The sequence below is a fragment of the Ornithodoros turicata genome, chromosome 9 (genome assembly GCF_037126465.1).
Source record: "Ornithodoros turicata isolate Travis chromosome 9, ASM3712646v1, whole genome shotgun sequence".
NCBI lineage: Eukaryota > Metazoa > Arthropoda > Arachnida > Ixodida > Argasidae > Ornithodoros > Ornithodoros turicata.
This window is the reverse complement of record NC_088209.1, coordinates 2,361,355-2,432,747: the sequence shown is the minus strand read 5'-3', so window position 1 is coordinate 2,432,747 and position 71,393 is coordinate 2,361,355. Positions and strand designations below refer to the sequence as shown.

The window sequence follows — 71,393 nt, the reverse complement described above, 5'->3', positions numbered from 1 at the left end:
CGACTGTCACCTAAGTTGACAGACAATCACATTCACCCCACAGCTTTCAAACGTATGGTCAAGCTTGCGACGCAAGTACTGAGCAATAGTGTTTCCACTGGGATCGCTGTCCTTATTAGCTTGGGATGTATGCCACCAGCAGCCACTGAGACTTCAGAATTCCTCCTCAAGATGGATCAACTGTTTGACTGTTTAAACAGTTCATCTGTCGAACAGAGTGATGACAAAAAGATGAGATATGCAATGAGCAATTCCACAAAACATAAGGAGTTACTAGAGTCTGCAGCCCAGTGGGCTGCACAGTGGAAATTTGACAGTGATAGGCAGCCTCCTACTGTAATGGGGTGGCAGATCACAATTCGCGCAGTACTTGCATTGTGGGAAGACCTTCACCAAAATTTTGGTTTTGATCATCTGCTGACACGGAGGCTCAACCAGGACCCCCTACAAAACATGTTTGGTCAATTCCGGCAAATGCATGGGTGTAATGAAACACCAAACGCGTTTCAGTTTGTTGCAGGCCTCAAGCATACCCTTGCAGGGAGGCTCATGAAGCTCCCAAGCAGGGGGAATTGCGAAGCTGATACAACTGAGCTGTTAAATGACTTGTTGCGCATGCCGGTTTCCTCACCTGGAGACATCCCCTGTGAGCCTGACACCTCACAAGGGATGCCTGCAGATGATGAAACAGAGACCGAACATGACATGCATGCTGTGCAGGAGCCTGAGAACATTATTGAGGCTAATGCACAGTATGCATATGCAGGGTCCTTGGTTCACTCTTTCTTAAAGACCTCTAAATGTACAAACTGTCCAAGCTTGTTGAGGGCTGCAGGTGAAGGCATTAGCAGAGCAGAGGGGTTGTATTTGTATTTGGAGAGTGAATCTCATGGCTCTGAAACTGCTTCTTGTGCCCCATCAGATTCAGTTTTTGAGTATTTTCGTAACTTAGAAAACGTATTTCAAATGGAGATTTCCAATTTGTTACATAGACAGCAAGTGAGAAGGCACTTTGCAAATCTGTTAAGACAAGAACGTCATGAGCCATTCTGCTCCACTGCATGTCAGGCCAGTTTCCTATGTCACTTCGTTACAAAGCGATTACAGTACCATATGAGGTTAAAAAACAGGGAGGCTAAGGAGTATAAGTAAGGTCTGTGACATTCAATGTGAAACTCCATCTACATTCATCCAAATGCGGAATCCAGTCCCCTCGTTACTAAACCTGAGCTTTGTGTACAGATAAAAAATGTGTAGATTCCAAAGGCCGATAATATGTCAATATCGCAGTGTTGTTACGTTGCCCATATCTACAGACATGTGAGAACGATTTGTTGCTTTACTCTTGCTTTATGTTGGAAGACAACTATGCAGTATCACATGCCACAGCACGAAAGTGATTCCATCAAAAATTTTGGCTCGATGAGTGTAACAGATGGCAAATATTTTTTTTGTATGTGCACATGTATGTATTCAAGTATAATCCATGCACTTTTAATAGTGTGCTGCACAGATCCATATACCTAGCAATGTCAGAAATACAGTCATGTGAAGTATATTTATATGCCGCAGAACATCAAAAGCATGTACTGTTATGTGATGTTTCTGTTTTGAGCTAAGAGCCAAGTATCCTGTATATATATTACTGTTTGGAGAATAAGCACCATGCAAATAATGTACAAGCCTGTATTTTGGTTAACTTTTTACCCGTCTTCATGCAAAACTTGTCCAAGTTGTGTCATTCTTTAAAGATGAGCTCGTGACCTGTTTAGTTTGCTATTCCTAATATTATATGCTTCGCAAATGTACATGCCAAATAGCGTTACACATCAGTACAGTATTCGTACAGTATATCAGTACGGTATGTCGAACAGTCTCAGCTACACACTATGTTTCAGTGAAAGCATGCAATTCCACTCATGTCACGAGTTCGTGTTTTCAGTTCGTAGCTCTAACAACCAACACTTTACACGTGTACGAACTACCTCAATTTTTGCTTATCTTTTGTATGAATTCCAGTACTGTCCTTTCATTGTATGCGTTGTAAGACAAGTGTTTCGCTCAAGTTGTAACATCTTTATCCTTCAACAATGTTGAGTGATGCGACGAAAGTTACACATATGCATAGCAGGAAAAAGCTCGCGAATGCATTTGCTTTGTGTACTTGCTTGTCGTCATTGCTTCACGGGTCCATGTTTTCACTTGTGTAACTACTTGCTTGTCGTCATTGCTTCACGGGTCCATGTTTTCACTTGTGTAACTACTTGCTGTCAGTGCTTCACAGGCCCTATATTCACTTGTGTAACTACTATCTGTCAGTGCTTCACGGGTCCTATCTTCACTTCTGTAACTACTTGGTGTCATTGCTTCACGGGGCAGCCTAGGATTTTCCCTCTCCCTCGCGCGCTCCGCCCACCCGGAGCGCGCCAATGGGAGGACGCGTGGGCGGAGTCGACTTTCATTGCCATCTGGGGGCAGAGGCTCGAACGTAGACGGAGACGTGCTTTTCGCGATGAGATGGCGCTGCTCGATCTGTGAACCTAAAACGCGCGTTCCTTGGGACCACGAAAATGGTCGGCGAAGTACTGCGTCTGAGCGATGCTCGCGTTTGTCTGTTTGTTTGTTTTTGCTTTTAATGAACGTTTTATGATGGCTTGTTTTTGCTTTTAATAAACGCTTCATGATCGGCGTTTCTGAGCGATGCCCGCGTTTGTTTGTTTGTTTTTGCTTTTAATCAACGTTTTATGATGGCTTGTTTTTGCTTTTAATAAACGCTTCATGATCGGCGTGTCTGAGCGATGCCCGCGTTTGTTTGTTTGTTTTTGTGCGTACGTTTAGGTAATGCCGACAGAAGACTCTGGTTCTTTTCCCCCTTTTACTGAACATGATGACACACGTTGTTACAGAAGGACTTTGACGAGACGCCCAGGCCGTTTCTGTGAGTATGTTGGGTAATGCTGGCTAATGACGACAGAAAACTACTGTTTTGGTGGTTTCTTTCATTAAACTTTGGTGGCACCGTACCGCTGTCAATCGACTGGGCGCGCATCATCTTTCTATGTGAAACCAGGAGACGCATGCAACTGACCACAGCGGGCTGCGAAATTAATGCACATGCCATTTATTGCAAGGAACTGCATGGACAGGCTTTTGTTGGCGATGACAACAGTACATGGGGTTGAGGGCTGTCCTCTGAAACCCTGTTGTCAGGGAAGGCACACGCCGAAGAACGCCCTACTATCAACCAAACACGGGCGCAACGATTCCGCGGACGTCTTATCAAGATCATTCTAACAACGCGTGTTCCATATGTTTAATAAAGCAAACAAACGCGGGCATCGCCCAAGGACGCCGATCATGAAGCGTTTATTAAAAGCAAAAACAAGCCATCATAAAACGTTCATTAAAAGCAAAAACAAACAAACAAACGCGGGCATCGCTCAGAGACGCCGATCATGAAGCGTTTATTAAAAGCAAAAACAAGCCATCATAAAACGTTCATTAAAAGCAAAAACAAACGAACAGACAAACGCGAGCATCGCTCAGACGCAGTACTTATCGCCGACCATTTTCGTGGTCCCAAGGAACGCGCGTCCCTAGATTCACAGATCGAGCAGCGCAATCTATGGAACACGGGCCAACTCAGGGCCATGGTGAATGGAACGACCCAGTGGACGTAGCATCGCGAAAAGCACGTCTCCGTCTACGTTCGAACCTCTGCCCCCAGATGGCAATGAAAGTCGACTCCGCCCACGCGTCCTCCCATTGGCGCGCTCCGGGTGGGCGGGGCGCGCGAGGGAGAGAGAAAATCCTAGGCCAGATCTCTAGAGAATAGTCCGGGCGCCTGTCTATACTATCTATGCCTGGCAAGTCACCCGCTCTTGAGCCGCCTCTTCCCTCTCCTATTCCTCCTCGCGTATGCACCTTTCCGCAACTGGCGGCGCTGTATCCCCCGGATTCACCCACGTAGTTTGTTGTGGTGCGTAGTCTTGTAGTCTCGTTGTTTATCTCTGCCTTCGCTGTTTCGACAATTTCTGCGCGAGTAGAAGCTCACTCACATTGCTGAGCACCCTGCAGATTCATCAAGACAGCTGTTTCTTGCATACGACCATCATATACTCAAGAACATAGGAAAATTAAAGTAACCTAAAGAAACCTTCTAAAGTACAGAGAAAACTTAAGGCACGCACTTTCGGCAGCAGTAGAAAGTGCTGTGCCGGTACTGTTAACATCGAGCTTCATCCCCTGCACGAACGATGCACAGGCGCGATTTGTTTAAGCTTGTGTGTACGAAGCTGTTCAAGGCCATTGCTGGACAACTTTGCTGTAAATAGTACAGAGCTGCAGAAAATAAGGCAGCTCTGCAAAAACAAAAAACAAAAAAAACAGCAAACAGAAAAATCTTGAAAGTATGTGGCATTGCTGTAAGCTGATAAGCAGCATCTATGATGGAAAACTGCAAATAAAATGTGTTCAGGTTATATACACCGTGTTATTTGAACTACTCATTCCAATTAGCGGGTTTGCAAAGAAAGTAGGTAATCATGAAAGGGGGAAGGCATGACTGCGCGCGGTAGCGCGATTGCAGCGGGCGTTCGCGAGCCGGCTCTCCCCACATCAGGATCCGGGGGATCTGGCGTTGCCTGGTGCAGCGCGCTTACACTAGCCGGTTGCGCCACGAACAATGGGGAGCCCGCCGATGTGACCACTGATCTCGATTGTAAAAGGCTGGATCGCGGATAGGGAGCGCGAGCGTGCGGCAACCGGCCGCCATCTTACTGTACCCAAAACAGTCGCCGCAGCGATCATGGCAACTTCTTGCAATTACGGTCGTACCAATCGTACCGGCAAGGATACAGGGCCGAAATTTCTACAAGTGAGTCATTCTTTGTCAAGGAATAAATAGGCGTCCATTCTGTACATTTATTTGACAATTATGAAGTGTTTTTTTGCCCAAAACCAGCACTGGGTGCAAGTTGTTTGATCGCTCTTCCGAATTTCAATCGAACACACTTGCATTTTCCCCGCCGGCAAATACAGTTTGAGTGCATAATATGCTGGAGAGAACATGTTACACTACACTGATAGTGGTGTCATCAATATGTGCGAGCACTCGAGCGCTTTTCTGCATGCATTGCTAGCATGGTACCATGTGTTCTCTACGGAAGCAAGTGCACAGTCATTTCTTTGAACCGCCTTCGCGTATAAGTTCAGTATTACGTCGTAATAAGACCAAGATAGTCACCCTTTTTCATGTATTGGTATTGTTTTGTGCCTTGGTTTGATTTGTGACAAAGAATCCTACGTAACGGTGGTGTGGTGTGACTTGGATACTGTCTTTGTGCCTGAGCTATGTTGTCAGCTTGTTGCGAAAATAATAATTTGTGGCTTGTCGTCTTATTTGTAGCGGTGTTATTTGTAGTGGTCTCTCAATACAGGTTTCCTCACGGGGGCTACCCAGAGGATCGTCTGTGTCATCGAGCATCATCTGTGTCATCGTCTGATGCTATCGAGCTTACAGGTAAGTGTCATGTTCCTCATTCACGGGTTCCTACTTTACGGGGAGGAACCACCCCAGTGCACGCACTGTGGTGAGCCTCTCTCAATTTTGCACATTCTCTTTACATGTTCACATCATGGAACACATCACTTCGGACGGTTTTATATACACCTCAGGCCCCTTCACCCAGCATTGTGTCTTGGTGGTGAAGCTATAATTCTTTTTAGAACAGCGTTTAAACGTTGAAATTTTTAAAAGATATCGGGATTGTAAACCTTGTTTTAAACTGATGTTTTAAACATTTATGCAATGCTTTTTCTAAACAACATATTTATTTTTAACTAGTTGCATCCTAACCAATGTTCTCTCCTTCACAGCTGCCTCGACATATGCAAGAAACGGGTGCAAAACCTGAGCAATGCCCACTAACTCCGATCACCGCAGCGCCTCCAAAAAGTAAAAGCATATGTGTCACATGATGGGTAGAAATCCAGCGAACCGGTAGAGATGTAGGAAGGGAGTTGCCTCAGGACAGAAGCCGCCGATATTTCGAACAGAGACTGTTCTTCTTCTGGGCACCGTCCTCATCATTGGCATGGTATTTAAAGGGTTAGGTGTGACGTGTTTAAAGGTTCATGCGAATTGTGGGTCAACAGCCCGGAGGGAAGAAAGGTCCGTACGGGTTTTTACGGCGGGAGTGAATGGCTGCTTTGTTAGAGTGTGGAGGGGATTATGTGAACGTAGTGATCTAGGCTACAGACCGGTTGCAGAAAAATGGAAGGTTCACGAACACGTGGACGAAACGGGACAACAGGCAAGAATTCGCAAGCATAGCGAAAGATAAGGAGGTTAGTGGTTACGTGGGGAAAATTCCAGAACGAGCAATTTTTTTTTTTTTTTTTTTAATATATATTTGTAATACAAAGTTGTGGCATGCAATAAAGATAGCAGAAAGCAGTGGCCATGCAGAACATAACAGATGATAATGGAGGTAGACGGGAAAAGCGTATTTTATTTGTGAAGTGTTTCTAGGGTGCCTTGTGATTTGTTGATACCGGACGGGTGAAGAGCGTTGAACTTGTATATGAGATAAGACTCCCTATCACGTCTGTCACGTGTGGATCTAAACCCGGTTTCTAGAATATATAGTTTAATGTTGTCAAAATTGTGACCAGGAACGTTAAAGTGTTCGGCGACTGCTTTGGGGAGTTTGTTGGACGTGTCGGTTCTGTGTCCGGTAAGGCGGTTGTTCATTTGTTGGCCGGTTTCACCAATGTATTGCATAGAGCAGTCGCCGCATTCAATGCAGTATATAACATTGGAGCTTGTGCATGTGAATGCGTGGTTAACGGGGTGGGTGTAATTGCTCGCAGTGCTTTTGATGGAGTTAGCGTGTTGAACGTGCTTGCATGTTTTGCAGCGCGGGAGGTTGCAGGGTCGTGTTCCCGTGTACGGGGCGCTCGTTTTGCTGATTTTGGCATTGACCAAGGAGTCTGCCAGGTTTCTTGCGCGTCGGTATGTCACCTGTATGGGATTTGTGAATATGTTGTTAAGTCGGTCACTGCTTTGGAGGAGGGGCTCGTGCTTCTGTAGAATGGCTTTGATGTTTGGAAGTGCGTTGGAATATCTTGTGATGAAGCTTATTTGGCACGCGTCGGGATTTTTTCGGTTTTCCAGAACCTCGTTTCGATCGAGTGTGAGTGCCTTGCGACGGAATTCGGTTAGGAGGGAGTCTGGATAGTCCCTTTGGGCAAGTGTACTGCAGAGTTCGTCAAGCTTCTCAGCGTAATCTGTGTCATTTGAACAAATTCTGCGTAGTCTTACACTCTGCCCATTAGAAATTCCAACCTTACAGTGACGCGGGTGGTGACTCTTGAAGTGAAGGTATTGTTGTTTGTCAGTTGGCTTTTTGTATAGGGTTGTGACGAGGTTGCCGTTGTCTAGTGATATCGTGGTGTCGAGGAAGTTAATTAAGTGAGTTGACTGTTGTGATGTGAACTTTATGTTGCTATGCGCGGTGTTCAGTAGATCTACGAACTTTTGAAATTCATGTTCCCCGTGTTCCCATATTATCAGTATATCATCGATGTATCGAAGGTACACCATGGGTTTTAATGAGAGGGCGCTGAGAACTTTGTTTTCTAGGAACCCCATGAAGATATTTGCGTATGTGGGTGCAACAGGTGTGCCCATACTTGTACCGTGTACTTGTAGGTAGTATTCACCATTGAACTCGAAGTAGTTCAGTTTAAGAACCAAGTCCATTAGAGCGAGTATGGTTTCCGTGTCTTTTCTGGTGTTTGTAGTAGAAAGGGTATTGCAGAGGGCTGTGAAAACCCGTACGGACCTTTCTTCCCTCCGGGCTGTTGACCCACAATTCGCATGAACCTTTAAACACGTCACACCTAACCCTTTAAATACCATGCCAATGATGAGGACGGTGCCCAGAAGAAGAACAGTCTCTGTTCGAAATATCGGCGGCTTCTGTCCTGAGGCAACTCCCTTCCTATGTGTCACATGAGATTTTTAAAGGTATTCATAGTATATAATACCTTGTATTAACTGTTCTAGATCTAACCCACCTCTACAGTATACACCCTCAGGAATTAAAACTTGTTGTGGAACTGTGATCATTGTTTCAGTTACTAGGCATGCACATAAATGCTATAAGAAAATTATTTCTTGAGAATGGCACTTCTGTTGATCACACCCATGCAGCTGTAAGCTTCGGCCTCTTGGAACTCTCTGTAGTTGCCTTAGCTGCAGGAGGAGTGCCCTCCAGCATGTCAACTACTAGCAAAAATATTGACGTATTTAAGATTATGACACAGTTTGAAGGATTTCAATTCAGGAAATTTGCAGTGGCAGGGCCTGCCAGAGTGAAACCTACTGAATATGTTATGGTGTCGAAGTGGCGGTTCCTGCAGGATAGGAATATCTTAAATGGGAGCAAAAAGCTTGAAATTAACAAAGTGTTAAGCAGTTTGTAATACACTGAACACATAGGCAGCAAAACAAAAATTTAAAATTCAGCATGTATGAAAATTGGGTGCAACAAATTTCCATAGTGTACCTGTACATTGTCATTCCTGAGATATATATTGTCATTGCAGGGAGGTCACAAAACAATAAATGTATTGTTTTGTCACTTCCCTGCACATTCATTGTATCTTGAAATGCATATATGCAAGAATAAATGTTGAACTTGAAAAATGTATATTCTCTTTATTCATAGAGCATAACATCACTGATCTTCTCTACAAAAGCATATCGTGTTACATCTTTGTCATGCAGAATGCACAACCAAGAAAGCCATCTTCCACTAAACATCACGTTTGACATGATTCAGTTGGTATCATTTCATAGACAGGGTACACCAGGGCTCCAGTTTCAAGCTCCAAATCGTCATGTTGCAGTTTGGAAACCGTACATGTGTAGCGCAATAGTGCCCTCGCACATTAAAATGTAAGATGGGAGTCACTGTTAATGCAAAGTGACTCCTATGAGAGAGACTGACGCTGAAGAAAAGTGTGCAAACTGCGGAAAGTGTCATAGAAGATCTTCAGAAATCGTGCCTGGTTTCACGGCAGTGCTACCACACTCCCTTTTAGATGACGATGATAATGATTGGAGTTTCAGGTGTACAGCTGCATTTTCTGCAACGTGCTCCACATAACAAGCATGACAAAGTCAGCAGTGGATGGCAGGCCCCGTCCCTACGCAGCTTTGTTCACGCTGCAGTTCTATTCAGCAAAAGCATGTGAGTATGCGAGAAGGACATTCAATTTCACCTGCAAATAATCAGAGCAAATGAAGGAAGAAAAAAACAAAAAAGAAGTGCTGTACTTCATAAGGAGATAAGTCTTGTGTCTCAAGGAGGTGTTACCACTTACTAAGTACCTTGATTAAGCTTACATCAATACCTAGATTAACTGGCCTAAGCGTTATCTAATTGCGTGAAGTAATTGTTTGGGATGCTTCGGTGTGTTCATATTTGCGAGGCATTACGTCGAAGACACCACTGTCGTTCACTAAAAGACCCTTTCTTGCTTGACACTAAACGCACTAAATCACACTAAACGCATACGCCTGTCTAAAACAACGGCTGTGATTCTACGGGGCGATTTCTTTCTACCATGCGTGGGACTGTTCTTTGTGGAACAATTTTTGTCCAGAACGCAGCACGGGAGATTATATACATGGTTGTTGTTAATCTCACATCGTTTCTTATTGAAATATTGGCTGGGAAACGTGCTGTAGTACAATCCCCAGCGCTGCACTGCAGTGACGGTCTAGGAATGCAAAACATAACGTAATTAAGAATCGAACGGCAGGACACGTGTGAAACACTGTTAGGATACATCAGTATACTGGCACCTTACAAAATTGTGTGACGACAAACAACGATCAACGCCTGCAGCGCAATAAATACTCACGATCTCTGTTGCCTCCCATTGTTTTCTATGGGCGCACACAGCGCTTTAGGGCCTCCCAACATGGCGGCCCGAATGCGTACCTCTCCCCCACGAGCCCCTCTCCCATGCGCGATCCAGCCTTTATACATAGAGATCAGTGGATGTGACAGGCATAGACAGTAAAGAGGAGGCGTTGGCTAGATCACTGAGCCTGGCGCGAAGTGCGCTGTTGCCAGACTGCCGGTTGAAAATCGAAACATGCTCGGGACTTGAATGTATAAAATGGGGCTCGAAATGTAAACGACGATTTAATTATGGGTGGCAACGACCGCTAGACTTGTGTTTGTTTCAAACGAATACTGTTTTTCTCGTTAACTGTTAGTGTCTATTTCCTGATTAAACTTAAAAATTTTACCTGGCAGCGGCATTGCCACCCGGCTCGCGTCTGCTTACGTTCGTTCGTCTTGTGTTCAGTGCGCCGTGTATATCCTATGATCATGTGTTCTTTCATTTATTTGAACCACATTTTCCTCTACTTTTGAGATGCGTGAATAAACAGACCGGATGTGAGTATGAAGGAGCGTGATCCACTCATAAATGAGGTGTTTTGTGCCGTCACATGCTTCAATCGTTCTATGCTGTACGCGCGCGAAGTTGCCTTTTTTTCATTCTTTCTCTCTCTGTCTGTTTTTTTTTGTGTGTGTGAGTGTGTGTTTTGGGGATTAAGACCCCTGACAGGTTTCGAATGCGTCCGGGGCGGTAGTAACGATTAAGTATGGCGAGTGGTATGTTTTCCTTCTTCCAGCGCGACGCATTCAGTGATCGTGCCTTATTGTTTTTTATTGAAGACACGTTTGTCGTAAAAAATATCGAAACAGCAAGCTTCTTCTGTTTTTGCATGCTATATACACGGTGTGGCAGACGTTTTGTGGTCAACTATTTGTGCCTGACAGACAAACAATTAACTACAGTTTGATCATTAACGTTTACATTAGGAACCTTCGGAAAAACCGAAATATTTGAATTGTAGCCTCTCATCAGAACTATTTATACAGTCTGAGAAAGAAAATTGCAAAAAAATCCCGCGAACTTTCAAAATTCATGACCGAGAACCAGCGCGCAAATTGTGTTGAACTACACAAAAAAGAAAAAAGACGCGCGAACAAACCAGACGGCACTCAGAGGCGTCGTCTATCTTCACATCGGACTGGCGTTTACTCCAGTCGCTCTATCAGACTGGAATCTCTGACGTATCACGTGGTATCTAGCACACCCTCTCTTGGATCCTTTCTTCCTTTCAACCTTATTTGCATGTGATTTTGGACGTTTTTGATGATGGGCTACAATTCTCCTCTCTTGTTTTTTTTAGAAGCTGTTAATTGAAAACTTAACCGGTTTACAGCACATACACGTCGTTGGTCATAAAAATTCCTCCGCCCTGTGTATACCATATGAAAACCAAAGACTGCTTGCCAGTTTGATTTTAAATGAAAAATGCGTTTACAATAAAAAAAAAGACACCTTGTGTTTGTATACTGTTGTACACAGCATGTCAAAAGTCCCCAGTTTTCATAGTCTCTCCGCAATACAGCAGTGCACGAAGCTTTGAAAGTGCACACCGTAAACTCAGGCTGTTCATTTCCACTCATTAGATGCCCGGGATACGCTGCCCAAGGTGCGACAGGAGGACGCTGACACTGCGGTGTCTGTTTCGACATCTCCGTGCTCAACATGGGCATGAAAGTCCCATCCCCTTGTCCCATCCTACAGTTGGCAATACAAAAAAGCAACTGGGTCTGTGGACTGGGAAACTGTATGAGGACCTTCCCACGATATGCTACCTACCGGAAACACGTAACCCGGGCACATGGAAGCTTGCTAGAAGAGGACGGCAGAAGGCTATCCCAGGAGCTACCAGCACGTACGGCTGAAGAAGCTACCAGTCCAGACGCAAGCAGGGAAGCCGCCCCTAGCCCGGATGCCAGCAGGTCGGAGGACCTCGAGCACGCCCAAGAAGGTACAGAGCAAGTCCAGGAAGACGATGTTAGACAGCTAGCTCTGCTTCTCCTCAGATGGAGAGCAGGTAGACGTGTGCCAGAATCCACAGTGGATGAAATTACGAGCGATATCATAGCGTATATCCAGGGCTTGGTGGAACACAGGCCTGTAGGCGACCTCGAGGAGAGATTAACATCTCTTGTGACACATGATCTGCAGCCTCTGAAGACCAGGCGTGGCAGGGAACAATACTGGAAGAACACCTTGCCATTTATCGAGCCCAGAACTGTTACCCTTGGTCGTAACGAAGGTGGAAAGGTGGACAAATTCCACTATGTTCCCATACGCGATGTGCTAAAGCACGTACTGGATCCCTCATATCTGCACGAAGGACAGCAGGCTTCAAATGCACCAGATGGTTACTTTTCCAGCATCTTCGATGGAGCAGCATTTAGTGAACATCGATATTTCCGTGGCGACAACTCTAAGATTTGCATACAATTATACAGCGACGAATTCGAGGTCTGCGACCCGCTCGGGAGCAAGAGAGGAAAACATAAGCTGATGGCAGTGTACTTCTCTGTCCTGAACCTGCCGCAGAAATCAAGGTCGTCCCTCTCAAGCACTCACCTCGCACTCCTTGTAAAAGACAAACATGTGGGAGTTTATGGTCTCGAGAAGATTCTTGCCCCATTGATAGAAGACATTTCCCTTCTTGAGAGAGAAGGAATTGAGCTTGAGGGTGAAGTATTCAAAGGCACGGTGTTTGTAGTCACTGGAGATAACCTCTCACAACACAGACTGGGAGGGTTCAAATGTAGCTTTACCCACGGCCGGATATGTAGGTTTTGCTTGGCCCTGCGACATGAAATTGACACGAAACACCTTGAAACAGACTTCGCCCTCCGTACGCCAGGTGGGCATCAGCACCATCTGAGCATGTTGAATGCTGTTGTGCCCACAGTCTCACTTTACGGTGTAAAAGAACAATGCTCGCTCACATTCTCCGGATTTGACCCAACGGAACACCTTCCACCTGACGTGATGCACAACGTTCATGAGGGGATCCTTCCATTCGCAATGAAGCATATCCTTTCTAGCCTTATTTCCTCCGGCCTGTTCTCGCTTGATGACCTCAACAAGGAAGTCGTTCGTTTTGACTATGCTCCTTATGATCAGAAGAACAAACCAGAACAGCTATCCAGAGAATTTGTATTTTCAAAGGGAAATATGAAAGGGAGAGCAAGTCAAGTGTTTTGCGTTTTCCGCCATCTCCCGTTCTACGTAGGACAGCGCGTTCCATCTGACAACCCCGTCTGGAAGTTGTACACTTTGTTGAGAGAAGTGGTTGACGTCATCATGAGCAGAGTGATCCCTGTGCCTCACATACCATACTTGCAGCGTCTAATTCATTTTTTCCTGATTGACTTTCACAGCCTTTTCCCTTCGGCACGGGTTCCTTGCAAGTTTCATTATTTAGTGCATTACCTGTCATTTATTTACAAGTTCGGTCCTCTCGTTAATCTCTGGGCTATGCGCTTCGAAGCGAAGCACCAGTATGTTAAAGACATTGCCCGCAAATGCCGGAACTTCAAAAATATTACGCTGACCCTCTCCACAAAGCACCAGTTCCTCCAAATGTACACCTTTTCACAGAGCAATAGTCAATGCGAACTGCGCACTGCAGGCTGCAAGCCATGCCTCTCTGAGCATGTGCCAGATGTCTTGCTAGCGTACATGAACAGTCAAAACATTGTTTGTGAGAACATCTTTGCCGTGAACTCTGCCACCATTGATGGAATCGTGCTGCTTAGAGGCAGCGTGCTTGTGCTTCAGGCTAGTGGTGACGAACTTCCTGTGTTCGCGCAGCTGTGTGACATTTATGCTGCGAACCGCGTCTTACTGGGGGTTGCACAGAAGCTGGACACAGTCGAATTTGACGCGCATTTTCATATGTACACAGTCAGCGTTACTGCGCAGTATGAGGTTATTAGCAATTTTCAAGACTTTCGTAACGAACACCTATTTGTCCAGAGAATAGGAATCAGGCGTGTTATTAATGCACGTCACGCTCTTTGTTAAGCAGTGAAAGTAATCTTACCTGCTGCATTGATTCTGTCTATAACCAAGTCACTTCAACGTCCTGTATCTAGAGCGTATTCTAAGAACATGGAGCCAATTTGCCTTGTTTTACTTTGTCCCAGGAAATACAGCACCGACCTCAATATATGTTGGTAGTTGCAATTGATAACTGCGAGACACAGAGTAGCCGATTTTGTTCCGAGGCTTCCTTGAATGTCGTTTGATTGATCGTTTGCCACTTAAGATTCTGTATTAAGTTCTGTATCTTGTACTTAGCTAAGCAAGGACGAGGTTGAAATAAAGTTGTGCTATGCATTGTTATTACGCTGACTGTAGCCTCTTTATCAGGTGTAACGGTGTAGAACGGGTGTGAACCATAAGGTACACCTCCTTAACACTCTTGTGTTTCCCCAAAGGTGTTATACGGGTGTAGGTAAGGTGTAAACCTCAGATTACACCCTCTTTACACTGGAATAGGTGTGAGACAATCCACATTTCCTCTTAGCGCATAGCTTGGGTGTAACGTAGGCGTAGGTTGGGTGTAATGCGGTAACTACCCTTTTCACACCAGTATAGGTGTAAAAGGATTTAGTGTGTGCGCATCCTGCCACTGAAGACGGAACGTCCTGCCGGAATGAAAAAGGCGATTATTTTTCAAGGAGGTGCCTACACGCATCTTTTGCAATAGAGGAGGGGAATCCTACAACAAAACCATCAAGGAGTACCACGGACGAAAGGAGGTGGACCAGTATTCCACGTTTTCTCTTAAAATCGAAGCTTCACAAGCTGAACGAGTCATAAGGACGTTGCGCAACAGAATATTCCATTATTTCAGGGTAACCGGAAAATACCACCTTGTTTCCGCGCTTCCCAACATCGTGTGCGAGTACGACACCACCAAGAACAGAAGCACTGAAAACGAATTGGAACTGTTCAATAAAACAAACGGGAAGTCCATAGTACCCTCCGTGAAAAAGGAGCTCAAAGTCGAGGATAAAGTGAGGGTCCTACTGCACTGAAAAGGTTTTCAGGAGAGCTCGTTAGGGAGTCGGTCGCCTCATATTTTCACCATCTCCCGCCTGAGAGACACCTCTCATCCTGTCGTGCATCTTGAAAGTTACCAGGGTAAGGAAGTGGACGGACCTTTTTACCCCCGACGGTCCTTTCTGCTCGTCGCAACACGCGACACCAGTCAGCCCTTGCGAGTAACCACTGTGTTGAGAAAGAAGAGACTGAACGGTCAGAATTGTTCCTAATTTCGCTGATTCGATACGACAAAGAATATGACAGTTGGCTTCCGAGCAGCGACGTGGTCAAGAATGGGAAATGACTTCCACCTCCTCTCCAACTCCAGCATGCACAAGTTTCCCCCAAAAAAACTGAATGCCTTCACGGCAGCTTTGGATTGTCCGCTTCAGCTTTGGGATCCCTATCAAGTCCGCCTGATGGATATCAGCATAAGCAAAGATTTTCTAAATATCGGATACGAAGTGCAAGATGCGAAAATCGAGATTTCTTTCGGAACGGTCAAAACCGAGAGGTATTTTGACGTCAACTCGGATCTGGAAACGGATCTGGGGAAAGCCCTTTCAGAATGTAGCATTTCGTCTTACCGATAAACCGGAAAGCCGTGCAATTGGACCCTCGTCTCGCAGGGCAGCAGGCACTCGACACGTCGCTCACATCGCGCGATGAGGGTCGTGTGGTGAACGTTGACCCTTACAAAATGAACGAACGCGAAGCCACCCCTATCTTATTGGAGGACACTACACCCATTTCTTTTAGCGACCTTAGAATTCAGAAACCACGTCCCTACGTAACACGCTGTGGAAACCCGTGTTTCTACAACCTCGGGGCGTCAGCCCGGCCGTTCCGTCGCCGAGGAAGACACAGCAAGCATAAAGTGCAATCGACAAACAACAAACGTTTATTGCGTATCTTTTCGTACACTCCGAAGCAGCCCTGTCTTCTGTCCACGAAAGAATCCCCCGATACTTCCTATGCCCGCGTTTTTATGTCCTTGACACGCCCCCCCCCCCGAGCATACAGTCTGCAGCACAGATCGCGTGTTTCGCCATCTCGTAGCGCTCAAAGCAACCGGCACCCAACCCATGCTCAAAATGTCCACCAACTGTGAAATTAAATCTGTCCGATGAGTCGGGCGGAAGAGGGATCACAGGTATTCGTCATGGGCGAAGTCCAGAAGGACGTCTTCGACCGGGGGACCGGATGAGCAGGAGTGGGGTCCATCAGGAGGTCAGATTGCAGCCTCTGCATGGTGTCGAGAGCCGCTGACAAGTCCTTGTACCATGGCTGGGAGGCCGTCTGGATCCTGGCCCGATCAAGTGTGCCTCGGCGGTGCGTCCGGCGATGAATTTCCGGGACCCGACACGCCGGGCACAGGATGCATCTTCTTCCGATAGTGGGAGGGGCGAAGGGTGAGTGGGCGTTTAGGTAGCGGTCGGCGAGGAGCCCTCGTTGATCATCCGAACGTAGAGGCCGTGGTTGGGCGGCGGGACCTGGAACCCCAATCGGTAGGCCGTCCCTCCGACACGACCATCTTCGTTGCGACGGATCGCCTGGTGACTGTCGAGGGCCCGCCAGGTTTCCTGGGAGGGCCTGAAAAGTGACCGGCAATTGAGGGACGAGGGTCCGCAGGCCTCGAGTAGTAGGTACTGGACTCTCATAGTGCACAACGCCCAACTGGCCTGAACACGATTTAATTAGCAATTAGAGCTAATTGGGACCCCCCACATTAATCAGCACCCTCCAGGGAGCCACCACACTAATTGGGGAAAGTCTAACTCGTGTCCAGACCAGCTGAGCGTTGTGCACTATGAGAGTCCATAAAAAATAAAAAAATAGATAGAGAGATAGTGGAGAGAAGGAGTTTAGTTGAAGATCAACGACGCCATCTTGAAGAAAGCGGCCCGGAAAGGCCGCTGACCGTCGCTGGGCGACGGAGCACAGAAGCAGGTTGCAAAGCATCGCAGCTATGACCACCAGTTCCGGACATCCTGTGACGTCAGCTGTGACGTCATCATGACATGTCTGGGCAGGTTAGGACAGCTCTGGGCATGCAAGGAGAAAAACACTCGTAATACAGAGGATGGGAAAGCAAGAGTATGCAAACCATCAATAGCTAACAACAAAAAGAATTAGTTACACAACAAATGAGCCCACCAGAACAGGAGCGCAGAACCATGCGACTGCTCCATCCGAGAGGCAGGCAGAAACTGACTCGTAATGCTTTTTTGTCCTGTATAAAGCCCCGCAGCTGCATCCCCTAGCGGTTACTTTCTCAACTAATCTCACAACAAAATTATTAAGAATCACGCCAGCGCTACAACCGTTCCCAAGGCAGAAGAAGATAGAAAATGGTGGGGATGCCCGGACAACAGCAACCAGCACCCGACGTGCACTGGCACGAAAATCGCAAACAAAGCGGGAACAAAGTTGGCGAAAGCATTAGTTACACAACAAATCACCTCACCACAGCAGGAGCGCAGACCGATGCGACTGCTCTCCGTGACAGCCCGCCAGAAACTGAGCGAGCGCAGGGAGCGCACGTCTCCTTTCCGCGACAGCCGGAGAGAAACTGACTGGGGCGCCGCTCCGCGGCCGCTACGCATACGCGCTCCTAGCGCCCTCTGGGGCGACCACCTCCGAGAGGCTAAGAGTGAAGAGCATTCCTGCGCCCCCTGCTGGCCGTTCTCATTGGTCGTGACGTCATCCTATTGTCTCAGGGCTACCCTGTTTTTTTCCACTAATGCTCCTTTGGTCAATCTACAATGAAGCCACAGTATGACGTCATCATGCACCTGCGTGGCTCAAGGACGCGTACGCTCTAGACAGGGGACCTATTATTTATTGAATCACTATCCCATGATTATTTCCTTTATTCTTCTATAACGATTGAATAGGAAACTATTGCAGAAGAGCACCATGCATGAAAGCTGATCGTAGGAATTCCAAAGTCTTACTAAATGAGACTTGCAAAAGAACAAAATATCCTAACACGTAACTCCATCAACGGCAAATAAGAGGATTAGGTACTCAACAAATCAACAAAGAGTACGGGTAAACAGGAGCGCAGAACTCAGGGCAGCACTATCGTCAAGACAACAATGTTCCTTGTCAAAAAATAAAAAATAAAAAACGTCAACACAGGAAAGCATGCATATCGGGGCATGTCAGGACAAATTCGTACGACTGCTGGGCAACAGAGGAAAACAAACACTTGAACAGAGTGAAAAAGACACTCACCATCATTTTTCCCGTTCACAGCATTCCCTCATTGTAAATCCGCTCGTCACAAAATCCACCTGCATCGTCGAACACCATTTACCAGTGACGAACCACACATCCGCACCCCATCAGAGGCAGACAGAACCCCACCGAAGCTACGCTCTTCCACTGACGGCCAACGCCAGGAGCAGAATTTGTGTGTCGAGACCCGTCAGTGTCCAAGAGAGAAGTGAAACCTTGCGCCCCCTGCAGGCCGTTCTCATTGGTCGTGACGTCATCCTATTGTATCAGGGCTACACAGTTTTTTTCCACTAATGCTCCTCTAGACAAGGTCAACCTGAAACAATAGTCTCTCGGTATGCGGTCATCATGCAGGTGCGTGGCTCAAGGACGCGTACGCTCTAGACAGGGGACATATTATTTATTGAATCACTATCCCTAGATTATTTCCTTTATTCTACTATAATGATTGCGTAGGGAACTATTGCAGAAAAACACCATAGACAAGAGGAGATTGTAGCATTTCATTCGCAAAGTCTTACTGTACAGGAAAAAAAATGGTTCAGCAAGACATAAAGTCACACACCTGTCCCCCTCGCGGTTACTCTCTGAACTAAATGAATCGCAAAATTATTAAGAATTGCTCTACTCCCATTCAAGGCAGCACTATCGTCAAGAATATGCCTTGTACAAAAGGAAAAAAACTACATGCAGAAGGAAAGCATGTCAGAACAAGCCCAGGCATGTCAGCACATGTTTGTCAGACAAGGGAGGAAAAAGCGAAAAGAAACAAAGAAGGAAACCAGCATCAAACTATTTCTTCTTATTCAAAAACAGTGCTCATCATAAATCTGCCCAGGACAATACACACTATTTTTCTATTGCCACACTTTTTTCCAATAACGGTCAATGCATTGCTACAGACTGCGTGACGTCATCACATCCTGTCTGAAGAAGAAGACACCGGCAAAGACTCCTATTATTTATTGAATCGCAAGATTATTTCCTTTGTCCTACTCTTAATGACATTGATTCTCTCATTAAAATTCAACAAAAAAGCACCCCGCATATTAACGATTTTCACCCCAAAGGCTCATCATGGTCATTAGAATTACGGTAAACTGCCACTGCTCTTTTAAAATAATAAGTGAGACCACTCAACATCACCTCCAGGCTTATGTAATACATGACGCTTTCTATGCTCATACATTCGTTGTCTGAGGCTACACCTGCGAGCAAAAAAGGCGCGGAAGCCGGGTGGGCAAAGTTCCATTCGCGCATTGCGAGCAAAAAGGCGCGAAAGCCCAAGACAGAACGCCTTTACGGGAACACGATAGCATTCCTATACTATATTAATGATTATTGCATTGCAGTTTAGAAAAACTACAACTAAACTATAATTTTAGGAGCCCAACTTTCTATGGAAACTATAATTGCCCTATTACTTGGATCGCTACTAATGAAGCGATCCAATTTTTTCTCTCTTCCCATTTCAGCCTTGTCATGCAGGGAAGCAGACTCATATCCAAAATAATTAATTTACACTGAGGGTGCCGTGCTTCAGGAATTCCTATCCTGCGCTCAGATGCAAGCATTTCTTCACGGATACCTTTAACAGCTGACTTCCTCAACATATCGAACACCCAACAAAATCAAACAAACAATCAGAGAAACCCTCTTCTCAGCTGCACCATGCGACTTTCTTCTGCGTAAAATCGGTGATTTGAAGAAGAGAGCAGCGAAAAATTGCGCGCGCTTGTGCTCGACCTGAAGCATATGCCAATAAACCAAGAAAAAGGCACTCATGTCTGGTATCTGATAGTGCCACATACACAGACGCATTGCCCTTGCGTAAAGAAAGCACAGGACACGGATACACAAATTTCCTTAGGTGAGCAGGGAAAAGGCTTAAGACCACAGGTCACGACACATCGCCACGCGGCTAGCACAACATGACACCAACAAGATACTAGCAGCGGGAAGAACTGCAACACTGCTAAACAAGTCCAGACATGCCACGATGGCGTCACAAATCAGGAAGAAAAAAAAAGCACACGCACGCACGCACAGAAGACAACGCATTAAACACACGGAGCGCTCAGGGATAATCGTAGCGTCACCGCACATCGCTACGAAGCTAAACGTCTAACACAAGACGACACCAACAAGATATTAGCGAAGGGTAAAAATTGCAACACTACCGAACAAGTCCAGACATGCGACATCGCATACAAAACACTGCTCATCGGGGAAAAGGCCTAAGCCTGCGGCGGATCATCATAGAGCGTACACAACTTCATTTTTTTCTATTTTGCGTAAACTAAACGCGGTCTGCTTGGAAAACGACGTACAAATTTTCTTAAGGAGCAGAGAAATATTTCTACTCCGTGCTCAGATACCAGCATTTCTGCTCAAAAACCTGCAAAATTAAACACTGCTTACTTCGTCAAGATATCGAACAAAATCAAACAAACAGCCCCACTTCCACTGGTAGAACACTATTCAGATTTTACGCAAGAGGCTTTCTTCTACATAAAAAGTAGAGAAAATAAGAAAAGAGCAGCGAAATATTACACGCACATTTGCTTGACTTAAAAACCTGAAGCATATGCCAATAAACCAAGAAAAAGACACTCATGTCTGGTATCTGATAGTGCCACATACACAGACGCATTGCCCTTGCGTAAAGAAAGCACAGGACAGAGATACACAAATTTCCTTAGGTGAGCAGGGAAAAGGCTGAAGACCTCAGGTCACCACACATCGCCACGCGGCTAGCACAACATGACAGCAACAAGATACTAGCAGCGGGAAGAACTGCAACACTGCTAAACAAGTCCAGACATGCCACGATGACGTCACAAATCAGGAGAAAAAAAAGCACACGCATGCACGCACAGAGGACAACGCATTAAACACACGGGGCGCTCAGGAATAATCGTAGCGTTACCGCACATCGCTACGAAGCTCAACGTCTAACACAAGACGACGACAACAAGATATTAGCGAAGGGTAAAAATTGCAACACTACCGAACAAGTCCAGACATGCGACATCGCATACAAAACACTGCTCATCGGGGAAAAGGCATAAGCCTGCGGCGGATCATCATAGAGCGTACACAACTTCATTTTTTCTATTTTGCGTAAACTAAACGCGGTCTGCTTGGAAAACGACGTACAAATTTTCTTAAGGAGCAGAGAAATATTTCTACTCCGTGCTCAGATACCAGCACTTCTGTTCATTTTAGCGGGAATGCTGGCGCTTGTGCTCCATTATTCGAAATTTTCGAATATTCGAATTTCTCGATTATCAAATTTTCGAATACGAATAGGGTTCGAATATCAACAATATTCGAACAATATTCGAAATTTCGAATATTCGCACACCTCTAGTGAATACTGACACTCAACGATATATAACAAAAAACAAACAAATTCCATTCTCATGAACTCTCCTCTGCCGAGCGGCTTTCTCCTGCTTTACCTGGATGCTGACTTTTTCCCCCCTCACCTACATTCTGAGTAAAAACAGTGACAGAAGAAAAGAACCGCGAAAAATTACACGCATTTGTGTCACAGGACAGGGATACACAAATTTCCTTAAGTGAGCAGGGAAAAGGCTTAAGTCGGTACCGCTCAGGAATAATCGGAGAATCACCGCGTATCGCTACGCGGCTAGCGCTTGAACAGCGCTACGAACGTGACAGATACATACTAACAAACAAACAAACAAACAACAGCAGGACCGGCGTCGGGCACTCATAAAATACCCTGGCCAAAACAAAGACTTCGCCAGGTTCGCGAGCCAATTCCATTAAAAACGCTCGTCCTATCCTACAGATAGCAATGCAAACGCGACTGCCCTTATTTTTTAAACCACTATTTCACGCAATAGTACATAAATGTATCACTCGTGCCACACGAAAAGGCAAACACTTACTTGTCAAGTGGGTTCCCAGCGCGTGCGCGCGCGCACACACACAGGCACACACACACACACACACACTAACATTTTCACACTCACAAACACAAAGTCTATTTTCACAACCACATAAATCCATATTATTCCTCAGGTCAATAATTATCCTGCCATCGTCAAAAGACGGCACAGACATGTATGCTTACGCAAGACAATCGGTCCTCGTTCCGGATGTAATAGGATATCGTCACTCGGCCGGCGCGAACCAATAAAGAAAGAAAGGAATGCATGTTCGCTATACGAAGAAAACGGTGCCGTGCTTCTACGCAGCGATCATTATACAGACGCGTAAATGTGAACATCATTCGCTACACACTGTAGCTCTCATCATTTTTAAACCAAACCGTGTTCATAGGTCTTCACTAAATAGGTGAGCCGATAATGACTCCAAATAAAATAAAATAAAATAATCATTCCAGCATCGCTGGCTGCAAGCTTGGGTACCCAACAGAGCAGCGCGCTCCTATCAGCACGCCTTGGGCTGACCTTACACACCCGAAGCCTTTTCTGAATGCATTCTGCCGGCGCTGGAATAAAAGATTTATCGCGAGGGTACTACGATGTCAGCTCTGTTGCTGTTTAAGTGATAAAACAGTGCGCTTACTCGGGCAATCGCGCGCGTCCAAACCGCGGGAACGGGTCCGCGTTGCGCTCGCGCCGCGGGGAATCGCACGCGTCGCGAGTCCAAACCGCGAGACCGGGCCCGCGCGCGCGCTTCGCGGTTCGGGCGCACTGTTTTATCACTTAAACAGCAACAGAGCTGACATCGGCGATACGCGGTGATTCTCCGATTATTCCTGAGCGGTACCGACTTAAGCCTTTTCCCTGCTCACTTAAGGAAATTTGTGTATCCCTGTCCTGTGACACAAATGCGTGTAATTTTTCGCGGTTCTTTTCTTCTGTCACTTTTTTTACTCAGAATGTAGGTGAGGGGGGAAAAAGTCAGCATCCAGGTAAAGCAGGAGAAAGCCGCTCGGCAGAGGAGAGTTCATGAGAATGGAATTTGTTTGTTTTTTGTTATATATCGTTGAGTGTCAGTATTCACTAGAGGTGTGCGAATATTCGAAATTTCGAATATTGTTCGAATATTGTTGATATTCAAACCCTATTCGTATTCGAAAATTTGATAATCGAGAAATTCGAATATTCGAAAATTTCGAATAATGGAGCACAAGCGCCAGCATTCCCGCTAAAATGAACAGAAGTGCTGGTATCTGAGCACGGAGTAGAAATATTTCTCTGCTCCTTAAGAAAATTTGTACGTCGTTTTCCAAGCAGACCGCGTTTAGTTTACGCAAAATAGAAAAAATGAAGTTGTGTACGCTCTATGATGATCCGCCGCAGGCTTATGCCTTTTCCCCGATGAGCAGTGTTTTGTATGCGATGTCGCATGTCTGGACTTGTTCGGTAGTGTTGCAATTTTTACCCTTCGCTAATATCTTGTTGTCGTCGTCTTGTGTTAGACGTTGAGCTTCGTAGCGATGTGCGGTAACGCTACGATTATTCCTGAGCGCCCCGTGTGTTTAATGCGTTGTCCTCTGTGCGTGCATGCGTGTGCTTTTTTTTCTCCTGATTTGTGACGTCATCGTGGCATGTCTGGACTTGTTTAGCAGTGTTGCAGTTCTTCCCGCTGCTAGTATCTTGTTGCTGTCATGTTGTGCTAGCCGCGTGGCGATGTGTGGTGACCTGAGGTCTTCAGCCTTTTCCCTGCTCACCTAAGGAAATTTGTGTATCTCTGTCCTGTGCTTTCTTTACGCAAGGGCAATGCGTCTGTGTATGTGGCACTATCAGATACCAGACATGAGTGTCTTTTTCTTGATTTATTGGCATATGCTTCAGGTTTTTAAGTCAAGCAAATGTGCGTGTAATATTTCGCTGCTCTTTTCTTATTTTCTCTACTTTTTATGTAGAAGAAAGCCTCCTGCGTAAAAGCTGAATAGTGTTCTACCAGTGGAAGTGGGGCTGTTTGTTTGATTTTGTCCGATATCTTGACGAAGTAAGCAGTGTTTAATTTTGCAGGTTTTTGAGCAGAAATGCTGGTATCTGAGCACGGAGTAGAAATATTTCTCTGCTCCTTAAGAAAATTTGTACGTCGTTTTCCAAGCAGACCGCGTTTAGTTTACGCAAAATAGAAAAAAATGAAGTTGTGTACGCTCTATGATGATCCGCCGCAGGCTTAGGCCTTTTCCCCGATGAGCAGTGTTTTGTATGCGATGTCGCATGTCTGGACTTGTTCGGTAGTGTTGCAATTTTTACCCTTCGCTAATATCTTGTTGGTGTCGTCTTGTGTTAGACGTTTAGCTTCGTAGCGATGTGCGGTGACGCTACGATTATTCCTGAGCGCTCCGTGTGTTTAATGCGTTGTCTTCTGTGCGTGCGTGCGTGTGCTTTTTTTTTCTTCCTGATTTGTGACGCCATCGTGGCATGTCTGGACTTGTTTAGCAGTGTTGCAGTTCTTCCCGCTGCTAGTATCTTGTTGGTGTCATGTTGTGCTAGCCGCGTGGCGATGTGTCGTGACCTGTGGTCTTAAGCCTTTTCCCTGCTCACCTAAGGAAATTTGTGTATCCGTGTCCTGTGCTTTCTTTACGCAAGGGCAATGCGTCTGTGTATGTGGCACTATCAGATACCAGACATGAGTGCCTTTTTCTTGGTTTATTGGCATATGCTTCAGGTCGAGCACAAGCGCGCGCAATTTTTCGCTGCTCTCTTCTTCAAATCACCGATTTTACGCAGAAGAAAGTCGCATGGTGCAGCTGAGAAGAGGGTTTCTCTGATTGTTTGTTTGATTTTGTTGGGTGTTCGATATGTTGAGGAAGTCAGCTGTTAAAGGTATCCGTGAAGAAATGCTTGCATCTGAGCGCAGGATAGGAATTCCTGAAGCACGGCACCCTCAGTGTAAATTAATTATTTTGGATATGAGTCTGCTTCCCTGCATGACAAGGCTGAAATGGGAAGAGAGAAAAAATTGGATCGCTTCATTAGTAGCGATCCAAGTAATAGGGCAATTATAGTTTCCATAGAAAGTTGGGCTCCTAAAATTATAGTTTAGTTGTAGTTTTTCTAAACTGCAATGCAATAATCATTAATATAGTATAGGAATGCTATCGTGTTCCCGTAAAGGCGTTCTGTCTTGGGCTTTCGCGCCTTTTTGCTCGCAATGCGCGAATGGAACTTTGCCCACCCGGCTTCCGCGCCTTTTTTGCTCGCAAGTGTAGCCTCAGACAACGAATGTATGAGCATAGAAAGCGTCATGTATTACATAAGCCTGGAGGTGATGTTGAGTGGTCTCACTTATTATTTTAAAAGAGCAGTGGCAGTTTACTGTAATTCTAATGACCATGATGAGCCTTTGGGGTGAAAATCGTTAATATGCGGGGTGCTTTTTTGTTGAATTTTAATGAGAGAATCAATGTCATTAAGAGTAGGACAAAGGAAATAATCTTGCGATTCAATAACTAATAGGAGTCTTTGCCGGTGTCTTCTTCTTCAGACAGGATGTGATGACGTCACGCAGTCTGTAGCAATGCATTGACCGTTATTGGAAAAAAGTGTGGCAATAGAAAAATAGTGTGTATTGTCCTGGGCAGATTTATGATGAGCACTGTTTTTGAATAAGAAGAAATAGTTTGATGCTGGTTTCCTTCTTTGTTTCTTTTCGCTTTTTCCTCCCTTGTCTGACAAACATGTGCTGACATGCCTGGGCTTGTTCTGACATGCTTTCCTTCTGCATGTAGTTTTTTTCCTTTTGTACAAGGCATATTCTTGACGATAGTGCTGCCTTGAATGGGAGTAGAGCAATTCTTAATAATTTTGCGATTCATTTAGTTCAGAGAGTAACCGCGAGGGGGACAGGTGTGTGACTTTATGTCTTGCTGAACCATTTTTTTTCCTGTACAGTAAGACTTTGGGAATGAAATGCTACAATCTCCTCTTGTCTATGGTGTTTTTCTGCAATAGTTCCCTACGCAATCATTATAGTAGAATAAAGGAAATAATCTAGGGATAGTGATTCAATAAATAATATGTCCCCTGTCTAGAGCGTACGCGTCCTTGAGCCACGCACCTGCATGATGACCGCATACCGAGAGACTATTGTTTCAGGTTGACCTTGTCTAGAGGAGCATTAGTGGAAAAAAACTGTGTAGCCCTGATACAATAGGATGACGTCACGACCAATGAGAACGGCCTGCAGGGGGCGCAAGGTTTCACTTCTCTCTTGGACACTGACGGGTCTCGACACACAAATTCTGCTCCTGGCGTTGGCCGTCAGTGGAAGAGCATAGCTTCGGTGGGGTTCTGTCTGCCTCTGATGGGGTGCGGATGTGTGGTTCGTCACTGGTAAATGGTGTTCGACGATGCAGGTGGATTTTGTGACGAGCGGATTTACAATGAGGGAATGCTGTGAACGGGAAAAATGATGGTGAGTGTCTTTTTCACTCTGTTCAAGTGTTTGTTTTCCTCTGTTGCCCAGCAGTCGTACGAATTTGTCCTGACATGCCCCGATATGCATGCTTTCCTGTGTTGACGTTTTTTATTTTTTATTTTTTGACAAGGAACATTGTTGTCTTGACGATAGTGCTGCCCTGAGTTCTGCGCTCCTGTTTACCCGTACTCTTTGTTGATTTGTTGAGTACCTAGTCCTCTTATTTGCCGTTGATGGAGTTACGTGTTAGGATATTTTGTTCTTTTGCAAGTCTCATTTAGTAAGACTTTGGAATTCCTACGATCAGCTTTCATGCATGGTGCTCTTCTGCAATAGTTTCCTATTCAATCGTTATAGAAGAATAAAGGAAATAATCATGGGATAGTGATTCAATAAATAATAGGTCCCCTGTCTAGAGCGTACGCGTCCTTGAGCCACGCAGGTGCATGATGACGTCATACTGTGGCTTCATTGTAGATTGACCAAAGGAGCATTAGTGGAAAAAAACAGGGTAGCCCTGAGACAATAGGATGACGTCACGACCAATGAGAACGGCCAGCAGGGGGCGCAGGAATGCTCTTCACTCTTAGCCTCTCGGAGGTGGTCGCCCCAGAGGGCGCTAGGAGCGCGTATGCGTAGCGGCCGCGGAGCGGCGCCCCAGTCAGTTTCTCTCCGGCTGTCGCGGAAAGGAGACGTGCGCTCCCTGCGCTCGCTCAGTTTCTGGCGGGCTGTCACGGAGAGCAGTCGCATCGGTCTGCGCTCCTGCTGTGGTGAGGTGATTTGTTGTGTAACTAATGCTTTCGCCAACTTTGTTCCCGCTTTGTTTGCGATTTTCGTGCCAGTGCACGTCGGGTGCTGGTTGCTGTTGTCCGGGCATCCCCACCATTTTCTATCTTCTTCTGCCTTGGGAACGGTTGTAGCGCTGGCGTGATTCTTAATAATTTTGTTGTGAGATTAGTTGAGAAAGTAACCGCTAGGGGATGCAGCTGCGGGGCTTTATACAGGACAAAAAAGCATTACGAGTCAGTTTCTGCCTGCCTCTCGGATGGAGCAGTCGCATGGTTCTGCGCTCCTGTTCTGGTGGGCTCATTTGTTGTGTAACTAATTCTTTTTGTTGTTAGCTATTGATGGTTTGCATACTCTTGCTTTCCCATCCTCTGTATTACGAGTGTTTTTCTCCTTGCATGCCCAGAGCTGTCCTAACCTGCCCAGACATGTCATGATGACGTCACAGCTGACGTCACAGGATGTCCGGAACTGGTGGTCATAGCTGCGATGCTTTGCAACCTGCTTCTGTGCTCCGTCGCCCAGCGACGGTCAGCGGCCTTTCCGGGCCGCTTTCTTCAAGATGGCGTCGTTGATCTTCAACTAAACTCCTTCTCTCCACTATCTCTCTATCTATTTTTTTATTTTTTATGGACTCTCATAGTGCACAACGCTCAGCTGGTCTGGACACGAGTTAGACTTTCCCCAATTAGTGTGGTGGCTCCCTGGAGGGTGCTGATTAATGTGGGGGGTCCCAATTAGCTCTAATTGCTAATTAAATCGTGTTCAGGCCAGTTGGGCGTTGTGCACTATGAGAGTCCAGTACCTACTACTGCCTCGTACGTTGAGAAATCTGCGAAGAAAGCAAAGGGGAATCCGGCGAGAAAGCAATTTCAAACCGCGAGAACCTGAAAAGGCTCTCGCCCAGAAGATTATAGCAGAAGACTGCGAAATGGACTGCGAAACACGCTAAGAAAGATCAACAATCCAAGAGCTCTAGGATTTAGCGACTAAGGAAAATTGCGGCTAGGCGTGCGCGCCTGCGGGGTCTTCACCCTTGGGGTCTCGGAGGTGGTATGGTATCTTCAGGTCCGATATGTGTACTGGGCCAGTTCTTATTTATATATTCCGAGAACTGTTTGTTGTTTAACAAATTTATTGTTCAACCAGGTTTCCAGTACTATTAATACCCCCGAGACTGAGGGACACAAACTAACGACACCAGCTCGCCTGCTTCATTGCTACCTTATACGGTTGTGTTGCATAAGCTTGAAGTCACCAGTTGAGGTACCTGGAAAGAAGCAAAAAGCCCCAGTAGTCACGTAACGTGCCCTTTATTTTGTAATTAAAAAACGAGAAGTGATTGGTACTATTTCAAATAAACTGATTTTTGGTCTTCTGGCATAAATCTCCCTTCTTTGTAAAAGAACACTTCCATTTGCCACCTGGACGGCGCCCTCAGCTGTGCAGGCTCCACCGATGACGTGGATCCACTTGTATATGTGTCAAGGATGAGGGCATCAAATAGCTGAGATGACAGCATTTAGTTCAAATAGTACCATAACTAAAATACGTAATGCCTAATAACTGAAACACTTGCATATACACATTATATGCTACACATGCATAATGTTCATGCATATGCAAACACAGGATGTATTCTATTTTACACTGTCACACAAGTGCATTGGCACGAATGTTTCCAGCGAGTAAGGGCTGAAGTAGCTGCACAGGCTTTACAGGATGCCCAGAGCATGTTCAACTGGTTGAACTGGCATGGTTATGGTTGGTGAGGTTATTTTTGGTAATGTAAAACAAAGTACAGAGTTGTAGCAGCAACAAAAAGTCCTGACGACATTGTGCATCAAACATAGATTTCTTTATTTTAGAGGTGAACTACAAAGCACTTGCCCTGGCATGTTGCCCTGGTCAAAGACTTTAGCTGCTGTACACTAGGGGCACCCTGGTTTGAGAGAAGAAAATGAATAACGCAGTATGTAACTCCTGTTCCGGTGAATGTAAATAGATGTAGTAATCCACCTGAGTAATGATTATGAGATAACGAACAAAAGTGTGAACTCTTAAAAGCATCCTATCTTATTCAGGCGTAAACAAGAAAATGCCACGCTCAATATCATATTTGTGCATATGACGAAGCAAACTGAAATCAAATAAAAAAAACTTATGAACAACACACAGAGCCCGCAAGGTAGGCAAGACAATGTTACAAAGAGGAATCTGGAAGGAGTCTGCACAACATTGGTCTGCTCTGAATAGTGGGTTGCAGTGATCGTGCTCTGTCACTTCGGGGGTTTCAGGCTCCGCTGTGGAAGTTACCTGTAAACATGAACATGAAAGCACATGAGTGAAGAGAAAAGAACCGATAGATATGTTCAATATATTACATTACATTAAAGGTCAGCTATGCCGATATCCCAAATAGTCGAAACGGTTGTGATATTCTGAAAGCCCACATCCAGCTCTCCCCAAAATGCACCTTCATTCTCTCAGTTCGGTACAGTACCATGTCAAAAAAATAGATAATTCATTCCGAAACACACATGGGCGCAGCCATTTTTATGACGTAGATGCACCCGAACGGGCATTGTGACGTGTACGCGCCTTCGTACTTGTCAGTGGATTTCAGCTACGGCTTCTCGTGGCTTCACGTATATCTGTGCTTGAAGATGGCGGACAGCCGGGTTCCACCGTTCCGCGATAAGTAAACAGTGCAGCAGCTGCGAACTCATTCGCGAACCAACCTCTGTGCGATGTTGTGACTGGAATTCGTCGTTTGTGTTTTGTGAGCATGTAACAATTTGTATCAAGTCGCGTCTGCGTTAGCCCCTTTACAGCACTTGCCCATTGTAGAGACTGACGTTTCGACAGCCGTGTTAGCAAGAAAATGCCGACAGCGTTTTATTCCTGCAGGAAAAAATTGTGCTATATATTTGAGAAACCGCATACTGCTATGGGACAAGTTTTACGTACGATTTATCAATGTGCAACAGCGTCGACGATGGTATGTAACGACGAGAGACGTAAAACGAAATACAAATCACATTTTAAACTTTTTGTGGGATTCTGTGCATTTTCTAGAAGCAATCTTTGAATCGCACCCCCACGCTGCATTGTGTGGCACGCTACAAACTACTGCTTTTTATGTCTAACATCTGGATATTGTTTGTAATGAACACCGTCGCACAAAAACATGCACACGAAAGCTCCAGTAGCCATGTGGTTGCACACTATGCAGACGCAAAAGAAGTACCAGAGCACATATTGCCACTTAGAAATTGTGTTTTTAGAAATGTGGTGTCTGAAGAGTTAGAGCATAACATATATACTAGAAATCAGGTGCACCTTATCCTTCTGTAGAGTGCTCTTTCAATTCACAACTCAGCACATGGGGTGTAAAAGTGTTAGAGGCAATTATGTGACTTGTCGTCCCGGGTGACATCACTGGCCATCCTCGGAATTAATTCCGTACTCAGGAATTATTGTACAAATCACTTTGTATGTAGGACATGATAAGCAATATGTAAGTTGCAACCTTGTCTGCAGCATTCTCGATGGCCTCTTACCTTTACAGTTTCAGACACGTTACCAAACCATTTAAAAAGGACACACTTACAGGGGCCGTGTAATTTGAGTTTTTAATTTATAAAAATATAAGTATACAATATGAAATTTATATAAAATAAAAATAACATTTATAAAAAGAATTTATAAAAAAATAAATGAAAAGGCTTCATGGAAGCAATCCATTAGCATACCCATTGCACATGAAGCACAATTATATATGCTTGGACATCATCTAATTAATCTTCTGAACCATATGTGTGGCTGCATACGAAATTTTTTATGTGCATGCTCTACCTTCCTATTCCTTCATGTGCACACGAACAACAGTGAATATATGTGAAGTGGCAAAAAGCAATGCTAGACTCTACCATCATTGGCCCCTTTAACTTTTCCACATTTATTTCCGGTCAACAGGGAATATCTCACTAGAAAAGAAGACATTTGTGCATTGTTTGGCAAGCAAATAAATATATTTATTTACATTTTCCATCAATCAACAATGTTGTGACCTGGTGCAAATATTAATGTCAACAAGGAAAGTACTTACAAATTATTCCTATGTGCTCAAATGCAGATATGACAATTCTGTTTTTGTACCTCAGCACAGTACAGTTTCAAAATTAACAAACTGCACAGCATCAGCAATCTTAAAGTAGCTCAAGAGGGGAGTCACATAAAGCTCCAATAATAGACTGTGCAAACAAAGCTAAAAAAAACAAAGTACTTCAAAAAAAAATCTGAATAATTGGTTGTCGTTGTGATATGTACTACTATACACAGTTCATGAATGGAACATGCTACCTCATTGCCTTTCCTCCATGTGAGCACTAGCACAGGCAGCTTTTTAGGTCGCTCTTTTCTGTGTTTGCAATAGCAAGCATGGCCATAGTGAAACACAAGTAGCCAAGGACAGGATGAGACATCTGCAATGCGACTGCTATCTCTCAACTGATATATTTATTAGCAGACTCTGGAATATACACATATATGCTGCTAAGCAAATGAGAAGTTAACCAATAGAATAACAGACAAGAAAAAAGGGTTATATATCTTCCCCTCTCCTCATTCTATTTCACAGGCAGCCCTAGTATCATCCGGAGTGTGTCCGTGCGTTCCCTTTGAGATAACGTATCTCAGACAGAAGCAAATCCAACAGCAGACTGCTTACACGTGCAACTGTCTTGTGTTTCTCTAACCACTTGTTATTTAACCGCTGCCTTGAGCTGTGTGTTCTGGAAATTTATGCAGCATCCAGAATCCCTGCAATGTGTTGCCGTGTTTCTCGAGGGCATCAAAAGTCTGTCCTTGGCTGCCTGTGTTTCACTATATCTCTCAGATACAAACTACCCCATTTCAACACAGTAGAAAACACAGATTTGTAAATAGCATCTGTTGATTGCACTGTACATACCCCTCATATAAAGGATCATAGTGGATACTACATCTCGTGCGATAATGTCAGGAATACAAAAAAACTAGATTTGAAACCACTCTTACGTCGTAGTAGTAGTATTTGTGTGAAGCTACGCAATTCCTGTCCTGCAAATAATTTAAACGATATGTTTCATCTGCCAGCGTGATGATCCCCTGAAAAGTAATTCACACTTGGCGGGAACTACCGGTTCTGAAACCTATCCCTGACATGTGTAGCCATCAGGGAGGAAACCCAAGGGCTGCGGTGGAAAAGACAAACACACACGGGCTATGTTCTCAATGTGTGTCAGCCGCTCTGGCTACTAAGAAGAACATGTTCCAAATTAATATAACATGGCTTGACATCATATGCCGGCGAAAGCTAACCAATAAAATTAGTAGTTAAATGTACAATACGTAAACACTTTCCATAACATGACAGTTCCCTTTCTGCATTTATGCGCTACCATTCAACCCACATAAACAGTGTACTGAATTTTTTTATAGCATTACACGTCGTTTGACAGAACTTGAACAAGATTACATAGCACACGATCGAAGTAGAGTGAACATAATGTGCAGAAAAAATGGCTAGGAAGCAAGTGAGCTGGTGAAGATGACGCATATGTAAAACCCCGTGACTAGGGAACACAAAGGGACGTGTTTGTCCCTTCGTGTTCCTAGTCTTGGGGTTTTACATCATGCATAATGTGCAGCCTTCCATTCACGCTTAATGGCCGTGGCAGTAATGCATGAAGGCCACTGCTAAGTTGTGTTGAGAAACACCACTTTATGTTTGCCATGTCTAAATGAAACGTACCTGACCTGATCCAAATTAACCGTTCTGAGTCTGGAACACACAAAGAGAAAAACGCAACACACGCCACAACATTAACAGATAGACAAATGAGCTGTGGCGAGCTCCACCTTGGGACAAAGTCAACAAGTAATGCACCAAAAGTCAATGAGCGCCTGAAATGTAACATTTCTGACTGGTAGCAGGACGGTCCACGTTCAATTCCTGGTGCTAGCACTGACTGGCTTTTTCATGAATTATTTGTTGAAGTTTCGATGTACTTGAGAACCATTCGTCAACCATTGTATCCTCATGAGATGATGAGGGTTTGTCATCTCAAAGAGATTCCCTTTCTGCCATGTGTCCTTATGGATGCTCATCACTGCAGAAAAAAAGAAAGAAAAAGCATTTAATGACAAGAAATGGATAGTCGTATTTACTGTATAATGATTGTGCACAACAGAAAGAAGACTTTCGCACAGAAGGCTGTACTTCTTGAGGTCTAACATCAAGTTACAAAATTCCAGAATATATGACATGTTGTAAGGTAGAGAATAAGTAGAGTTATAGAGTTGTCGAGTTGAGTTGAGGGGGGAGTTGTACCCCCTTTTTATTTTATTATATATGATTGTGTAATTATTTTATGTCTGTAGCAACCCTCGCTCTCTACATTACAACATGTTTTATATATTCCGGGATTTTGTAACTTCATGTTAGACATTAACAAGAGCAGCCTTGTGCACGAACGTCTCGTCTCATTAAAATTTAGATGCTCTCAACAGTCCTCTTTCTGTTGTGAATCTCTATCGCAGCATACCTGCACATTGCTGTTCTACGTACTGTGACTTTGCAGTAAGAGTATGGACCTTAGGTAAAAAGACTACACAGCACTCCTCAGGTATTTTTGCCTATCAAACAGTATGTATGTATGCAGTATGCACACAGTATTTGTGCACCAGACCCACTAAAAATGTAGTGAATGTGGCATTGCCCACGGTAATGCACCAAGTTCAACACAATTATTGTAGAATCCAGGTATTTTAGCTTACAAGCCAGTACCAGATCCAGTGTGAAGTTGTGAAAAATAAATAGTTTCGATTTTTCTAAGCTCTCAGAACACAGACAGTGAATTAATAAGAGTAGACAATGTTAACATGAATTCTGGGCTATTCTTCAATTAAAGGTTCACAGATAGTAAAGGCACCTTCCTCAATGGACGTTGATGACACTGAAAATTCTAAAACGTTATCAGAGGCGACATCAGCTTCTGTGTGTCAAAGGATTGAATGTCCAACAGTAATCCAACTAACAGTAACGAAAATGTGCAAAAGACAAATTAACTGAACTAATGTAACGTACCTTCTATATCAGACAGTGAAGCTTGTAACAGCCCATCCACAGGAACCAGTGTCCAGACAGCAAAAGTGCTTGAACTGGGAGATAGCAGCTAATCGGAATGGCGACCTTTGTTTTCCACCCTGAAAGCACAGGTTGTAACTTTGAGGGCAGATTTAAAAGTGGTGTCAAGATGTCTGCATGCGAGTGCACATGAAAAGTTGAACATAGGTGAATACTCAAATTATAACATCACACTGTCGTACCTGTTGGTGGAGGTAGACTGCAACTAACGTGCCAGCAATTTCTTCATGCACCAGATGCAAGCCAGATCATGCTTCATTTCCGCCATCAGCGTGCACCTGTGACAATTCAGAAGTTAGATTATCAATACTATTGTGTTGTTAATCGTGGTTATATCAGAGTAAGCGCAGTAGGACAGCTGCACAATCGATTATTAGGCTTGCTATATTTTGTATCTGAACCTCGACTTACCTTTTTTGCTCTCGTTTTTTGCCTTGATCCTCCGTGGCACGTTCAAAATGTTGTGCGTCGGGCACCTCAGATTTTCATCCGACGATTTCGTGCCGATATTCCAAATTGCCTCTGGAGTCGCGCGTAACCTATGATAACATTCGTTGACGAAATCCTTGCAGTGGAAATTAGCAGGCACCACTGTCAGCCAAGAGCTTCGCACTGCTTGGTCTTTTAGCAGCTTATAAAAGGTAACACTTGAATGCTCCGATGAATTGTTCTAACAGCGTAGCACGTAGCACCGTCGCATCTTCGACAACTTCGCCGTGGCATATCGCTCCAGCCCATAAAAGGCAAGGTCAGAACAAGGAAGTGCACTTTCCAAATGACGCCGTGCCAAAAAAAAATATTCACATGCTTTGTTTCCGGCTTAGCAATAACATAACAGCTGTTCGCTTATGTACGATGCACAGAGGACGAAACGAAAGAAGCCAAGCGGCCAAGCCAAGAGTGCATGCCAAGCCAAAGACAGATAAACCAGATAAACCGAGAGCAGTGACGTCGGTGCGCCCGTGCGCAGGGTTTGCCGACGGTCTGACGGCCGGGCGTGGGAACTAAAAAAACTGTTTTCTAAAAAACTACGAACAGTTGGAGCAAGATATTTCGCACACATATTCAGTGTTAGGTAATGAACACACAGCGCGAGTATCGCTCAGTTCTGCGGCACTTCAAAATCGGCATATCTGACCTTTAAAGTGTGGTTTCTACGATCATGCTAAACGAAGTCTGTTCTTATCAACAGTGTACCACCTGAGTTTAGTGACTAGATTTGGGAGTAGGAGGAGGAGGAGGAGTGTCGTTGGGAGGAACCCGAGAGGTCTGCCTGCCTGATTAGGCGGCATGTTTCTCGGGAAGGGAAAGGTGGTGGAGAGGAGGAGAGGAAAGGGTGAAGTGGAAGACCGAGCGGAATTCGCTCGGGGGGAGGATAGCTGCGTCCATGGGCCGACTTCAGGGGAACTGTGCCGGCATACGCCTATTACACATCTGAGGGAAACCCAGGAAAAACCCCAGACGGCACAGCCGGCCCGCGGATTCGAACAGCGGACCTCCCAGTCTCCAAGCGCACGCGTTACCGCTGCGCCACCGGAGCTGGTCCCTAGATTTGGGAACTTCTATTTTTTCGTTCTTTTACTCTCTCTCTCTTGTGTGCCGTTATCGGCCGCAAGACTCCAAGTCACGCAGATGAGAATTAACCCATTTACGCATTCCTGAAATATGTGATAGCATTTGGACCGCACGGACTGCGAGATGTTTGTTAGCCCCAATAATGAAAAGTACTTACACCTTTGAGCCGTTTAGGTGGATGTTTTTTCCCGGTGTGGAGACGTGTTGTGATGGTGCTACACCTTGATTCAAACGACACTGAGCTCGTTATCCACAACGTTGAAGAGATTCAGCGTCCTCTTCGAAATCACAATCATTGAAATGTTCGCTACTAACACAAGCAGTCGATGGCACCCATGATACCGCACAGTCTTTCCGTTCCGGCGGTCCGATTGCTTCGTGGCATCAAAAGCTGTCCGTTTCGTCCGTGGGAAGCATATGACATTGGATGCCCGTCGAAAACCACAGGATGCGACTGCGATAGACTGCGACCATCGCGCAGAAGCAGCCGTCATGGAGATTTCCACTCCCGATTAAAGGGACTCTGACCAGAATTTGTGGGAGCTCTTTCGTACTTGCAGTCGATAAAGTGGCCAACAAGGACTCTCCATGCGAAAATTCACGCATTAGAACCCCACAGTTTCTCTAAACTCGAATTTTAAACATTCGGCTTCATTCGAGTGCAGCACGCCTGCGTCAAACCGAGAAAACATACGTTTATATAGAATATCCACCCCGGCCCACCATCAAAATGACGTGAACATGAGGGCCACTGGCAACACCCACAATTGGCTCAAACGTGTCACGTGGTCATACAATACCCTGTCAATTCACTTTATGAAATGGGATTTATATGTTAATATGCTTTTGTTACAGATTCTCAAAAAGAAAAATATACCCTGCATTTAACACATGCGGTAGGTTCTACGATTGCCTTTTCAATCTGCGTTCTGTTTATGGTTCCGTATCCGGTCAGCTGTAATGGCTGCCATATGACGAGCTCGCGAACTTGTGTGATTCCCGGCTTACCCTGCCTTTTTCGGGTCATTGGGTTGGTGTGGAGTTGTTCGCCATATTTTTAACGTTTCACCTATCATTGCAGCGCACTGTTATTGATCTGCTGCGAAGCAACGAACCGCAACGGCAGTTACTCGCCTCAGTGAAATTCTGTCTGCTGCATATCCAAGGCTCATCGGGACCTTATGATGTACTGCAAATGCTGAAGTTGAATTCTTCATCTAAAGAAAACAAGTGTGTTCTCGTGTGGTTCTGACGGAAAAGCAGTTTCAACAAGGTTAGCACATTTATTTTTCAGTTCTAAGTCTACGCACTCAAAACCATGGAAGTGCATCCGATCATTCTCGTAGCTGTTCTGTAACACGTATGCTTTCTTACGTATCCCACAGAACCCTCCGCTTCTTGAACCCAGTTATACTTTACGTAACCCTTCTGATGGCTCCTTACTCGGCTGTGCCGCTCTGAAGCATTGAGATGACGAAAGGTCGTGGGTGCTGCACCTCTGCTTTCGAAAGATGAATCAGTCATTCCACACTGTACTTACTGGCTTTGTATCGAGTCTGACAAATCCGACAGACCTGGACTGCCTTTTTCAAGGAAGTTCGATAATGTAAGTATGTGTTATATTGGTTTCACATACCTCCACCACATATTGTGTGTGTATATCGCTGTACTTTTGATGCTATAGCATATCTAGCGTACATTGTTATTGAACACCTAGTGTGGAAAACTCGACACCAGCCACACAATGCCAACAATTGTTTCTGCCTTTTCTTCGACTGTTTATTTTTATTATAATATATTTTTAGTATAATCGTCTGATTTTTAATAGTCACAATTTTTCCATGGTTTTGACGCACTATATCCTGAGTTGCTTATGCGCCATTGAAATTGAATCATCATCATCATCTTTAACTGCCATTATTCAATTCAAGTGCCATGTTTCAGTTGGATACAATGATATGGCCAGAAATATTTTTTGCTTTCGTTCTGGATTTTCTGGACGATTTCAGAAGAATCGTCACTGGGAAGTTTGTTTTCGGAAACATTAACAGGACTAAAACCAAACCCTTTTCTTTCAGAGCATCCCTGATGCATCTGCATTTCAATTAGGATCTGCGTTACAAGAATGACGGACCACTCAACAGCGATGAACATTTGAAGGTGGAAGTGCTGGAACAAAGATGCGTTAATCTGTGTCAAAGGTGCTTTGAAAGGGCATAGGTCACAAGCTAATTTCTGCCTGCAGAAGAGGCATCAACTATGCTCCTTCTATCTATACTAACCAGCTCCACTTTTTAGGGTTCCCTGTAAACTAATGGAGCACATCATATACCAGCACTTTGTTAACCATGTTGAGTCTATCAATTTCTTTTTTAAATTCTAGCATGGCTGTAGAAAAGGGTATTTACGCATAACTAAGAAAATTCGGTCACAGCATTTTAAACTGTCTTGATTTCTGGGTCCACGTAGATGCAGTACTTTTATTTTGTAAGGGCTTTTGACAGTGTGCTTTATGCTCGCGTGTTGGCCAGACTAGCCTCATTAAAATTTGATCCTGCTACCATTAACTGGATATGCAGTTTCTTGACTAACCGCAACCGTGCCAACAATTCACTTGGCAATATCCTATCATATCGCCTGTCATACCTATCACAGGAGAGAACCTATCATATCTCCACCATGCAGCGTTTGTCACGTTACATTTGCATCACATTTTAATCTAGTGTGAAGCAAGGCCTTTAGGTGATAATTAGGTGTATAATTACACGCCCCTCCGTTATGTAGCACCACACGGTTCTTCGACCTATGACAGATAACTAAATATATTGCCAAGTAGATCGTTTACAAGGCTCATTACCCCATTTCACCACATTACTGCAAGGAATTGTTCGAGTAGTGGCCCAGGGTATGAAGCTCGCCACTGATCATTATTCAAGCAAAGTTCATCATGTAGAATCCTTTACTGAAAACACCGACTTAACATAACAATAGATAACAAAAAGAGTGAACGTTTCATCGCCTATCCGGGTGGCATCATCGCACAACAGAGAACAGTCAAAAACAACATTGAAGGAGTCAAATCAGTGGTGTGCATTCCTTTCATCCAAGGTGTTTCATTTGTCATTTGAAGGGCACTCTGCCCATCAGGCATTAAGAGTGTTCATATAAAGTTAAGTGCATAGATTGTGATGCCACCTACATTGGCGAGACAGGTAAAAGATGTGGGACAAGGCTAAAAGAGCACAAAAGGGACGTTGCCGAGGCTTCTAATGTTACTCGAACCAGGATCGAATTAGTCTACCTTTATTGGCCTAAGGGACATGTATTTAATTTTGATGGTGTGGTAACCTTTGCACATGACTAGTGATGTGGCCATAGAAAATTCTTAGAGTCCTGGTTTATCAGACGTGATGCATCAGCCTGTAATACAAACTGTGGCCCCCTGTCGGATGTGTATGACGCCCTCTTAAGTAGGCTGATGTGCTAGTCTTTGGCCTCTGTTGTACTGATGATGCCACCCGGATAGGCGCAAAACGTTTACGCTCTGTTTTTAATCGTGTTAAGCGGTGTTTGCAGTAAAGGATGTTACATTATGAGGTCGTCACCCGGCATTTGGAATATAGTTTCAAATAAAGTTGTTGTTTTACAAAGCTCATTACATTGTAGAAATCATTCTTAGTGCCTATTGTTTAGGGGATACCATTCTTGCAGTAAAAAGAAGCGCTGAAGGGCCAATTTCGAAAGTAAAGTCAATCTGATTTATGTTCTTGCCGACATGGCACAGCGTATGCACGAGGTACTCCATTTCAGGAGCCTGAGAACACTCAAAGCAATTAGTGTGCTAGCATCAGATATTGTGTGCAGCATTACGTATTTGCTTTTGCTAGGGCAACTAAGAAGGGTGGATAGAAAGACAGTTGCAACCTGTTTCCACAGAAGACACTCAGGTTCATTAGCAATTTTCTACAAGAGAGCTAAGGCTTTTCCAGATTACTAGAACACGGCTACCTGATTGTAGATAACAAGAACTTATGCACCAGAGGCAGTGATGAGCAGTACTTGAAGTACCAAGTACTCAAGTAGTACTTTAAGTCCATTTCTGTGTACTTTCTTGTACTTTACTGTAAGTACATTTTAAATTTTGTACTTTGTACTGTACTTGAAGTACTTTTTTTGAGTACTTTCCCATCAAGTACTAAAGTACCCAAATCTGGAGTCCAGACAAAAAATCACAAAGGGTATCAAAAATGTACCCTATACTAAAAGCGCTAAAATGACAACACGAAGACGAAAACACACAGATAGGGGGGGGGGGGATATGTTTAATGCAAAGTAAAAAAAAAGAAAGAAAGGAAGGAAGAAGAAGTTTTCGTCTTCTTGACACCATTTTAGCACTTGTAGTGAAATGCAGTACCAAGATTCCCAGTATGACATTTTACCAAAAAAGATTTTTGTGCTTGTAAATGGCATATTTGTTGAACCAAATCTATTGTTGCGAAGCTTGAAATGTTGCAAAAGTATCAACTCTTCTCTGATTGAGTAAAATGCATGGAATGCAAAGCGGCAGTACAATGACTTTGTCACTTGTCATTTCAGCTCTCCCAACGCAAGGTTCTATGCTTTTTTCTATATTGTTTCTTTCATTGGCAATTAATAATCAATTTATATCACCATGTGTGATTGCATTACACGATGAACACTCTGAAAGACACACATGCTTTCATTTTATTTCGCGTTTTTTTAATTGGTCACATGGATTACATTGCTGCATATCACATACTTTAAAAGCGATAAAACCCCCGTGCCGGGGAACAAGTCAATAGACGACACAACACACAGGCACAGTCTGACGAAGATAAAAAAAAAAAAAAAAAACGGCACGGGGGTTTTATCGCTTTTAAAGTATGCTGTACCGAACAGCCCAATTTTTAACCATTTTCGATGCATATCACAGTCGTCTAAAAATGAAGGCTTACATCGTGTTTCATCCTCTTTAATTTTCTTCATATTCTTTTTTAAACACGTTGTATTTCAAAAAGCAGCAAGGAATGCCCAGAATTGTACAATCTCTGTTGGCTTGTACTTTTTCCCCCTGAAATTGTCTAGCTTCCTATACCCCAAAGATTAGTACCGGAACACCACACTAGGCGGGTGATCTTGGATCAGTCAAGGTATAATACTATTTTGCATAATCACAGCACAGCTGACTGATTGCCTCTCTACATGTAACTGCAAATTATAACATCTGATCAGCACTTAACCTAGATCTTTATGGTTTCACGGCATTTGTCAAGGATGCTCACTAGAGTTTTGCCAAAAGAGCAAGACACAGATACTAAACAGTGATATGGAAAGTGATACAAATTAAATTGGCGATGTACTTGATGAGTACTTGAAGTACTTTACCTAGTACTTTGTACTTTACTTGAAGTCACTTGAATGACACCAGGTACTTGGTACTTTACTTTAATTATAATTTTGAGGTACTTTGCCCATCACTGACCAGAGGTCAGTATCACACGCTCCCTGCTTTTCATCACAACAGTTAAAAGGCGTGACCCCCTAAACCTGCACAAAATTCCTGGAGTGTCTTCACTGGGCACTGTCGCTGCTCCTCTCATAAGGTGCTCTCTATGAATCTGACTCCGAGTTCTGGATGTACTGCCTGAAGTAACTTCAGCATGCTTCAGCATTCCCGACATGAATGGTCGCAACTTCTATGAGCAGTGTTGTATTACTGAAAGCAATATGAAATGCTATGCCTTGACATGTTATGATATCCTTGACATCCTTCTTGGGACCGTAGAGAGATGTTCCTTGCTCCCTTTATTCCACACCACACTATCAGATGCCATGCCCACTTGCCACCAAGCCGATGAGTATTGCCTTACAGTCAAGGGAATCAATCATTGAGCCTCAGAAAAGCTGGTTTCTGATCTGATCCAGAACTGAGACATGAGTAGCCCCGAGAAGGCACCAGGGTTTCTTTGAATTTTATATGTGTCAGCTTTTAATTTCCTTTCCCCCCCTTTTTTTATGTAGTACCTGATTATTTTGGCCTGGTACAGCTTTGAAGACTGAGGATGTGTAGATGATGTAAGAGGTGTAATTATGCTTTAGGCACAATGAGGCAAAGTGTGACAACATACCTTCTGAGAATGTTTATGTATCATTCACACAAAGCGAGGATAGGTATTACAATAGACGTTACAGCTTTTTCTGGTTTTTATATTTATTTATTCATGAACAGGCCTCAAAGGCCCTTGCGGGCATTACATGAGGGAGGACATCGTGGGTCACTTAACAAATACAGAAGTTACAAGGAACATGCATATTTGAAAGACAGACTCTGCTTTCATTTGTTCATCAGTCTCGCTCAAGAAATTGTTCAGTGTGGCAACGGTACACAATGTCACAAAAGGAGTGGTCATCTATCGTTCCACAAGACTCATTAAAAAGGACTAGTGTTGTGTTTCAACACAACATATTGAACTCATGAACCATGCATCATCCTGAGAGCTATAAATCATCCTAAATACAGATGCTGAATTATTTTAAATGCGATAGACGAGCTGTGCGAAGAGGTACCTCCAGTTAGGATGTTGGGTACTTGAAGCCTGTGGTAGTTTCTGTGTGGAAGGCTTGCCAGATCCTGTTCACTGCACAGGCTGGGATGACTATGCTGTTGTTTTTCCCAAGCTTGTGGTAAAAACACCTTGCAAACTGGCGATACGCAGTATATCCATATCGTCTCGCAGATGTACATAAAATATAGTTTAGGCAAATAGGTAACCGGTCACAGTACAGGGTGTGTGTCGTGGCATTTCCACATGTACTTGAGAGCGACTGCAATTTATCTGCACACACCCTGTATATTACTACACATGCTGTACTCTTCTAGAATCCAACATTTTTTTTTTACTTTTCAGTAAATCGAAAGTAAGAACACTCAATATCCTCAAAGCCTACGCTAAAAACCTAAGCACAGGGCAATACATAAAAGGTGACTCAGGACACAGCACACTGACAATTACAAAGTTGCCTATATTGCTTTTCTCCAATTCACAGTTTTGTATTGTGTCGTCTTTTATGTGTTGCGCCCTGTACTGGAGTTTTTAGAGACTTTAATGCAGGGCCAAACCAATTTAGAGCGCCCAAATTTTAACATCGTTTGACAGGGCCACATGTGACTTACTTGTGAATATGGTCGCTGCAATTCAAAATATGCCACCTTCATTACAGCCGTATTGAGGCATGGATGTTCGAAATCTTCGTGGGTTGTAATGCACTCATATTGCTGTCATTCGGCTGCGCGTTCGAGCTCCTTACAGCACAAGCATTCGATCTCTTTCGGCATTATGACACACCAGCCGCACCGGCACCTTAAACAGTAAGTACGCATTAAATATGAGGACACGAAATTTCAGAGAACGTTTACATGTTTGATCACAGTGTGCGTTAAAAAGCTCATCGCTTACCGGCTTGCCTATCTGTCGAAAACAGGCGACTGATTCTGTTTGCTTCATCTGTGACCGATGCTCGTAGAACTCTGACTTCGGCTCGCATTTGCGGCATCGGCGACGTTTCGAAACCGAGGCTCCAGAACTGTTCAGCACACAGAATTTCCTTCTTGGTCGCAGAAAGGTAAAAAAGAAGTTCCGGGCTTGAAGCCTCCCCATTTCTTGGTTCGACGTCCATATTGAAGATCGCTTTCCGGATGCGCCGCTCTCACAAACTCAGTAACAACAGAACTTTCGGTCCGGGCGCCCAATGAAACATGAACCTCATGTTTTCGTCACGCACCCGGAAATTGGCGGATGTCCACCACAGATATCCTAGATTTCGGCGCCGATTGCGTGAGTTGAGGAGGAAAAGCCAAGCTGGTTTTCAGCTCTCCGTTTGGCAAACTTTGCCGCCGCGCACAGCCAAAATATTTCGCATGTGGCTTGGAGCCATATTATACCTTCGTAATAGATGCAAACGAAAGATTTGTTGACTTTTGGTCAGAATCCCTTTAACGCATACGCGGGATCCTACGGCGCATGCTCCTGGCGGGACCACGCCACGTCAAAATCTCGCGTCGCGGATCCGGCCGTGGTCCCGCCAAGTTGCTCGCTGTGTTTCCGCGCGGCAGTTTGCCACAACGCGGCGCCAGCAGTACTCCCCTCGCCGCTTCGTTCAAATTCGCCCCTGAGAATACTCCTCGCATGACGAAGGTAAAATTTTGGTTCTAGACTCAGAACAATGTTTTCTTTCTGATGAAAGCAAGAAAGAATGATTTCGTAGTCCCTTTAAGATGAACAACACATGCTGCGTCTTCTCGGCTGTCGAACGGACGAACTGTGACCCCAAACGTTGGGCGCCAGTTGTGGAATACCCGTGTTTCCACAACCTCGGGGCGTCAGCCCGTCGGTTCCGTCTCCGAGGAAGTCGCAGCAAGCGAAAAGTACAACGAACAAACAAAAAAAATATTGCGCACCTTTACGTACTCTCCGATGCAGCCCTGTCTTCTGTCCAAAAAATAATCCTCGATACTTCCAATGCCCGCGTTTTTATATTCTTGACACGCACCCTAGCACATAGTCTGCCGCACAGAACGCCTGTTTCGCCATCTGGTGGCGCTCAAAACAACCAGTACCCACAACGCTCAACAAGCATTTCCAGACTCGCAAAGTTGACGCCTCTCTCGAATTTCCGGATAACGTCTACACTTTTCAAACGCCGTAGGAGTTGCACATTCCAGAGCCCTTTTTAAACCTGCTACGGTTCACGCCCGTCGGGGGTCAGGAAGCAACTCTACGAATGCCTGTCTCCGTAACTCGTCAATTTCCTTTTTAATAGGGACGAAAATCCCACGATCATTGCAAGTACACCATCCTCCCGGCTAATATGCTGCACCCCAAGCACTCCTCGATGCGATGAACGAGCCGATTGATGAACGCGTGCGCTTCAGCTTCTGCGAAGGTGAGCAGAAATGTTAAATTCGGCTTTCCGAGGACGCCTTACCCTTAAGACTCTCCGAGTTACCGTGCATACCGTGTTCGCAGAGGAGAAGCATGTTGCTACCTACACGTTAGGTAACATTCAGTATTGTAACCTTTCTCAATTTGAAATCCCCAGAGTGACGATTGTTCTCGAAGGACGAAACGGGAAGGCGTTTACCGTTGCGATCCAGGGCGAAGTAATTTAAAGTTGCACTTAAAACATGCATCGCAGTTACCCCAAAACAATTCATTTGCATACAGGTACCCTGCTCCAACGAGGTGGTAGTGTGTTGAGCAACATATCCAAATTCATCGTACCCATCCAGCAACACACAAAACTGACCGAAAAAAAAACGAACGTTGAAGCGCTTGCCGAGGAATTTGGCAGGAGTCGAAGGAATATCGGGCGCACTAAAAAAGACAGCCATAGCAAGAGGAAGAGCGGTGGATTCCATGGAGGGCTTCTGGAAGAACAATGGAAGGATGCGACGCAAAATACATAAAAAAAACTTCAGTGCGATTTAGAGGTAAATGCGATAGAAATACGTTAGCATTAAACGCATTTCCCAGTCCCCGAATGCGAACTTGTTCGCTGCCTCCCATTGAAAGAAAAGTAGGACCGAAGGTCTCGTGCCTGTCAGGGATCATCGTAATCCCATCAAGACCGTGGTTTTCGGGCTCGACTTTGTTCGCCCCATAGCTTCCAGCATAGTTCAACTCTACCAAACCGGTGGCGCTGTCGAACACTATGACGTCATTTCTTTACAAACAGGGAGAGGTCTATCATCCTTTAATTACCCATGGTAACCGCAGGATAGTTGAGGTAATCCTGAATTTCATTTAATTTCCTTTAATTACGTTTACTAGCTTTAATTACTCTCCATTCCTATTTAATTGACGTTAATTATATTTAATCACATTTAATTACCATCGGTAATCTTTAATTTCGTTTCATCTTTCCCTTAGTTACATATATCTTACAGTCATTACCTTTAAACTCAAGTTTATTGTGATTTAATTGTCTTTAATTACCTGTAATTCCCTTCAATTACTCTTGTCTCTTACTGTTAATTGCCTTCGACTGCTTCAATTACAAATCATTTACCTCATCCACGTTTACCCTCTTATATCCCCTTTAAAGCATAGCGGTGGAAGAACCATTTCTGTAACGATGTGTGACACTTTCCAACAGTTCCCGAAAACCGCGCCGCAGCGGCCCTTTAAAGCGATCGGAAATGCTCCTATCGCTCTGTGAAAATTCCGTAGTTTAACTTCTTACGACTGAGAAACATTTCAGGTACGGCTACGACTGATTCAAACCGAACTGATTCCTTCTCTGCTTCAACTTGGACGTGGATGCATGTTCTTCTACTTCACGTTGCGAAAACGGAACGTGCGCCTCCAAAACGCTTCGCTAAAGCCCTGCCCTACGCGGTCACCGTCCTCTTGATTTTCCAGGTTCCGAAGCTAAAGTGCATCAAGAGTGGTCAGCCAGACGATGTGGCTGACCACTCTTACCCCATGATAAGCAAGCAAGCAGCGTCCCGTTCTTCTGCACCAAATACGGTGGTTTGTACGCATCCAATGGTACGCATCCATCCACCTTCCAGTTTTATCCGCTCCGATTGCTGCCGATTGCTCCGATTGGTGCCGTTCGACGTACGTTTAAAAAAATCGACTCGGAAAGGAACAGGAGGAGGAAGATGGGGAAGATAGACCATCAGTGTCACTCCGTACCTGGTGAAGACTGATGTCGAATCTTCCGAAACACATGAGGTGGGAAGAAACCGACTTGACGCGCCGTAAAATCGTTGTAAAAAGTAATCGAAACTCTTCAAGCAGTTCGAGGTTCTCATGGATATTACTCGATCCTCCAAGACGATCCTCCAAGCTGAGCATGGTGGTGGTCACACGAATGACGATCACACTATCGCTTCAACATTTTTAGTAACGCTGTTCCTCTCACTTTCTATAACATCCTTGAATGTGTTTGGACATGATTGGACGTACTTAGATACGAACCTCGCGAAATGAAAACATCATAGAAACGATGTTGGAGGGAGAATTTTTATCAAATACGGATTAGTCTAGTGGTTAGCGTGCCACGTCGAGTGTCGGAGGTTCCAGGGTTCGAATCCGCTCTGGGTCTTCTTCTTCGGACATGTGTCGTCATGTAGAAGTCAGCCCAGGATGCACCAGAGTGTCAGCGCATTAGCTAGACTTTAGTCCAATGTTTTATTCAAAACTGTATTTCCTTTCGTTTCTCGTCGAGGCGGCTCGCACTTGTCGTGGCCATCGACGCCCCAGCCCCGACCTTATGACGAGACGACGACGCCCAGAAGATGCCGAAAGCCCCGAAGATGCCCCCAGCCTCGAAGACGCCCGCGACGACAGCGCTCAGTGGAGGATACCCTCGGCCCCGACCCTGTGGAGGCAGCACAGCGTCATTCCACCATCGTCCCATCGTCGCCCACCCGTCCATCTTTCGAACGTCACCGTATCGAGCCATTCCCATCATCGACCACACCGTCGCCTCGCTCTTCGTCAAGTACTTCATCTATTGTGCCCCCGGCAGCATAGCATTCTTCATCTATCGTGTCCCGGAGGTCACGCCTAGGGGAGGGGGGCAATGTTACGTGGACGACGACGGTGTCGGCAGGGACGGGCGCGTGTCACGCACGGCCATTATCATTCTGCTCGTTAAACCATTGCCATCATCACGCTGTGCTTCCCGTATCAATATATTTTAGATGATCACCGGGTACCACCACCAGACAGTGAGTATAGTTATAGATCCCGTTTCCATGTTTGATCTTAATTGCAAATATCTTTTTAGATACTCACTGGATACCACCACCGGACAGTGAGTATCGTTACCATGCTTGATATTAATAGTTGTCGTCTTTGTTTTCAGACTACCCTGGCCCCCCAATGCAGTGTATGTATTAGTGAACGTTCTCTTTCTGGATATAGAGTTCCAATGGCATATCATTTTATGTAGATGATGTTAATAGTTGTTGTATTTGTTTTCAGATTACCCTGGCCCCCCTATGCAGTGTATGTATTAGGGAACGTTCTCTTTCAGGATCCAACCCACAGGCTCCATCACAGCCTTTTCCGTCTGCTTTGCTTTCCACTACCATGAGTGGAGATCATTATAATAGGACTCCGCACATGCGTTTTAAGTGTCTTGGGGCACCTTAATCACTTCCGACTGCAAGCAACATAGTGGGTCATCACCTGTAATTTCCAAGTTAGATTGTAGCGTGACAGCGCTTCTATTGCGAAGACCTCAAAAGCCAATGCCTTGGTTGGAGATCTACAGAGAGGTCGTTCGTGGTTGCGATTGTCCTTCCTCTTCGACACTGCCATGTCGATTAGCTCTCGTGATTTATGGCCATGGCTTCAGCTTTTGGGGCAAGTTAATGGTCCCCAAGAACACTCGCGATCCTCAGGACGTCCTCAAAGTGTCATCGCGTCCTCGTCCGTGATGGGATGTCCGAAGGAGATCCAGAGAGTGTCATCATGGGATCTTCCAGTGATAGTCATTTGTCACGCCCTGCGGCCATCAGCCGAAGGACATATATAGGCGATGTAAATTAGGGATTAGGGATAATTAGGAGATGTGGATTAGGGATAATTAGGAGAAGTAAACTAGGGATTAGGGATTAGGAGAAGTAAACTAGTTTAATACTACCTTGCGCATTTCAATACCTCCATCCATTAATTAGTCGTAACCAAATTCAACTGTACCAACAGTGATCATGTATAAAGTACGAAAAATACTACAAAGAGAAAATACAAAAATACAAGGGTACAAATACAAATTGAATGATATCAATGAATACTCCATGCACGGGATTTAATGTGCGATAAAATATAGCTTGCTAGGTCTTAAATTGTGATCTTGTTGCCATTAACATCTGAGCAAGGTCCCTAACGGGATGCTACACGGAGCATTTCCGTGGAAGATACAGAAAAGTGATGGCATATTACAGCGCGTGCTTGACTTTCGATGGATGTTCGAAATCAACTAAGTAGGAAACACGCACGTTATACCCCTGTCACACGGCAAACTGAATGTCATTCCCAGCGAATGATATTCGCACTGAATGACATTCGTTTCGTGTCACACGGTGAAATCAAATGGCGGTACATGCGAATGATATTCGCCCAGCGAATGAGTTCGGGGAACTCATTCGCTTTTCCTTCTCGCACCGACAGCGTACATTCGCAGTAGGTAGGTAACAAAAACAACAAGATAAACTGTTTGAAGGAATGAAAGACGAATGAAGAGTTGCACTCCAATATTTTATCACGAATTTGATAACTTCTGACACGAAGGAAGAAATGCTAAACGCTGTTTTTCGGTGAACTTCCCTCGTTCCCAGTCGCAACTTTGCCAAGTGCGCTGCAGATAGGCTTCTTTGTTGTCTTTGCTTGCGGTACTTAGTCAATTAAATGTCCTTCAAAAAGAACGATTTTGTGAAATAATCTAATGGTTCGATAGTTCCACCAAAAGAAATGAAAATATAACGAATGTACCTGCATAATGCTTCGTATGTTTGGCCCTGGTGTCTTAATTATCCACAGTGACATCGTTTGCGAATGACATTCTGTTTCTTCGTGTAGCTCGATGTAAGACAAACGAATGACATTCGGTGCGACTGTCATTCGCTGGGAATGCCATTCACTTTGCCGTGTGACAGGGGTATTACTCTGGTTGTAAGCTAATACTCCAAGGAATTCGCCACTGCATTGTTGCTTATACATGCAGTTTAATTAAACTTAGGTACCTCACCCTTCGTTTCGACTGAGGTGCTAGGAGAACTCCCGCACATGCGGGAGTTCGCAAGACAAGCAATATACCGGGTGTTTCAGTTAAATCCCCGGGCTAAATAATTCGCGAACGGGTGCACCAATCCACGAACTTTCTTTTTTACAAGTATCTGTCCGAGACCACCTCCAAGCTGCACACCGTGGGAATGAGTGGGAGGCGCTCATTATTAAAATAAAAATGCAAATGTGTTTCGTCAAGAAGCGTATCTTCTAAAGCAGGGCGCTGTCGGCATTAAAATGGGTACTACCCCTTTTGTGACCTTCAGTGGACACCTTTTAGAGAAAAATCTGCCACCGAAGCGGATCATTTGTTGCAGTAATTAATTGGTTTCGGTTTACGTATTTTTGTCGCGGCTGGTCGCGGCGAAGCGCAAAAGGGCGTATTTCATTGGTGTAATTCATTAATGTAAGGACGTAATTTATTGATGGATAAGGGAGTGAAAGAGCGTCCTTTTGCGCTGCGCCGCGACCAGCCGCGACAAAGATACGTAAACCGAAACCAATTAATTACTGCAACAAATGACCTGTTACACTGTATATAGACGCCCTTTTCGACTTGCCACCAAAATTAACGCGCCGCTCTTTTCTCGTACTTCTGCCTTCCCGTTATGAAAGACGACTCTGAACCCAAGCTCTTCAATTCGTCCAACTCACAGGAGATTTTCATCGAGTGCTGGTACGTAGACGACGTCCTTCAAAAGAAATGATTTCCCGCCATTATGGGGCACAAGCTCGAACTCTGTCTCGCCTTTCCCTACGATTTCCACGACGTCTTTATTTGCCATCTCCAGCGTTGATGGTGCTGATCGGAAGTTGCGGAGCTTGGTTCTGTCTGATGTCATGTGGTCGGTAGCGCCGCTATCCAGATACCAGACTTCACTCCCTGTCACGTCATGACTGGTCGCACACAGTGCTTTGTGGGTTACTTTCCTGGCGGATAAGACGGGACCTCTCTCTGGATGGTCACTGGCTTGATCGTCGGAATCTGCTTCGCAATGCTTGGCGATATGCCCGAACTTGCCGCACGCGAAACATCGGACAGGTCGCCTCGTCGTGAGGCGAGACCCGCGAGTCCTCCTCCCCGCGTCGCGGTCGTTTCTGTTGTCCTGTCTCGTCCTCGCAGGTTTCGGAGCTGACTTGGTGCCTGCATAGAAAGTCAAAGGAGAAGATAAAATGGAAACTAATTCTATGTTGTAATCTGCCACGACCAATTAGTGTGAAAGAGAGGCAACTTGCCGTCAAGTTTTCGTCCTTCTCGCTCTATCGTCCCGCCGGCCACGTATTTGGGAGAGCGCTTTCACGGCAATCCATCCAACTTCCTGCTCAATCCGTTTGTTTATGTTTGTTTATAACGAAAAAAATCAGTTGTTTCTAACTCATTTCGTGCATTTAGTATATTTGCCAGTGACAAGTTGAGCGTCACGATGCGGATTTATAGCACAACAGCTTGGGTGAAACAATTTCGAAATACAATGACCAATGAATATAGTGGAGCTTGGCTTAAAATAAGGTCTGCTATGTGTCAGACAGTATATATCCCTTTCACTCGAACCCTAATTTTGTGGGGTGTCGGCAGAGACTGCCTTCTGGAAGCCTGGTCTTCCCTCAATATACAGCGTGCATGCGAATACAGGGGAATATTTATGGGAATTATAATATTATGGGAAGTATTTGTCCTCCCCGAGCTGCGTTTCGCAACCCGTCATCATTTTATGTAAGTTCATTCTGTCCCTATGATGTTATTATCGTTGTCAAATCTTGCGATCTCGGTTTATAAGCGGTTCTTTGCTCCTTCTTATTCGTCAAAAAAGAAGAAAGACAAGTAAGAATGCGTGTGTTGAACAGCAAATCTCTGTTCCTTCTTAACTCTTGTCGATTTATGTTTTATTTTTTAGCATAGTTTATGTCGTGTTTTTCTTTTGCATGATATTGCTGGCTACTTCTATGTTGCAGTTTGCGACAATGTGTCTGATGCTATGTACGCCTATACAGAGGCCGCTGTGGCCGTTCGTTAGCACTAATAAAACGTTTTTATCCCTACATATCCGTTTTTAAACACACAAACAAAAATAGGCTCTATTTATATCCTGAATCAATCTTGATTAACTGATTGATTTTTTATTATTATGACCGTGTGTCAAATGCAGGCACAAATGCCTAAGAGGGCATCCTCTACCTTGAGCAACATCTGTGTGAGATATGCGTAGAATGATGCAAGATTGGGAATAAGTTGACTAAGAAACTTACCACCACAGTGCATCATCACGTTAACGGATTATGCATTTTTTTCCCGCTATCTTCATATATTCAAATTTGTAGTTGACTCTATTATTCATGTGAAATCTTCAGTGCGAAATTTCCATCCTCATAGCGCAGGTACTGCACGTAGCTGGCCGCCTCCGATTTGTAGTCAATAATTGGTAGTCCCTTCTAAACGCAAACCGTGTACACGCAACAGCGGGGCCATGCTTTCCAAGCATCGCCTAGACGAAAATGGCGCGAGCGCGTTTCCGCTAACGGGCAAGAGAGGGCGCTTCATTTCGCATATCTCCTATCGGTAGTCCCTTCTAAATATGCACTTAACTTCACATAAATACTACACGCTTCTCTGTGCTACACACTATGTAACAGATTGTGCATAGACACATAATGTTCCACGTGCGAAAAGCTTCCCCCTCGCATACATTTTACGTGTTTCGTATTGCAGAGCAGATGCCCTTTCTACAAACCACTTCCACACAAGTAGTCTCACGGGTTAATGAAGCCAAAGCCCCAAAAGCCGACATATAAAATTCGGTAAAACACCCGTACGCACCAAAGCTACTGTGGCGCAGGGAAGGACTGACAACCGTACCCAGTGGGTGGTGGAGAACAACTGGTTTTAATCGCGCTCTGCGCGCTCACGGGTGGTAACCAGGGGAGAATGCCAGGAAACATTGCGCCGAGGGACAGAGCGTGGGCGTTGAGGGCCTGCACAGTGGGAGGGAAGGTCGGGGAGATGCACAGGGGCGACGAGTGTCTCAAGATGAGCGGGCTTGACCCTGTCGAGGGAGATGGTTTCGCGGCGGCCATTAAGGTGGACTGTTACGGTCTTGTCGCTGCGGGCCAGTATCTTGTAACGGCCAGCATATGCAGGGGTCAAGGGTGGCTTGGCATGATCCACCCGGACGAAGGCGTGAGAGGCATTGGCCAAATCCGGGTGCACGAAAGTCTTCCTATGGGAAGGCTGACGAGGTAGGGCGGGTTTGGCGGCCTGGAAATGCTGACGGAGTCGCGTTGCGAAGTCGTCACCGGCGAGGGGAGGCTTCGGGCTGGAATCGAGGAAGTCACCAGGCAAGCGCAAAGGGGAGCCGAACTAACTCCGCCGAGCTACACTTCAGATCCTGCTTTAGCGAGGAGCGTAGGCCGAGGAGCACCCATAGCAAATGGTCAACCCAGTTAGTGGGCTCAGGCTGGGAACAGAGGGCTGCTTTTAGCTGGCGGTGCAGCCGCTCCACCATCCCGTTTGCCGCGGGGTGGTAGGCCGTCGTCAGCATATGCTTGGCTCCGCTAGCTTTCAGAAGAGACGTGAAGGAGCGGGATGTGAACTGGCGTCCCCTGTCGGTGGTCACAATGTCAGGGCACCCGAAACGGGCGACCCAACCGAGTAGAAACGCGCGGCCGACGGTATCCGCCGTCGCGTCTGGGATAGGTACAGCCTCTACCCAGCGCGTAAAGCGGTCCACGCAGGTGAAGAGATACTGGCAGCCGAGTGAAGAGGGAAGTGGACCAACCAGGTCCAAATGAACGTGGCAGAACCGGCCTGCGGGCGTGGGGAACGCTTTGAGTGGCGTCTGGATGTGGCGTTCAACTTTGATCCGCTGGCAAGCAAGACAGGAGCGGGTCCCGCTTCGGATGTCCTTGTTGATATTTGGCCAGACGTAGCGGGTTGCAATGGCCTTCTGTGTAGCGCGCACGCCGGTGTGGGCGAGGCTGTGGTACTCGCTGAAGATCTGGCGGCGTAGCGGCTCGGGTACGAAGGGGCGAGGTTGCGCAGTGGACACGTCGCAGAAAAGAAGGTCGACGCAACCAGGAGGTGTATCTTTTGAAGGACGAGGGAGAATTCGCCAGCGAGGTAATCCTTGATCTCAGCGTCATTAGCCTGGGCGTTGAGGAGATCACTGACACTCACCGGGGATGGCAAGTAGGGAACAGCATTGATGCGTGAAACCGTCAGCTGCCGAGTTGTCAACGCCGGGGATATGGCGAACGTCGTTGCAAAACTCTGAGATAAAAGCAAGATGGCGGATCTCACGCTCACAGTAGCCGGAGTGGTTGCCAGAGAATGCATATGACAACGGCTTGTGGTCGGTCAGAATGTGGAAGTCACGCCCTTCCAGGTGATAGCGGAAGTGTCGCACGGCCGCGTATACAGCGAGAAGCTCGCACCCAAACGTGCTGTAGTGGGTCTCGGCGGTCTTGAGGCGGCGAGAGAAAAAACCAAGCGGCTGCCACATGCCATCAACGAACTGCTGTAGAACGGCGCCAGCAGCCGTGGTAGAGGCATCAGTCATGAGGCGGGTTGGTGCCGAAGGAAGTGGATGGACGAGCAGTGTTGCATTGGCAAGGGCGATTTTCGCTTCGACAAATGAGGCCCCCACTTCCGGCGTCCAGGACAACAGGGAGGTCGCCGACTTGGGCGCCCGGAGAAGGTCCGTGAGTGGTTGGACAATGCGTGCGCAGCCGGGGATGAACCCCCGATGAAAATTCAGCAGTCCAAGGAACTGTCGCAACTGCCGTACCGATTGCGGACGGGGAAATTCACGAATGGCCTCCACCTTGGTTTCGAGAGGACGAACGCCGTGCTGATCGATATGGTGTCCCAGAAACTTCGCTTCGCTCTGTCCGAAACTGCACTTCTTAACGTTGATGACAAGGCCGTGGTCTTGGAGACGTGCGAATACCTGCCGGAGATGCACAATATGCTCCTCCTGCGAGGCGCTTGCAATGAGGAGGTCGTCAATATAGGCGTAGACGAAAGGCAAGCCTCGCAGGACGTTGTTAATGAAGCGTTGAAAGCTCTGTGCAGCATTGCGTAACCCGAAAGGCATCTTGACGAATTCAAAGAGTCCAAAGGGTGTTATGACGGCCGTTTTAGGTATGTCAGGTGGGTGCACCGGAATCTGGTGATAGGCTTTCACCAAGTCCAGGGTCGTGAAGACGGTGCAGTCCGTAAGACTGGCAGTAAAATCGTGGATGTGAGGTAGAGGGTATCTGTCTGGAATAGTCCTGGTGTTGAGAGCCCTATAATCGCCGCATGGCCTCCAATCGCCTGGGTCCTTCTTTGGCACCATATGTAGCGGGGATGCCCAGCTGCTGGAGGATTGCCGAATGATGCCTAAGTCCAGCATGTGGTCAAACTCGCGTTTGGCGATAGCCAGGCGGTCACCGTGGAGGCGGCGGAAGCAGGAGGAGATTGGAGAGCCGGTGGTAGTAATATGATGGGTCACGTCGTGCTTGACCGGTGCCTTCAAGTTGCAGGGCTTGGTGATATCCGGAAACTCGTCCAAGAGCGCGTCATACGGGGAAGCGGGACGCAGCGCGCGGATACCAGTTGGGACTTCCGGAGAAGACAGGCCCTTCACTTCAAGCGTTGTGGTGTTGTCAAGAAGGCGTCGATGGCGGACGTTAACGGACAGGTTGAAGGCAGCCAAGAAATCGGCGCCTAGAATAGGCTGCGAGACGTCCGCAAGAGCGAAGACCCTACGAAATGTCCTCCTCAGGCCAAGGTCCAACGTCAAAGAGCGTAGGCCGTACGTTTTGATTGCGGTACCGTTGGCAGCTTGAAGGTTAAAGCCGCTGGGCGAATGGCGACGATCTGCGGCAGACGCTGGGAGCACGCTGATCTCAGCGCGGTATCAACCAGGAGGCGGTATCCAGCAACGCGGTCACATACGACGAAAAGGCGGCTGGGGGTTGGGCCAGGATCGCTTGCCACCATCAGTGATCGGCCTGCGAGTTTCCCTGCCAGGCACAGGGTGAAATGCAGCGCTGGGCTCGATGTCGGAAGCGGTGCTGGTACCAACAAAGGGTGGCACGGGAACGAATATCTTCTGACGGCGGAGGCGGAGGGGTGGCCGATTGACGACGGGCCGGTGGAGGTCGAGAAGTGGAGCGGCGATGACGTCTTCAGCGACTTGCAGAGAGTGAGTGGAACGCATCTTCGGAGGTCTTCGGATCCTGCCAGAACCATGCGCATTGCCTGCGGCAAACGCTGAAGAAATAATTCCCGCAAGAGCGGCTGCTGGCTCTGACTGGCGGAATCTCCGAGCAGCTGCTTCATTCGGTGCAGCAGCTGTGATGGCTTACGGTCACCAAGGTCTTCTTCAGAAAGTAGCTGCTGAAACCGGGCACGTTCGGAAACTTCCAGGCGATCTAAAATGGCGCTCTTAAGAACGTCGTAGGCCTCAGTAAGCGAGACTGGGGCGAGGACATCATCCAGCTCGGCCGCAATTTCCGGAGGAAGGCCTGCAAGGACGTGGAAGTACTTCGACTGTTGGCTCTGTATGTGCCGAAGCGCAAATTGTGCCTCCACTTGCCGGAACCACGACGGAGGGTTCTGTCGCAAAAAAGGGGGAAGTCGCAGCTGTGGCGGGGCGGCGGCCGAAATGGCCGGGTCCACTGTCGGAGTTGCGGGCAGCGGTGTGCCAGCAGCGGGGACAGTTTGCGGCGGGAGGGGTTCCATGAAACCCGACGAAGGTTTGCGCAAGGGCCCGAAACTCGCCAGTTCCTTTGCGGGATAAAGTGAGGCGCTTCATGCGTTTCACGTCATCGGACGTCAAAAAACGTCATAAATTGAACGTCATGGAGACATCCGATGGCTAGTGATTGCTGATTGGTTCCCATGAGGATGAATCCGTTTTCTGAGCGATGATTGGCTGTTTTCAAATTTGTTCGCGAGCGCTCGAACAGGCGACAGCGCGGCGGCTGTGCCTGTTGGAACCGGCGTCCGTTTCCTGCGGCTCGTGCTGTGTAGCGATTGTGTTGGACTATGAGTTCTGATTTTTCCTGTTTAAAAACGCAAGCTGTATCTTGTGAGCGCCCTTGAACAGTCACAGCTGCCAGGGAAGATGCCTGCGCAACATTTCTGCTCTGATTCTTGGTGTAGAAACTATTCGAGCGTCCGAACGCCTCGTACCCGATACCTGGTCAACGACTGCCGAGAGGTAAGTCATTTGTCGTTGCTTGTTGCCTTACAACACCGTATTCACTTCGTGTATTGTGAATAAGTTGCTTAACAGTTACCGGAATACGTGGTGACCGAGACAGACAGCGTAGCTTTGCAGATACGATGGTAGACTATATTTCTTTTCGTAAAACAATATCATCTAAACGTTATGATTAAATACCCGTTCACGCCGTACTGTATAAAGGTATGACGCTACTGTAAGTCTGATTCTTCGTGATTTCGCACAACAAGTTTTGTCAGACGCGTTGGCTTAGTAGCTGTTCTGTACGTAGCGCCAAAGCCAAGATTGTCAGGCTAATCGGTCTGAATATGTAATTGTGAAGTAGCGCAATAAAAGGTATTTTTCGTACTAAGGTCGCACATCACACCCCATGACTGCGAGCTTCTCACAACCCTACCACCGTTCTTATTTTTCGCGTTTAATAGCACATTTATTCTTTCTATTTACATTGCAACTTTCACATGCATAACCGTATATCTGATACCAATTGTTTTTATCTTGCAGCCACTGAGGTCCAGTTCCCAGTAGCAGTGCTTGCCAGAGGCAGTCCGACATCGTCAGGCTTCAAGCAAATTCTGGAGCAATATTAATGTCATCCTGTGTACGTCTTGCTTGCATAACCGTATGTCGCACAATAAAATGCTTCATGTGACAAAAACAACCAAGGCTCAGTCGTATTCCTGTAACTCTCACTGCATTCCGACAAACGCGAAAAAAAAAACAGTGCATGGAATGGCATGGAAGCACATGGAAGAAAAAAAGGAACAACAAAAGAGGACGGGAAGCAGAGCAGAGAGGAGGAAAGTAGTAAGAGAGAAAGGGATGACACGTCATTTACGTCATTCGCGACATAATCAAAAAAGAAAAAAAAAACAGGGTGGCTAGTCCTCAGTCATTGGTCGAGCTCCGGAGGTCACGTGAGTTTTCTGCTACAATAGATTTCTACTACAGCTTCGCACCCCTGGTTTGCGTATGTCCAGGTTCGGGTCACCAAATGTGGCGCAGGGAAGGACTGACAACCGTACCCAGTGGCTGGTGGAGAACAACTGGTTTTAATCGCGCTCTGCACGCTCACCTTCAAACTGAGCTGCCATCATCCGATGGCACTAGTGCTGCTACACTACATACGCGAAGACGCCGATACGGCGTTAGTACCAGACCGTTACGCACGAAATCGCCACGGGTGTCTCTGTCGGTGAAGCGAGCGCAGCGCCCTCCAGCTAGTGCACGGTGCCCGTAAGAGTAATGAACCAAAATCGCACGGGTTTAAATGTTTAAAATGCTGCGTGCAAACAAAATGTAATATTGTGGAGAAATTGCTCAATTATTTTCTGCATACGGCAAGGGGGAAAAAGTAAGTATGAGAACGTGCAACGTTGGAACTTGGAACGACGTTGGACGATTCAATAACGTGTCGGCTGAGCTGCCCGCTGCCTTGCACGGTAACAAGTTACTTTTTTTCCCATAACGAAGTAACGACCTAGTTCCTTTGCTAAAAATTTTAACCAAAAACGTATTCAGTTACAAATATCGGCAGCTCGTTACTCACTAGTCGTTCCTTTCCTATTTGTTTTTACGCTCGGCTTGAACATATGGATGAGATACATAGTTAAATTACTGTGGGGAAATTCCCGAAATTCGGTGCGCGTCTAACATGAGATGACCTGACCTGGATGTTCAGCTCCTGGGTGCCTCTGGTTGACAGTCATTCCTTTGTTGGGTCACTCCGGCGATGAAGGAAAAAATGCACAGTCCAGCCTGGTACAGAGCCGTGGGGTAGCAGCGGTCCAGGGAATGAAGCACTCACTGTAATACAACTTTAATATCCACAAGCTTTCGTGCAGAACCTGCATGAAAGCTTGTGCATGTTAAAGTTTTATTACAAAGAGTGCTTCATTCGCTTATGTTGCTATTTTTTTTAATCCTAAGGTGACCGGTATGCAGTGGCGTCGCCACACCTCCAAGGTAGAGGGAGCTCGATACGAAAACTCGCCCCGCCCCTCCCGCTGATCCTGGGTGACATACCTGTGCACACTGCGAAATGCGGACGAAAAAAAGAGTTAAAAATATTGAACGAAAATAATTGATTTGGACGTTCACAATACGGTTACATGTATAGGCTGTCATGACCAGGGTTGGCTAACGGAAACGGAAACGAGAAAAGGTAATCACCGAAATTCAACAGGAAACGAAAATGGAAACGGAAACAAAATTGTTTCAGTTTCCACTACCAGAAACCGAAACGGAAACGAAATTCAAAAGTGGTAACGTTAACGGAAACCAAATTCGCATGACGTTTCCCTCCGTCTTTTCGCCTTAATATGAAAATTATATATATCTATTCTTCCGGTCATCATTCATTCATTCATGGACGCGAAAGTTTTGGATGACGTGTTATTTTTGCGCACGAGCGGGTACTTTTGAAACTTAAAGGCATGTATTTCCGCAACCTAGAGAGGCATCTACATGCGGTGTATAATATTCGTTACGAACTTTGCATTAAAGTCTTTAGTGTTTGTGTTTGGTGTGGCTGTTTTTTACATCCATTATGTAACTAGAATATCTGACATGAAAAAGCCAAAACCAGACAGTACGAGTTCCGGATGAAGAACAGAAACCAGTACCAGAAATTACCTCGGAAACGGAAACGAAATTCGTAAAAAGAAACAGAAACCGCTACCGAAAATGAAACGCAAACAGAAACGGGAACGAAAAGCCGAGTTTTTCAGTTACCGGAAACGGAACCGGAAACAATCATATTTTCGGTAACAAACCCTGTATTTTGAAAGTATTTTGAAAAGCTAATAGTTTGCAAACTATTCAAGAGTGCTGCCTAGATAGACGCCATGAACAGCAAGAACTTTCGCGATCGTCACACTGTCCCCCCCCCCCCACACACACACATATATTATATTCTCCTCGGATTTGCACGATTTGCGTCGGTCGGTTCGTGGCAGGTAGGTGTAGCGGTAGTGGCCGGTAGTGGCGTAGCCAGAGGGGGGGGGGGTCGAGCCCCCCCGCTCTACGTCACTGCCGGCATGACGAAAGCCTCAACGCTTTCCGGTCGTGTCATCGACCTTGAAAGCATTCCTGGAAAAATACCCTGTATTTTTTTTAGATGTGTGCATTTTCTCCCGGCTCCTGCCAATGGATATATGCTAGAGTAACTAAACTCGCTATATGATAATGAGATCACGGGATGTCATTGTCGTTCTCTGCTGATTCGCCGAGTTATTATAAGGTGTGTTCACCTGATCTGGAGAACGACATCCCGGGTTTATTATATGCAGCTCGTGCGTGTCATTAGGCTAGCAGCGTATCCCGGGAGGAAGTCAAAGACCCTGTATTTTCTCTCGCACTTCCACACCTGTGGGCTTCAGTGAGGATCACTCGTTGGTTATGTGTTGTAGCACGATGCCCTCTACCCAACTCCCCCGTCTTATTTCCTCCACGCCGTCTCCCACTTGTGTCAATTGCCCCTAGGACAATTCTGATTTCAGGAAAAAAGATCCAAAGGGAAAAAAGATCCATAGGAAAAGAAGATCCACTAGTGGATCTTCTTTCCCTATGGATCTTTTTGCCGCATGGATCTTCTTTCCTTATGGATGTTTCTTCCGTATGGATATTTATTCCCTCTGTCACGTGACCACGTGGAACTTCTTTGTGTTGTACAGTTGCAGTTTGCATTGCGACATGGCTCACTGCGTACATGTTTTCCTCCTAAGAAGTAATGTAGTACCTATCCACGGCATTGTTTGCATTCGCCCCTGCCTCCAGCCAACCCAGCGAATCAGTTACGAGCTCTTCAAGCCCTCATCACATTTTTCAACAGCAACAGGGCTCCTGCGTGAGCTCTGAACATTCATTATCATTCACCATCACTCCTCAAGCAATGCGATAGGTTGCCGCCTCAGCACGAAGCATCCCACTACATCGCCGTCACTTAAGCATTCCGAGTAGGGTTATTCGTTTTCCGGTTTTATGATTTTTCAAATTCGGGAGGGAAACATCGCGTGCTATTTACAACCGAGAAATCGGGGACAAATTGGACGCCATGATCTCCGTTTGATATGTCACCAGGGAAGTTTCGTGTGAAACGAATGGCATATGAAGAAAGCCGCTGCTGTGACACGGGGACGTTTATACTCAAGAATGTTTATACTTCCGACCGGAAGTAGGGCAGTGAATGACAGTGGTATTCAAGCACTTGCCCGAGCTCCACAAAAGCTCGTCTTTGACTCATGCAGAAGGTGATCATAAATAGAGGACACAAATAGGTTGTCACAAATACCTCTTAGCTGGTATTATGATTTACTTTTCCGACAGTTTACGGAGAACGACAAGTTCAAGGACCACAAGAATTTCGGCTGTATAGATATCGGGTTTTATCCGAATTCTTGAAAACTTGTTCGGGACGGAACTATCGTGAAAAATCGGGCTTAACCCGAACACGAAGTACCCTAAGCACTCGTTGTTATTGTTGTTGCTTACTGTATTTCATAAATTCTTCACAATCAATATCTTTAGAATAAGCAAATAATAATAAGTAATAATATCCTTAATATGTAAACTGCAAGAAAGATGTTATAAAAAATATGTCGCTAATACCGCCAAAAGCCGTCTGCTGGTTCCCTGTCCGAATGACAATCCATCAGTTCAGTCGAAGCGATTCCGATCACCCGGTACTTTTCCTGGTATTTCAAGAGCTTCTGGATCGAAAATGCTATCATCAAAGACATATGGGGTCAATTCAAGAATACCGGGCCTCGAACCACGAACATGGTAGAAGACTGACACAACGGCCCACTAAGTCGAATCGACAGGCCGCACCCCAGTTTGGCAGAGCTGTTGCAGTGGCTTCGAACCTCGCAGCATGCCACTCAGAGTCAGATGCATGCTCTGAGGCTTGATCCCCTCGCCATAGGAAGACCACGGTGCCCAAGCGTGACAGTATGATACGATGGCCAGTTTATTAAGCTTTCTTTTCAATCCGATATACACATTCACGCGCTTCCTCGCTTGGATTCCCTTTCCCTATTGACCTTTTAGGCGCGTGGATCTTCTTTCCCTATGGATCTTTTTTCCATCTGTCACGTGACCCCGATGGATCTTTTTTCCCGTTGGATCTTTCTTCCACAAGCGGACAATTCTCCCGTGTCAGTTCCCCCTCGACAGTTTCGGCGCGCTTCCGGTCAAGAGATCCAGCGAGTAAAGAGATCCATCGGGTCAGCAGATCCAACCGGTCGCGTGACAGGCGAGTCGAAAGATCGAAAGTGTCAAGAGTTCCAACCCGGTCAAGAGATCTAACGAGTCAAGAGATTCAATCGGTCACGTGACAGGCGGGTCAAGAGATCCAACCAGTCAAAGCGTCATACTGGTCAGGATCCTGATATTGGTAACAAGCTTCAGTTCTGACATAACGCCTAAATGCATAAATGAGCTTTGTCTTTGTCCTTTTGTGGACGTCGGGAAAAATTAATCGAAAACTTGATACAAAAAAAAGAAAAAGAAAAAAGCAGATGCTTGGGTTAATGAAGCTATCTTTCGTGCCCTGACAGAGTCCATGATCAGACTGTTCGGCCATGTAATGTAGTTCGGCCAGATGTTCGGCAGTGTCTGTCCGCAACAGCGACATGGCTCTTCGATTAAGTGCCTGCTGTGATACGCGTCGTAATCAACGTGTTTGAAACAGCAGCCAGCCACCAACATGAGTGTAAATAGCCCACGCTAACCGTACAAATAATCTACTAGAAAGAGAAAGAAGACAAGAGAAGAGTAGAAATAATAATAACACAAGGCGCTGTCAAAAAAAAGAAAAAGAAAGTGAGGGCACTACTATAAATATTGTGTTTCAAACAGGTTGACCTTGCGATGCAACCACCTGTTTTTAACGCAAATTACATAAGAGAACTGTCGGCTATGTGTTACAAAGTAAGTAACTACGCCAATAAAAATGAGATGTTGATTTGCCACCTGCATTTGTATTCTATTTATACCGCCCGTAAAGCGAGTCCCTCGTATTCCGATACGAGTAATTTCTGCTTAGCGATGTTAGAGTTAAGAGGCCACACCAGCCGGGGAGCAACTCCGATTCACGATTTTCCAGATTCTAGTTGGAGCCACACTCGGCGTCCTTATCACGCCGTTTGCCTCCGACTATCGAAATAATCCCCATTGTGCATGGTTGGCCTCGCGAGTTTAAGGCGGCCCGCGCCCTCAGCGCTGTTTGTCGAGAGATAAAGTGTCGAACTTTGCCACGAAAGGTCCGCAGTTCGATTCGAGACATTCACGTTATTTTTCCTTGTCTCCTATCGCTATATGAGTACTTTATTTTTATTTTGTTGTCATATATTTATCCTACAATTGTTTTCACAAGTCACTGGCGCCTATACTGACTGATTATGGAATTTTCAGTTGCTCTTCGTATTGTTTTACTAGTGCATACTTACTGTATGCCGACGTACAAGTGTGATCGGATAGTACGGATGCCGGTATCTCCGAGGCTCTCAACTGGATCTACCAGCGGCTGTAAATTAGGCTATAAACATTGCCTACACACAGCGCTTACAATGGCAGTCTGGAAAATCTAGTGCTCGAAACGGTATTCCTTTTTTTTCTGCACTCGCTTACATGCAATTTACATTGATAATAACTATATTATTCATGCAAAAATGACATTTTGATGTGTATATTTCGGGTAAGTAAGCATTATCAAATATCTGAATTCATTTACAAGGCGTTGGTGCAAGACTTTCAAAATTTCCCTCGTAGAACAGACTACTTATTATTACCCGGAAACTTCAGTAACGTATTTGAAAGGCCCATTTCCCCCATGTTCTTCCTTCTTTTTCTTTCACATTACACCCGCTCAGAAAAATGATGTCAGTCGACAACCCCAGTGACAAGGGACTCCCTTCCTTCTGGTGTGCCAGTTTGCAAAATCGTACATAACAGTTGAAGGGCGATAAAGGCTTCGGGTCGACACAAGGAAACCAACCAAAGAAGATATGGAAAGGTCGAGCGGCAAGGCCTCGCAGCGGGGTCGCGATATCCTTCGCGTCTTTTTTTTTACTGGACGCCAAGAGGAACGATTCGACCAAAAATAGAAAGACACAGAGGAGAAAAATAATAACAATAGTCACCTAACAGGTTCTTTTTTTAGTGTTGCAAAAAAGTGCAGTTCGGCCTCCTTATTATGTGGGACAGGACCTTCTTTTCTTTTCTTAGAAGAACTTCTGAAGTGTAAACTTTTACTTCAGATTTCGTTGTGTTGGATGCTGAGGTCTCAGTTAATTCAATCCAAACTTGAAAACGTGAAATTCGGTCGTGGAAAAGCTGAAGAACTGGACACCATGTGAGCCAAAATTTATGCGTATTTTAGGAAAATCACTATTCTTGAAGGGCAACACAGATGCAATTACAAAACTGGGGTTTCCAGAGATGAATATCAGCGCTATTTGCCAACTGAAGGAATGATCACGGAGATGTCGTTTCATATAATCAAAGCTCGCCCGAGATGCCGGATTTTCCTCCCCGAAAAAAAAAATTTCCCCAGGAAGAACCGTCCCCAGGAAAAAAAGTCCCCCGGAGAAATCGTCTCCGCAAGAATGAAAGCCGTTTGATCGAACGCGGGTCGTTATGTGTATTATGGACGGTATGTGTCCTACTGCTACGGATACTGCGCATACTTCCGCATTGTTCTATTCAATCCAATTCAATTTTATTCAATTTTATTTCCTTTCGGATAGGAGAGAGTAAAAAGCCAGAAGGCTGTGCTGTTCGTGAATGGCAAAGGTCTGCGAATAACCAGTGGTCTCCCCTCTTTAGCTGAAAAAAAAAACAAGAAACAAACAAACAAAAACGAGAGGACACTGATTGCCTCATGCTCATAAATGTTCAAGTCAAATTTACAGAAAGAGAGGTGCTAAGGACACGCTGCGAGCTTCGTACTCCCTTCGAAAAAACGTCTTTCGAACGAACAGCGTCGATCATCCGGCTTTCGATCGAACGGCTTGGGAGCGACCCAGCCGTCTTCGATCAAATGCCTTCTCCAAACAGCTTAGGATTTCGGAATAACTCCTTGAACTCCATCTTTATGTATAAATGCACAAGATAAAATGAAAGGAACTGGACGCGCGGCGAGGTCTCGGAGGACGATTTCCGTCTCATAATTGCGCTGATTATTACCCGGAAACTTCAGTACTATATATTTAAACACTCCTTGGTTTTCACAGGGTACTTTTATTTATGTATTTCCGGAATACAAAGCCTGCGTCCCGTTTGGCTGACCTTTAGCCCGTTTTATTTCTTTTCGTCTAATAAATATATCCCCCTCCCCCGTCGCTGTCGTTGGTTTTCCTTGCTTCGCGAACGTGAATTTGGGTTCCGGAAAATACTGTTACTCATTGCGTGGGCGAAAATAATTGTGCAGCGGCCGCTTGATCGATTTTTCTTATTGGTTCACGTGGAGCGCTCAAAAAAATAATCAAGATAAAATTTAAAATAAATCAATCAATAAAAGAAAGAAAGAGAAAGAAAAATAAAGCTGCAGGTTTAAGTGCCGTTATCCTCAGAAACATTTATCTGTGCGTAATCCGCTTGCCGGCTGTTTCAACATTACGAACATTAAAGGGCAGTCCTGTTGAACGTTACTGGAATGTTTGTGAAGTCGGCCTTTCACTAACCGTAAATACGAGAGATCCTAGTTAGCCTGATGAGACAGTTGACTGAGTAAATTGATGTTTAATGTGAAGCAAATAAACTCATCTCAGTTCTCTATAAGCGCACCGAAAAAAGAAGAGGTCTCGGTGGTCTCCTACACGGGCCACGACAATGCTGGCTGACGATACTCCCTTTACGAGCAGCTAAGTAAGCTTTTGTTCTGGTCTACAAGACCATGCCCTAAGTCAGCTGTTCATGAAAGTAAAGAGGTGAGAGGGAGCACTACGGTGCGCGTTCACGCCGCATGGTCGGCGGATGGATACGGTCAAAACGTTCCGCGCGTTTTTTCCTGTGCTACGGCTAGAAGGCGACACAGAATGACGCGGTTCAGGGGGCTTTGAGACGGTATTTATCCGTACTCACATTTCATACTTTCTTATAAAAATGGAAAGTGTAGACATATAAATTTGATGTCTATCAATTCCTGAAATATTTCCAGAGAAGGTAAATAGAAAGTTTTTTTCGAAATTGCTATAGAAGTTTAATAAAAACCTGTTCATACAGGGAGGAGAAAAATTGTGTATTATTTTCGCATTCGTGACGTCGCCGTAAAATACATACGACATGTATGAGAAATCTAGTAGCATAATTCTCTTCAACTCGTCTTCCTCTTTATGATGAAACCACCTGCGTCAAAATCTGCGTGGTGGTACCGAGAAAAAGCATAAAAACTGTTCCATAGGAAATACATTGGGACGGAGAGCTGGTCTGCCCTGTTATATTATGTTATACAGCATGGATATATTGTATTATAGGGTACAGTAGTATTGTACTAATATGTATTCCAGATATCTTATTGGCGTTACTAAACACAACAACTCAGGAAAACAAGTTCTGCCGGTACAGGTGGGACGGACAGACCATGCACAACCAACAGCGCCATTCCCTTTCTCTCCTACATCTTTCCTTCTCACTCTCTGATTCACACACGAGGCAGGGCGATTTCTGCCTTACCAAATGTGTTATCAATTTTTTTACTTATTCTCCCATAGAGTACATAGGTCAAATTGTCGACATTTGTGGTTGTACAGCTGACATTTGCGTATTATCCGTTCTTGTTCAGCTAAGGGCTTACCTTATGTTTGAGGGTTGCTATATATCAATACAGAAGTGGCTGCACTAATGATGGCTGATGGAGTGTATGTCCACAACGATGCGATATGGATCAGTGATAATCCTACGTTGCCAAAACAAACATAAGAGAGCACGCGGGTTACGCGCGAGCACATGTCACACCTTGAACCTATCCATTGGTGGTGGTGGTGGTGAAAGGGTGGTCACCGTTGTCGGCCTCACAGAGGTGGGCAACGTCGCGACTCACGCCCCACGAGAATGTGCGTCCTGGGCTGACCCTAAAGGAACTGTAGCGACGTATCTCTGAAAGCTAGATGGATCGCCTCCCCTGTATCCACTCTCCTACTCATATAATTTATGGTAGTATTATGTTCATATCACGATCGAGGCTAATAAAAATTAAAATACGTCCCGCCTCTATCCAATGGTGCAACTTGTTTCGAATGGTAGCGCATTCCGTTATGGTGAATTGCAGAACTAGCGTTTCACCAAAGACAAAAAGGAGCTTATAAGCGATTGCGATCCAATATACCTCTGTTTATTCTTGCAGCTTGCAGCCTTGGATTGTACACTTGGAGCTTGGTGCCGCCTCGATGCCTATGCAGCCTGGTATCCTACTTGCCTTTTTTGACAGCTACTGGCTTATATATGCCATGCCATGCCATGCCATCCAAAGTTGCCTGCTTACCCCGTTTGCAGCCTTGTGCATTTCTGTTCCAGAAATTCGCTCTGTGTGACTTGATATCCAATTTGATGTCGATATTTATGTTCTTTGCGTTTCTAACGTTCACCAGTCTTAGACTGTTGGTTTTTTACGACTGCCATGTTCCTATATTTTTATTAGATTGTAGTTTTATTAGATTAGTAAGTTGCTTGGATTAGCTGCCCTGATTTGTTGAAAACTTCTGCCTTTGTCCTTTAACTTCTGTACGTTGTTAGTGTAACATCATCTTCAATGTTCTACTGTTGCAGGAGATGGAGGAGCAGAAGGTCCTAACTCATTACATCTGCATTTCCCAGCCTTGACAGAAACACAGGCGTTAAATTTCCCACTGTTGAGAGGAGCAGGAACCCAGAGATTCCCTCCGCAGTGACAACAGTGGCCTAATTTGCCCTAGATTTCCCACTGTTGAGAGGAGCTGGAACCCAGAGATTCCCTCCCCAGTGACAACAGTGGACTAATTGCCCTAGATTTCCCATTGTTGAGAGGAGCAGGAACCCAGAGATTCCCTCCGCAGTCGCAAGAGCGCAGTAGCATAGCGGTATGGCATGCAGCTGGTAAGGCATATACAGTAAGGCATGTAGCTGTGAGACGTGTGGCAGTAAGGCATGCCGCTGTGAGGCATGTAGCTGTAAGACCTTTCTTAAGGCAGTAAGTCTCCATGTCCTCATTGTAAGTCGTCATGTCCTTATCGTAAGTCCCCACGTCCTCATTGTAAGTCTCCATGTCCTTACTGTAATCCTCTATGTCCTTACTATGCCAGTCTGCCACTAACATCTCCATAACTAATTTACCCTAGATTTCCCACTGTTGAGAGGAGCAGGAACCCAGAGATTCCCTCCGCAGTGACAACAGTGGACTAATTGCCCTAAATTTCCCACTGTTGAGAGGAGCAGGAACCCAGAGATTCCCTCCGCAGTGACAACAGTGGACTAATTGCCCTAAATTTCCCACTTTTGAGAGGAGCAGGAACCCAGAGATTCCCTCCGCAGTGACAATCCACTGTTGTCACTGCGGAGGGAATCTCTGGGTTCCTGCTCCTCTCAACACTGGGAAATTTAGGGCAATTAGTCCACTGTTGTCACTGCGGAGAGAATCTCTGGGTTCCTGCTCCTCTCAACAGTGCGAAATCTAGGGCAAATTAGTTATGGAGATGTTAGTGGCAGACTGGCATAGTAAGGACATAGAGGATTACAGTAAGGACATGGAGACATACAATGAGGACGTGGGGACTTACGATAAGGACATGACGACTTACAATGAGGACATGGAGACTTACTGCCTTAAGAAAGGTCTTACAGCTACATGCCTCACAGCGGCAGTATTTATGCCCATCTCTGCCAGAAATATACATATCAAAATGTCATTTTTGCATGAATAATAGAGTTATTATCAAGGTAACTTGCATATTGTAAAAACATTTTTGGGACCCCTCATATAGGGCCCCGGTTAGCGAATGCTGCGGCAACCTAATCATAGGTGGTTGTGGTGGTGGTGCTGCTGCTGGCTGCTGCTTGCTGCTGGCTGGTGGCTGCTGCTGGCTGCTGCTTGCTGGCTGCTGCTGACTGGCTGCTGGCTGCTTGCTGGCTGCTGGGGCTGCTGGCTGCTGCTTTCTGCTCCTTGCTGCTGCTTGCTGCTGCTGGCTGCTTGCTGCTGTTGGCTGCTGCTTGATGCTGCTGGCTGCTGCTTGCTGCTGCTGGCTGCTGCTTGCTGCTGCTTGCTGGCTGCTGCTGGTGCTTGCTGCTGCTTGCTGGTGCTTGCTGCTGCTGGCTGCTTGCTGCTTGCTGCTGCTGGCTGCTTGCTGCTGCTGGCTGCTGGCTGCTTGCTGCTGCTGGCTGCTTTCTTGCTGCTGTTACCTGCTGGCTGCTGCTGGTTGCTGCTGGCTGCTGCTGCCTGCTGCTTGCTGCTGCTTGCTTGCTGCTGCTTGCTGCTGCTGGCTGCTGGCTGCTGCTTGCTGCTGCTTGCTTCTGGCTGCTGCTGGCTGCTGGCTGCTGCTGAAATTGAGGGCAATTAGTCCACTGTTGTCACTGCGGAGGGAATCTCTGGGTTCCTGCTCCTCTCACCAGTGGGAAGTTTAGGGCAATTAGTCCACTGTTGTCACTGCGGAGGGAATCTCTGGGTTCCTGCTCCTCTCAACAGTGGGAAATTTAGGGCAATTAGTCCACTGTTGTCACTGCGGAGGGAATCTCTGGGTTCCTGCTCCTCTCAACAGTGGGAAATCTGGGGCAAATTAGTCCACTGTTGTCACTGCGGAGGGAATCTCTGGGTTCCTGCTCCTCTCAACAGTGGGAAATTTAGGGCAATTAGTCCACTGTTGTCACTGCGGAGGGAATCTCTGGGTTCCTGCTCCTCTCAACAGTGGGAAATCTGGGGCAAATTAGTCCACTGTGTCACTGCGGAGGGAATCTCTGGGTTCCTGCTCCTCTCAACAGTGGGAAATTTAGGGCAATTAGTCCACTATTGTCACTGCGGAGGGAATCTCTGGGTTCCTGCTCCTCTCAAAAGTGGGAAATTTAGGGCAATTAGTCCACTGTTGTCACTGCGGAGGGAATCTCTGGGTTCCTGCTCCTCTCAAAAGTGGGAAATTTAGGGCAATTAGTCCACTGTTGTCACTGCGGAGGGAATCTCTGGGTTCCTGCTCCTCTCAACAGTGGGAAATCTAGGGCAAATTAGTTATGGAGATGTTAGTGGCAGACTGGCATAGTAAGGACATAGAGGATTACAGTAAGGACATGGAGACTTACAATGAGGACGTGGGGACTTACGATAAGGACATGACGACTTACAATGAGGACATGGAGACTTACTGCCTTAAGAAAGGTCTTACAGCTACATGCCTCACAGCGGCATGCCTTACTGCCACACGTCTCACAGCTACATGCCTTACTGTATATGCCTTACCAGCTGCATGCCATACCGCTATGCTACTGCGCTCTTGCGACTGCGGAGGAATCTCTGGGTTCCTGCTCCTCTCAACAACGGGAAATTTAGGGCAATTAGTCCACTGTTGTCACTGCGGAGGGAATCTCTGGGTTCCTGCTCCTCTCAACAGTGGAAAATCTAGGGCAAATTAGTCCACTGTTGTCACTGCGGAGGGAATCTCTGGGTTCCTGCTCCTCTCAACAGTGGGAAATTTAGGGCAATTAGTCCACTGTTGTAACTGGGGAGGGAATCTCTGGGTTCCTGCTCCTCTCAACAGTGGGAAATTTAGGGCAATTAGTCCACTGTTGTCACTGCGGAGGGAATCTCTGGGTTCCTGCTCCTCTCAACAGTGGGAAATCTAGGGCAAATTAGTCCACTGCTGTCACTGCGGAGGGAATCTCTGGGTTCCTGCTCCTCTCAACAGTGGGAAATTTAGAGCAATTAGTCCACTATTGTCACTGCGGAGGGAATCTCTGGGTTCCTGCTCCTCTCAAAAGTGGGAAATTTAGGGCAATTAGTCCACTGTTGTCACTGCGGAGGGAATCTCTGGGTTCCTGCTCCTCTCAACAGTGGGAAATTTAGGGCAATTAGTCCACTGTTGTCACTGCGGAGGGAATCTCTGGGTTCCTGCTCCTCTCAACAGTGGGAAATCTAGGGCAAATTAGTTATGGAGATGTTAGTGGCAGACTGGCATAGTAAGGACA

The 71,393-nt window shown here is 45.7% G+C and overlaps 1 protein-coding gene and 3 long non-coding RNA genes across 4 annotated transcripts; 3 read left to right on the top strand and 1 right to left on the bottom strand.

Annotated features, from left to right (window-relative positions):
• Window positions 1-4,753: 4,753 nt before the first annotated feature.
• Window positions 4,754-5,963, top strand: LOC135369194 (uncharacterized). The gene is made up of 3 exons (XR_010414966.1): window positions 4,754-4,876; window positions 5,439-5,521; window positions 5,878-5,963. It is a non-coding gene; the product is annotated as an uncharacterized LOC135369194 (long non-coding RNA).
• Window positions 5,964-11,567: 5,604 nt separating this feature from the next.
• Window positions 11,568-15,014, top strand: LOC135369124 (uncharacterized). The gene is made up of 3 exons (XM_064602788.1): window positions 11,568-11,671; window positions 11,703-13,892; window positions 14,831-15,014. Exons 1-3 carry the CDS (start codon window positions 11,568-11,570, stop codon window positions 15,012-15,014), a joined length of 2,478 nt encoding a protein of 825 aa, XP_064458858.1.
• Window positions 15,015-33,386: 18,372 nt separating this feature from the next.
• Window positions 33,387-35,541, bottom strand: LOC135368056 (uncharacterized). The gene is made up of 4 exons (XR_010414650.1): window positions 35,036-35,541; window positions 34,807-34,902; window positions 34,565-34,683; window positions 33,387-33,587 (listed from the first exon to the last, which is right to left on the bottom strand). It is a non-coding gene; the product is annotated as an uncharacterized LOC135368056 (long non-coding RNA).
• A 1,645-nt stretch (window positions 35,542-37,186) lies between these two features.
• On the top strand, window positions 37,187-38,868 carry LOC135369193 (uncharacterized). Its single transcript, XR_010414965.1, has 3 exons — window positions 37,187-37,472; window positions 37,585-37,805; window positions 38,278-38,868. It is a non-coding gene; the product is annotated as an uncharacterized LOC135369193 (long non-coding RNA).
• Window positions 38,869-71,393: the final 32,525 nt, after the last annotated feature.

Coding starts and splice junctions, on each gene's coding strand:
- LOC135369124 (XM_064602788.1), top strand. CDS start 11,568: ATGCCCGGGATACGCTGCCCAAGGTGCGACAGGAGGACGCTGACACTG. Junction 11,672..11,702: donor CATGAAAGTCCCATCCCCTT/GTCCCATCCTAC, acceptor AATACAAAAAAG/CAACTGGGTCTGTGGACTGG. Junction 13,893..14,830: donor ACAGTCAGCGTTACTGCGCA/GTATGAGGTTAT, acceptor CCATTATTTCAG/GGTAACCGGAAAATACCACC.